At 43.7% G+C, this 72,089-nt stretch overlaps 1 protein-coding gene, 1 long non-coding RNA gene and 1 pseudogene across 2 annotated transcripts; 1 reads left to right on the top strand and 2 right to left on the bottom strand.

The window, feature by feature from the left end:
• Window positions 1-3,851: 3,851 nt before the first annotated feature.
• LOC138366191 (uncharacterized) lies at window positions 3,852-8,515 on the top strand. The gene is made up of 2 exons (XR_011229090.1): window positions 3,852-4,043; window positions 5,810-8,515. It is a non-coding gene; the product is annotated as an uncharacterized lncRNA (long non-coding RNA).
• A 28,764-nt stretch (window positions 8,516-37,279) lies between these two features.
• LOC138366531 (tRNA (guanine-N(7)-)-methyltransferase-like) lies at window positions 37,280-37,985 on the bottom strand (annotated as a pseudogene).
• Window positions 37,986-48,335: 10,350 nt separating this feature from the next.
• LOC138366530 (uncharacterized) lies at window positions 48,336-48,677 on the bottom strand. The gene has a single exon (XM_069327565.1). The coding sequence runs from the start codon at window positions 48,675-48,677 to the stop codon at window positions 48,336-48,338; it is 342 nt and encodes a 113-aa protein (XP_069183666.1).
• Between the last annotated feature and the right edge of the window lie 23,412 nt (window positions 48,678-72,089).

The following is a 72,089-nucleotide window of genomic DNA, read 5'->3' as shown; positions in this document are numbered from 1 at the left end:
GAGACTACGGGAATTAAATCTCACTTCGCTGGAAGACAGAAGAGTTAGGGGGGACATGATCACCACATTCAAGATTCTGAAGGGAATTGATAGGGTAGATAAAGACAGTCTATTTAACACAAGGGGAACACGCACAAGGGGACACAGGTGGAAACCGAGTGCCCAAATGAGCCACAGAGATATTAGAAAGAACTTTTTTAGTGTCAGAGTGGATGACAAATGGAATGCATTAGGAAGTGATGTGGTGGAGGCTGACTCCATACACAGTTTCAAGTGTAGATATGATAGAGCCCGATAGGCTCAGGAATCTGTACACCTGTTGATTGACGGTTGAGAGGCAGGACCAAAGAGCCAGAGCTCAACCCCCGCAAACACAACTAGGTGATTACAACTAGGTGAGTACGAGGCTGAACACCATAACCGGTTACTGTACCTGGCCCTTGGCCTCGACCCAACACACACACACACACACACACACACACACACATACAGGAGGAGGAGTGGCACTCCTAATAAAGCGGAAATGGAAGTTTGATGAGCTGGAAAATCCGGGTACCAATGAGAGCACGAGCTTCATCCATGGAACTCTGACAGTGGATGGGAAGAAGATTGTAATCTTGATACTCTACAATCCCCCACCAAACAGTAGAAGGCCCAGGCAGGAGTATGAGGACAGCAACAAGACATGTATAGATGAACTGCAGAGGACAGCAACTATAGCGCATAGAATGAGAGCGAAGCTGCTGGTCATGGGGGACCTAAATCACGGAGAGATAGATTGGGAAACGAGGAATCCCCATGGCGGGGAGGAGACCTGGGGAGCGAAGCTGGTAGACGTTATTGACAGGAATTTCCTAACACAGCATGTGAAGGAAGATACTAGGGAAAGAGGAGGGGATACGCCCAGCCTATTAGATCTCATTTTCACCCAGAATATAGAAGACATCGAGCAGTTGGAACATGAAATACCACTTGGAGCCATTGACCATTGTGTCCTAGTCTTTGACTACATGATGGAGCTTAAAATTGTGACCAAAGGACAAGAGGTCCGGGAAAGGACACTTGATTACAGAAAAGGGGACTACAGAAGGATAAGGGACTACCAGGTAGAAGTGCAGTGGGAGGAAGAACTTAGAGGAAAAACAGTGCAAGGTATGATGAACCAAGTCATATTGAAATGCAAGGAGGCTGGAGAGAGATTTATTCCAACAATAAAGAAAAAAAGCAGGAGGGAATATAATAACCTATGGTTTAATAGACAGTGTCAGGAAGCAAAGGTGAGAAGCAGGAGGGAGTGGAGGAAGTACAGAAGACAAAGGACAGAGGACAACAGGATTAGATGTAACAGAGCTAGGAATGATTACATTAACATAAGACGAGTGTCGGAAAGAAATTATGAGAATGATATTGCAGTCAAAGCGAAAAAGCAACCTAACTTATTACATAGCCATATAAGAAGGAAGATGTCGGTAAATGACCAAGTGACAAGACTGAGGAAAACAGAAGGGGCATATACAGAAAGCGACAAGGAAATCTGCGAGGTACTGAATGCAAATTTCCATGGAGTGTTCACAACCGAGCCTGAGCAGCTCCCATTGTTAGAAGCGATTACCCTAGATAAAAGACTATCAGATATAGAGGTGACAGCAGAGGAGGTAATGAAACAGTTGACAACACTGGATGCAAATAATGCTGTTGGACCAGACAAAGTATCACCGTGGATACTTAAAGAGGCAGCGCAGGCTCTCAGCGTGCCTCTGGCAATAATCTTTATTGAGTCACTTATGTCGGGAGAATTGCCCAGTTGCTGGAAGGAGGCAAATGTCGTACAGATTTTCAAGAAAGGTGATAGGGAGGAGGCACTTAACTACAGACCCGTATCACTGACAAGCATCCCCTGCAAAATACTTGAAAGAATAATTAGGCTAAGACTTGTTGAGCACCTGGAGAGCATTGGGTTTGTAAACAAGCACCAACATGGGTTCTGGACAGGGAAATCATGCCTAACAAACCTCTTAGAATTCTATGATAAAGTAACAAGGATAAGGCAGGACAGAGAAGGCTGGGCAGACTGCATATTTCTTAACTGCCAAAAGGCCTTTGATACAGTACCGCACATGAGACTGCTATACAAACTTGAGAGGCAGGCAGGAGTAAGCGGAAAGGCCCTAGTATGGGTGAAGAACTACCTAACAGGAAGAAGCCAGAGGGTAATGGTAAGGGGCTAGAAGTCGGACTGGCGAACAGTAACAAGTGGAGTACCTCAAGGATCGGTGCTGGGACCAATCCTCTTTCTAATTTACGTAAATGATATGTTTACAGGAGTGGAATCATACATGTCAATGTTTGCGGATGACGCAAAATTAATGAGAAGAGTTGTGACAGACGAGGATTGTAGGATCCTCCAAGAGGACTTAAACAGGTTGCAGAGATCTTCTTGAGGTTATCTTGAGATGATTTCGGGCCTTTTTTAGTGTCCCCGCGGCCCGGTCCTCGACCAGGCCTCCACCCCCAGGAAGTAGCCCGTGACAGCTAACTAACACCCAGGTACCTATTTTACTGCTAGGTAACAGGAGCATAGGGTGAAAGAAACTCTGCCCATTGTTTCTCGCCGGCGCCTGGGATCGAACCCAGGACCACAGATCACAAGTCCAGCGTGCTGTCCGCTCAGCCGACCGGCTCCCTCAAATGGTCAGGGAAATGGCTACTGGAGTTTAACACCAGTAAATGTAAAGTTATGGAAATGGGATCAGGTGATAGGAGACCAAAGGGACAGTACACAATGAAGGGGAACAACCTACCTGTAACGATTGGAGAAAGAGACCTGGGAGTGGATGTGACACCTAATCTAACTCCTGAGGCACATATAAATAGGATAACGACAGCAGCGTACTCTACACTGGCGAAAATTAGAACTTCATTCAGAAACCTAAATGAGGAGGCTTTTAGGGCGCTTTACACTGCCTACGTGAGACCCGTCTTAGAGTATGCCGCTCCATCATGGAGCCCCCACCTGAAGAAACACATAAAGAAACTGGAGAAGGTTCAGAGGTTTGCGACGAGGCTTTTCCCAGAGTTACGAAGGATGGGATACGAAGAGCGTTTGCAGGAACTGAACCTTACGACACTAGAGAAAAGAAGGGAGAGAGGAGATATGATAGGGACATATAAAATACTCAGAGGAATTGACAAAGTGGAAATAGATGAAATGTTCACATGTAATAATAACAGAACGAGGGGACATGGGTGGAAACTGGAAACTCAGATGAGTCACAGAGATGTTAGGAAGTTTTCTTTTAGCGTGAGAGTAGTGGAAAAATGGAATGCACTTGGGGAACAGGTTGTGGAAGCAAATATTATTCATACTTTTAAAACCAGGTATGATAGTGAAATGGGACAGGAGTCATTGCTGTAAACAACCGATAGCTGGAAAGGCAGGATCAAAGAGTCTATGCTCGATCCTGCAAGCACAAATAGGTGAGTGTGTATACACACACACACACACACACACACACACACACACGCGCGCGCACACGCGCACACACGCACACACACACGGCTGAACACTGGTTGCTGTACCTGGCCTAGACCCCAACATAACAATTACAGAAGGCGTTATGGAGCCTCCAAGCTACTAGGTGAGTGTGGTAGTGGGTTTAATGTCCAGTAGTGGAGTATGTGCCCTTAATACATACTCACACTTGCTCATTCTTCACATTAATAGAAATAAACTATATTAATATTGTTGAAGTGACTTGTTACTTGTGAATTATTTGTAAGTGAGGCGGCCTCATGTGAGGTGAGGAGAATGACGTCACAGGTAGTTGACCCATTAGGCCAAGGTAGTCAAAAGGCGCGGCGGGCAGTGTGGCGCGGGCCGTCGTGAGGAGAGGTGCTGCTCACCGCCCACCACAGGCCAAGGTAGTCAAGAGGCGCGGCGGGCCGTCGTGGGGAGAGGTGCTGCTCACCGCCCGCCTCACTGGTGTTACTAATTAGTCACCTGGACAGTGCTGTAGATCAGGTTACCTGCGCCAGGCTTACAGGCAAGTTACTATAGATGTTTAGTTATTTTATCACATTGTTTTCTGTTGGTAGACCAATATTTGCTGACTTTTTAAATAAGCATGGCTATAAAACTTTATTCAAAATAATTCAATTAGCTCTGGTTTATTTGTTAGTAAATATGATAGTGTAATATACCTTTGTCTACTATTAGTAGACACTTTTACCTTGCTCAATACTTTTCATGAAGCTTATTAAAACAAAATTAAATTCTAAAACGACTGCTAGGTGATTAACTGTTCCATAACAGCGGCGTGTTAACTTTATAGTGAAATTGAACCTTCGACCAAAATCAGGTGCAAAAAGTTTACAAATTATTTTAAATTCTGGCAGTTACAAGGTGTTTCTTGTGAATTATCAGACTTCAGGCTTTGAAATTTGGACCAGACTTTTTATTTAGCAAGTGTCACTCTTCACCCCCCCCCCCCTCCCCTCCGACCATCCAATGTGAATGCAACTAGCCATCCTGACTCAGTGTCGTCCACGCTGCAGCCAACACCAGAGACGCCATAATTAACATTAACCTCCTGTGTAACTAAGCACTATATTTTGTCCAATACAAGTAAATATTAATGTATATTTATATAGTGTATAGGTCTGATAGTTGTTGGACATTATAGCTCCCGAGTGTATTTCAACCAGTCTCCCTCGCGTAATAAATAACTATGTATAATAATAGTTCACGTATGAAAAACTATTTTAAATGAATCTAATGTTAAAATGTATGAACTGTTGTGGGTCAGGGCACGGAGGAGAATAGATTGAGGACAAGTTATGTGAAGCGAACAAATGAACAAATCCACAAGGGCCGTGACGAGGATTTGAACCTGCATCCAGGAGCATCCCAGACACTGCCTTAATCGACTGAGGTACGGGATTGGAGAGGCTACGGGATCAAATAAGTTGAGTATTACTTCGGTTTCAACCCTTTTACCCTGTCGTAGCTCAGTCGATTAAGGCAGTGTCTGGGATGCTCCCGGACGCAGGTTCGAATCCTCGTCACGGCCCTTGTGGATTTGTTCATTTGATGCATCATGTTAGTGTGATCTCTGTGTGGTATGTGAGAAGCGTTCTTCACGTTCATGTTTGGCTGCCCGGGTTAACGACCACTTGGCCGCTGTTGAGAACGGTCATGTTTGGCTGCCCGGGTTAACGACCACTTGGCCGTTGTTAAGAACGGTCATGTTTGGCTGCCCGGGTTAACGACCACTTGGCCGTTGTTGAGAACGGTCATGTTTGGCTGCCCGGGTTAACGACCACTTGGCCGTTGTTGAGAACGGCCATGTTTGGCTGCCCAGGTTAACGACCACTTGGCCGTTGTTGAGAACGGCCATGTTTGGCTGCCCGGGTTAACGACCACTTGGCCGTTGTTGAGAACGGTCATGTTTGGCTGCCCGGGTTAACGACCACTTGGCCGTTGTTGAGAACGGCCATGTTTGGCTGCCCGGGTTAACGACCACTTGGCCGTTGTTGAGAACGGTCATGTTTGGCTGCCCGGGTTAACGACCACTTGGCCGTTAAGAACGGTCATGTTTGGCTGCCCGGGTTAACGACCACTTGGCCGTTGTTGAGAACGGCCTGTGAATGAGTCAAGTCTGAGGTTGGGTTTCGCCATTGTGGTAAGTCGGCTTTTTAGATCAACCAAAGTCTGACCTGATCGATTGTTTAGCGGGATATTTCTCAAACTTTACATGAAGATGTGTTCATTTTATTATTTTGAGGTATTTAATATAATTTGTAATTTCAGACATGTATGAGAGTGCATCAGTACAACGGCACTGCAGGAATGGTCAACCAGACCCAAGAAATTGGTCTCGTACAACGGCACTGTAGGTATGGAGGGATTAAAGTTACTTGGAAAAACTTCTCTTGAATTGCAGTGGTCATAATGTAGTGTATATATTCCCACAAGTACAATAAGTGAAGGGTTTAATAATTTTAATCATTTAACTCACTATACCATGAGGCAGTGATCTTCTAATAGGTATAGTCTAATGTAATTTGTGCATCAACCACTTAAGAGTGGTAAACCATTCTTTTGGCCAGTAATTTGACCATTTAGTGGTAGGTAGTGTAACATGGTTAATGTTAATCTAACATTTTTGGGTACATTTCAATCCTCTTGCCTCCCCTCTCCATCCACCCTTCTGTTAGTCTCTTCTATCCCACCAGTCCAATCAATTAGACAAAAATTACCCAAGAGGGTGATGCTTCAGCTGGGGGTTAGAAGACTGTCCTGCGAGAGGAAAGTTATAGCACGAGGGGAAAGTGTCGGGGCAAAACCTAATAAGCTGAATATACCGTCGGACAGTTTCGGGAGGCTGACCACTTGGCAGCTACGTGGCCATCATCCGCATCTTGCACAAGGTATTGGTAGCTCTGGAACGCTGCAGCATTTCTACAGATCAACAGATATTGTGGTCAGGTGGCAGGCCCTGTGAAGTGTTAGAGGTGAACGTTTCTGGGTCTCCAGAACTGCGTAACGTAGTTTACCTGGTTTGTTGTTAGTGCTAAGTGTCCCTCATTATTGCGAGAAGACTATATAATTGGCAGAGCTCCTATGACCACAGGATAAAAGGTTTTAAAGCAGGGACACCAGACTACTCAAGGGGTCTATGGTTTTGCTGGGAATGAAGCATACTAATGTCACTGGGGGATGTTCCCTTTGTCCAAGCTAACAAAGGAGGCTCCGAAGGAAGCCAGTTCCAGGCCGGATGTTCACCGAAGGTTTCCTTCATCTAAGACTAGAGCATGTTAACTTCCTTTCGGATGCTTCCTGAAGTTGTCGGAATGAGTAACTTGGGTAGAACCTTCCTCTATAGACTGGATGTGTGTTCCCGTACAAAATGTCACTGGAGAGGCCAGTTTCTTGGCAGCTTTTCCTATGGTAGATTCTGGACAGTCACTTGACTGCCCCAGAGCTCCTCCAAACCTTTCTCCAGATTACTCTGATTACTAGTTATACCTTTGACTCGGGTTCCCAGGGAGAAAGGTAGATCTCTTGAGAGAGAAACCGGGTGGCAGGATGTTTATATACGTGAAGGTTTCAGACTTTGTAATAAACCTTTATGGGCCTCTTTCTCCATCTATATATATACATACGCAGGTACCTAGGAAGGGCAGCTCCTCCAAATGGTAAATTTCAGGTCTGGATGAACTTTGCCCATTCATGGATGGGTTGAACTGTAGTAAACCAACCTCTCTTTTTCGACAAAGGTCAAATGCCCGTTTCCAGCATCCCCGTCCTCAGGCCAGGCTCATTAGTGGTGACCATACACCCCCCCCCCTCGTTAGCTCCCGGTCAAATGTATTCATCCGGTTTAACATTGTGTAAACAATTGGTTTTCATTAGTTAATATTATAATTTAAATTTCAATGTAAAGTTAGGGGGTAGGTTAGATTAGGTGTTAAGGTTCTGTTGGCTATTATTTATATTAGAAGTAGGTGAAGTGAAAGTTAGAGCTTTCGAATTCTAATAGAGGTCGCCAGCTAAGCACTGAGATGTTTGCACACGATCTATAGTATAGTGTAAAAGCTCGTCCTCGTAAACAAAGGCTAAAGTACATTCCATACACCTGCTAACCCCCCTCCCCCCAAGGTTTATGAATATGTGACGGTAACGCGTTGGTGTTCGGCTGTTTCAAAAGCTAGGGGTATGGCCTCGTCACATATAGAAACAAAAAAAAGAAAATCTGGAACTTCGTCTGTGGTAAGGTAATGGGAAGACACACAAAACACAAGTAAATTTAACAATGAGATTTTAATTACGTTAGAAAAGCAAAACATGAATAAAATGGACATACAAATTGGAACATAAAATCAGTCAATCAAAATAAGAATAATCAAATGACAAAATGAAAAGTTACGTTAAGACAAGTGAGTAATAACAAGTGAACAATATACAATCAGATAATAGGTGCAGGAATATTGGCTTTAAGCTGCCACCTCTCTTAGTACACGTAAGCCAGAGCTTAGTCTACCAACGAGACGTGTTTAACTTGTTGAAAGCACTGGATATTCTGAGGTCTGTAGGTCGTATGGCCCCAGACATCAGGTAGTGTGGCGGGTGGAGGGCAGGTGCAACTGGACACGCAGCCAATCAGCGATGAGCAGGCGATGTACAGGTAGTTTGGTGATTCGAGTGGCAGAGGGGGGGAGCAGGTGTTCCTGGTGCTGCATACGTTTGCTCTCTGGCAAACCTTGGTGTTGTATTTGTTGGATATTTCTTCTATATTAGTTGTATAGGGATGTATATAGCGACGAACTTGGGAGGGAAGAGCAGGCTCAATCTCTTGAAGGAGATTATCGTCACAAATGAAAAACCTGTTTTTACATGTCTCACCTTGAGGTGTTTCCGGGGCTTAGCATCACCGCAGCCCAGTCATCGACCAGACCTCCTGGTGGCTGGACTGGTCAACCAGCCCGTTGGATGCGGCTGCTCGCAGTCTGACGTACGAATCACAGCTTGGTTGATCTGGTATCACAGCCTGGTTGATCAGGTAGGTCACAACTGATGACGTTCAAACATATTTTTAACACTGATTTGTTGACGACTTTTGTTTGAACCACAATGCTGTAAATGCTTCACCCACGTACTGCAAATACAAATAATCGCCAACATAACATAAACACCTAACCTAACCAATGCCTAAATATGCATCGTATACTAATTGTATAACAATATTTTTTTTATATATTTATTATTATATACTGCTTATCACATAGACCAACCAGGTCGTAACACTTGCACCAGAGAATCTTCTAAGGAACCAAATTTTTTGTATGGGACTTTACCTCATTTTGTTGTACCAATATCTCTTCTCCGTTGTACCCATAGTCGTTGTCTCTTGTGTAGCTCTCGTATCTCTAATTCCTTTTTTCGTAGTGAGTCTTCAAAAATGTAATGGCCCTCTGAGGCTAATGTTACAATTGGCAGTCATTTCATGGGTTGTCACACATTATTGAATCAGTTGACCTGGTTCCTATTCTGAGGGGAGAACCACAGCCTTCTCTGGGGGAGGGGGTGGCCCCTGTTACCAAATACCCGCAGGACATTACATGGTCTGTTACAGCTATAGCTGCTTCGTAGTGTAACTGGTCCTGGTGACCCGGTGTCTCCTCCTCTTAGCCTCTTGGTCTGTGCTTATCGTTGTCTCCAGCTTGTTTGCCATATACATTATTTCATTTCAATCGACAGAATCTTTTATTCAATCTTTTATTCTTTCAATCGACAGAAATATACTTTTTCTGCTGTGTTCTGGGTGCCTGCTGTAAGAATCTTAGTCCTGTATATTTTTTGAAATCCATAGTCCAAGTCCATAATTCATCTAGGTCTGCTCAGAGTACTAGTTCCATCATTATCACATACAAACAAGGATAGAACAGACTTCCTGGTTTCATGTTTTCTCTCAGTTGATGCTATTGATGAGTTCTGTCAGGAGTGCTTGCTGCACAATCCTGGCTGTGAAAAAAAATCCATAATTTGGTCTAGTTTCGCTTTGCCCAATTATCTAGTGACCTAATAAACGAATAGCAGACAAATGCGTAAACGAATGTGTGACGGGAAACATTGGTGGCCGTGCAGTCTCTAATTCGTCACAAAATATATAAAAAAAAAATTAAACTGCAAAGGTGTCTTCACAGTGAGGTAAACTGTAGGATAAAGCAGAGGGAAAAAAACATTTAAAAAATACTTTACTTTAAAAATTAAACAAATTACAAAAATATCCAGGCTTGGCTCTAATACAAAGTGTGCAAAACAGGATGAACAAACAAATTTACATTACGTTAAGGTGCAAAATATGGTGCAGAATACTATGGGCGAGTCTGACTAAATCCGTTACCACACTCAGATGTTAACAGGTCTACTCAGGTGAGCACACAGGAGTAATGTAACTCATGATGGGCAAGAACGCCCAATTTATACAGAATATCAGCCGGAAAGATGGAGCTGGTGACTTTTTACTATTAACCGGCTGTTAAACTGCTTGTTTCGGAAGGCGTGGTCTCCCAGCGACCCAGGTGCAAGGTGGCGTGAGGGTCGATGGGGTAGGTAGACTGGTGGTATTGTCTAGATGTCTGGAAGTAGTTGTTCTTGGCTGCAGTTCTTGATTAAATAGATGTGAATGAATAGAATAGGTGATAATGGAGTAGGCCGAATCTCTTCCTAGAGATTTTACCATGACATGTGGCAATTCCATAAAGAAATGTCAAGGTTTCATGGTGTCGTGGACTAGTAACAAGGAAGGTTAGACCTGCCTTAGTGTGAGCGAACACTTCAGACCTGGGTGCACGAAACTAACCCTCTAAGTTCTCTCCCTATGATGGGAACAACTGAGTGCCACTGATGACTTGCATAGTCTCCTCTGGTGATCTGGGCGTGCAACAACTCTGGCTGGGCTGGCCAAGGATATTGCAAGAGTCTAGCCCATAGATACCCAGCAAGGCAGACCTTGCTCCCAGACCAGAGAATACAGGAGAGTGCACGGATGGATGTGCACTCCTGTGGATTCCACGCTGATATACATCTGGTCATACTCACTCACCCAACTTAACACAAGTGAAAATATTTCCTCTCATACCAGGACAAACTTGTGCCACCTCCTTACTCTTCTGGGTGATGTAATCAATAACGTCTGTGCAGTCTTTCTTTTTGAGCTTTGTTACCTGTGTTTATGTTATAAATTGTTTCCTTGTAATTTCAATTTAGATATTGCAGGCTTTGGCTTTCTGGTCCCTTCCCTGAGTAAGTTATCCCTTCTTTCACCATATATTTAAACGTAAAGATAATGTTCACTCATTCCCATGGGTCTACGAACTTTATTTCCCATGTATGTGAATCGTTCAGTGTTTTCGAGGTAAAGTCAAGCTGGTTAATCATTACGTGTTGATTACATGTTGGATTAAAATGTTTGTCATGTCCAATAGTTTAGCTCTCTCGCTGTGCCACCAAATGGTTCTTGTAACTTTTAATGGGTGGAGTCCCTATGATTGGAAGTCGGAATCGATTTTTAACAGGCGACAGTCTGCCCTTTCAGTTATGGTAGGAACTGCAATGGTTGTCATTTAATGGAGGGTTATATATCACAGCTACTATCTTTGGTCCTGCCATCGTCATGGTGACTGTTATGTAGTCTCTGAACTCCTCGCAGCCTGGGATATCAATCTCCTGGAAACCCTAATCCTTTATCAGCAGGGCCGCCACTCCTGCCCTTCCTTCCCTCTGTAGTGTGAGGTGTAATGTTGGCGCGAGTACACAGCCTTGTGGCACTCCAGCATTAGGGTCCAAATAGTCAGTGGAGGAATCTTTTATTTTTTAGTTGTCAAAGAAGTATTTTATCGGACGTGGAAGGTCATTCATAATTTACTTCTAGTAGTAAAGCCAGAGTGTCGATGGCTTTTTCAGTCTGTCAGGTGTTCTGATATATTGTGTGGTAAATGTGCAGCTTCTCAGTATGTTAATGTCTTGTGCAGGTCGGTTTAGCCTGACTCGAATTTTCAGTAGCGTCGCCCAGTCTTGGGAACGTTTTGTGCTGCCCATATACATAGGTTTCTGATCTAAACATATCACAGGTTTTTATGTTGGTGTTTTCAGACCGTTGAGTCGGTAATTTCTCTTATACACAGAGTGTTAAACAATATAGTCTTGACAAGAGATGGGGACACCTAGGTTTAATTCAACTTCTTCCTTGTTACACGCAAATTTGGCTCAATGTTAGTCATTATGGTGGGTTATATTTGTGAGATGGTATCCATACACGAGATTCTGAACCCTTTATTCTGCGACTATTTATAAGTGCAATTATGAAGCTCTTACTGTCGATCATGCTGGAAAAGTTTTAAAGAGCTTGAAGAGCAGACTTTGAAACACAATTGTCACCACCTCCTGTGACTTTATATATACTGAGAGCTAGTTGTAGTGCAGCAGCAGTTTGTACAGAGGTCAGTCAGTTGTTTAACGTGACACTTACTGTGTGGAAGTATTGTTCCTGTACCTGCATACTGCTGCAGTCCGTCCTGTAGATGATTGGACTGGGTCATCGGTGTAGACAGTACTCATGGGATCTTAAAAGTTATGACGAGAGGCAATTATTTAAAGTGTGACAGCTTTGGAAAGAGCAGATTCTCATTACCTTTCTTAGTGGCAGGTGTGTATGGTACTTGAATTGTGGGAACAGATGAAGAGGAATATCAGTTGCAGGTATATTGCATTTAAAAGGTGTGGGGGTTTTCTTTTTTGCTTTCACGACTGCAATGCGTACATCGCCAATGTACATGTGGCAGACGCTTCACGAAGCTGTCGGAATTAGCAGAATAGAAAATACGAGAGCAACTGTACAGAGCCTGGGAGCAAGATAGTTAGTCCTTGAGGGTCTCTTCTCAGACTAGCCTCACCCGGTCCTGCTTCACGTTGATCGTTGGAATCTCCTCAATGATTTAACGCTTTAAGGGACTTCTAGGGTCCTCATCACATTTATAGTTTAGGGACTTAGGCAACTCGGTGTTGAAGACACTTAGAGCTGAAGGCTTGAGTAATGTTGGCAGTATTCAGAAGTGGTCCAACGGAAACACCGCATAAAGCTTAACAGTAGTTTATTTACTAACTTAACCACTAATACACAGGGTGTTTGATTTACTTTAGATTGGCGTCAGCAAAGCTATGGTTATATTAGCGAGACTCTTGACGTTTGGCTAATCGACTCGTATCCACTCGTGGAGAAACACCTAACTTAACACAGTTGACAGCCAATCATTAATACGGCAACCTAACTGCCGGTATGCAAAGGGATCACAAGAGTTCCAACCAGATACTCGGTAATGATATGCAATAAATCAACAAATACACTGTCAATGGGACAGGCAATAACATGCACAATAATAATCACACACAATAACTAAATATGTGGTGTATGTGAAGCTCACATTCACAGACTAGTGAAATGCAGTGATACCACACAGATAACCACGCATTCACCGTCGATTCACCTATAAGCTGTGACAGGTATAAGGTGGTGAGAACTGTGGTTGATCCCTCAGATCAACACACACAATAAAACAATGACAAGATTTTGTACTTACAGATAAGGTACCTTTCCTTACTCACTCACTCAGGCACATTTATACAAGCACTCGTAGGTGGCCTGACAACTGGTTTCGCTCATAGACACGGAGGGTACTTGCAGCAGGGCGTGCTGTATGCTTAACAGACACACACACTGGCACTGGCGATGAGTAAGGTGGTGACGTCACGTAGTAATGAGGGCGGCGGCGGGCGCCTCGAGGTACTGAGGTAGACGCTGGGGACGAGTGGCGGCTGTGGTACCATGCAGGTACACTTGTGGTAAAGTCACACACAGGTTACTTAGGCGGAGGCACTGCCTTAGTTCACTCTAAGTCACTCACAACGATCTTTGTCACCAGGGGTTACCTGATACCAGTCTGTTTCGCTCTAGAGATTTGTCACTTTAGGCTTCTGAACAATATATTCACACTCGTGATTCTGGGTGAGAGTGTGGTATATCGTAGAGACGCTGAGTTAGCTTGACGGTGAGGAATAGACGGTGTTCAGTCTATTGGCCGGTAGACAGAACAGAACCCGTCCTCTGGGTTTGGTCTCCCTCACGAGAATGGTTTTGCCTGAAGCTCAGGGCATCTTGTTTGGCACACACAAGAGGATTACAATTTTACCAATGGCATTGCAGCAAATGGGCGGGAACCAATCATGTTTGCTCGTTCGATGAGCAGTAGGAGAGGTGACGTCATGAACACGTCACGAACGTCATAGCTGTTATTCACCATCGCGCCGGTTGACCCCAGAGGTCAGACGGTCGCCTGGTTGGCATGTCCCCTCTACTGTCTCTCACGCAGGCACCAGCCAATGTACTCACTGACCCTTTGGTGGCAAGTATGCTTAACTCCCTGTATCTACTTCCTGCCTGGACATACGGCGGCCTCCGTATTATGAAAGGGTTCCTGGTTAAGTGGGCATTCTGGAGATACCCAACATGCCAGGTCACTATCCAGGGTTAACAGAAATAGGACCTTGTGCACAAGATAGGTCCACTGTGCACTGCAATGAGCCATTCAAGTCGGCTGTGGGAGAATCTTGACACTCACAAAAGGAATGTTCAGTTTGATTAGATTGTTGGGATTTTACTCGGGCATTTATCATACAAGGAGTGAGTTGGTATGTTGCACCACTTAATACGGTGTTAACGGTACAGAATACTTTGTCTCCGAGCAAGGCTGGAGATGTAGGGTCTCATAACTTTATGGGAAAAGGTTGAGTTGACTTGTATGATTCTCTAATATAGTTGGAAGCTTCAGTTCTTCCCTCAAGTTAATGATTCATGTGCATCTTGGGGTACCAAGAATTACCCTCATGGCTTCATTATGTATTACTTCCAATTTGTTCAAACAGAGGCGGGGAAGCTAAATGCAATCAACTAACAAGTGTTGAATAGTCTACCATATTTAACATTAATACCAATTTTCTTACCAGAAAGTATTTTCAGTGATTTGTCTTTTAACGTAAGATGAAGGTCGTTTACATTGTCACTGATACCTACTCAAAGGTATTTGTGCTGCCTATATTTGTTTTGGTTGTTGACTTTGAAAGCTTGTGGGACATTGGTTCATTTTAGGGAAAAAGAGCGATGGATTAAATTATATACAAAACCGAATTCGATGCTTTTAGCAGCGAGTGAATCGCGTAGAGCTTGCAGTCTCGTTTGGTATTCGAAACAATACAAATGTCAGACATAACAGATGACAGCTTCATCAGCTAGTGTGGGAATATCAGATTATTTGGTGTTTTAGCACATTGAACAATGATGGGCTAAGCACGCCTCCTTTCGACGAACTCGACTTAAATGGTGCAGAAAGTTTACTTATGAGCCCCCTTGAAAGAACTGAGGCAGTTGTGATACAAGGGTACCCCTTGAGGTATGTCAAGTCTAACATTATCTCCAAAAGAGGTTAATTGTTCTAAGATTATTTCCCCTTTTTGATGAATCAAAAGCAGTTTGGAGGTCAATAAATGTCGCCCGAGAACATGGTCCCTGTCAAATAAAATATTCAGTAAAGCGAGTCTGAATGCTTCTTCCAGGAAGGAAACCATACAGGTTAGTAGCAAGTTGGAATCTAATTTGAATCATTAACCTGTCGTGTATAATGTTTTCAAGAACTTTGCATTTACAGGATGTCAGAGATGGGTCTGAAGGCACAAAGAAATCACATTAATGTGATGTATCAATAAGAAAATTAGGTGCTTGTGAGCAGGATTCGAACCTCGGCTCTGGGTAATCCAAGACATTCCAGGTTGCAATTCATTTGACCATGTGGTGGTGCAACTGTCTAAAATCTTTGATTGGAAGTCCCCCGAGTATCGCTTCGACTCTAACTCTCGACTCCCATTAATTTTCTGATGTGGGCCTGAATTGTTGTTAATTTGGCTTGGGTATTATGAGTCAGTGTCCAGCTGTCAGGTAAGATACTATGCCTCAGACTAAGATTAAATAATAACAGCAGAGGACCATTGTAGGGGTTATTGAGGATGTAAAGGATGCCTCCCGTCCTGGGTTGTAAATTTGCAAAGTAATACCGAGGATTTAAAACGTTAAGTCATGCTGCAGTGATGATGCATGCAACATTAAAAAGGTGAAATTATAGGAAATCAAATGTTTTTGGTTAGATGCAAGATGTTAGTGTAACGAAAAACAGAAACTAATAGCTCTTCTGTCCATTAGCCCGGTCATTATATTAACTATTCAAGAGTTCCCCCAGAGTTCATACTACACGCTCCAGGTCAACACCCTGTAACCTCGAGGATTGATCACCAAGGTACCACAAAAACAAGGCATTGTACCTGATCAGCTACCAGTAAACTCGAGAGACTAATACTTTCCACCGCCACCATCCATTCTTGTAAACCTATGTAATACAAGGAATGGAACTTGTTTGTACAACACAATATCAGAGATGTTCATGTATCAACTGTAAGTTTGTACTCGTATATAATCAAGCCTTCAAATCCATAAGCATCCGAGAACTCTTCCCCTCCCCCCTCCCTTTCCAACCTGCAACCTATCATAGGAAACTCAAGATCGCGGGATCGGAATTAAAGCCAATTTACAGCAACAAATTAATCATTTATATTTACTATTAGGTCTTCACTTAAATGGGTAATACAATTCAACTATATCATAACATGCTCAATATCAACATGAATACACAAATGTGAATCACCATACAGGAAATTGACAGTTCTACGGCTGACTGCCCCTGAAAATCACACAACAGTTAAGTTGGAAAACACACTATACGTCACCTCACAAGCTCACTCACCCAAGACTGAGCCAAAGTTTGATAGAGAGGTGAGAGGGTGGGATGGTTACAGTTGAGTTCCCCACCCGGCCTGTGTAAGCCTGGCCTGGCTGTGGGACTCACGACCAGCGGTCTCCACTACTGTTCTGCTCAACATTCAATTTTGTCTCCTCTCAAAAGTACACTTCCATGGGTATTTGTGGGGGATCCTGGAGCTAAGCCCTGCCTACCCGGTAAGATAGCCTCAGGCTCTCTCCCTAAAACAATAGGCAGCTGCTTGTCTGAAGGACACACCCCAGCCAGCTGTCTGCAATTATCGGCTTAGCAAAAGGCAAGGTCAACCTGTAGTCATTACTTCTAAAGGGTGAGATCCCTTAATTACTAAGACCAGACAGCCTGGCGCCCTCAACTATCCTGTCTCGTTGTATGTAAATATTACTAAAACACATTTATAGTGGTACATTACAAAATAAAATAGTAAGGTAAGAAGGGCATAAGTGACGAACGAAGTTAAAAACTTTCAAAACCAAAATGTTTGTTTTATCGATGTTTTATAGTGTTTTAAAATGTTTCGTATATTAGGTAGTGTAAGTATGGTTTTTCAACTGTAATTATCATTGCAACATGCCTGGGAATGAGGGGAAGGGAGGAAATTAGAAGAGAATTCCAAATGTTTTAAATTGATTCATACAGTTGATCATTTCATATACTGTAACAAAGAATTAGCGTGAGAGATACAGCAAACATTAGACTTTAATTTCGGGAGGAGAAACGTTTAGGGAAGAGTTTCAAATTGGTTAAGTCAGTTTCAATGAGGTTATCTTGGTCATCTTGAGATGATTTCGGGGTTTAGTGTCCCTGCGGCCCGGTCCTCGACCAAGCCCCCTTTTTGTTACACACCCCCATGAAGCACCCCTTAGCAGCTGTCTGTTAGGTACCTATTTATTGCTAGGTGAACAGGATCATCAGGGTGAAAGAAACTACCCAATTGTTTCCTTCTCCCGTGCCTGTGTCCATTACAAGCTTGAGGCAGCCGTCCTCAACTTGAAGCACCGGGAGCGTTTATCTTTTCCTGAGGTGAGGCGCCAGGTTCGCCGGCTCCCGCCTTATACTAACATCTCTTATGCTCGCGTGTTGCGCTCTTCCTCTCCTCGTCCTTCCCCCGTTCCTCAGACTCCCAACCGTTTCCGGGCCTTGGACCCTGATACGCCCACTGCCCCCTCCTCTGTTCCTTTGAGTTCTCTCCCGAGGGGTCCCCCTCCTGGTCCTCTGTCTGGGGTTCCCCTTCTTTCAACCCGGTCTGTCATTTCTCCTGTGTCTTCTTCCTCGTCCCCCTCCGATCCTCCTTCCCATCCTCTTCCTCCATCTATCGGCTCTCCCCACCGCCTGTCGGTAAGGGCGGATATCCATCGCTCTCCTAACGGCCGTCGTGTGTGCTCTCGTTCGGCTTCTCCTGTTGAGACACTGGAATCCGTTGCCCGGTACGTAGTTGCTGGGACACCGGTCTCTTTAAGTCAGAAGCGTAAGCCTGGCTCCTCTCCTTCCTCTTCCCCGGCGGGTAAGAAGGCTTCGCTTTCTTCCTCGGCTCCTACTTCTGGCTCTGTTGCTCCTTCCCCTCCCGTTTCAGTGATTGCGCCCCCTGTTCCTGCTATGGAGGTTACTTTGGCCCCTGCTTCCCTTTCGGTTGCTGGGGTGCGCTCCCCTCTTTCTACTCCCCCTCTTCCTGCTGCTGTCCTTGACTGCTCCTCTCCGTTGTCTCCTCCTCCACCTCCTCCGGACCCCGCCCGCCCATCTCTGATCTGTTCTCCCGTTTCCTTCCCTCCGTCTTTGCTCAGTTTACCCATGTCCCCTAACCCTGACTTTGCTGACCCTGATCCCGACCCTGATATTCTTTAACGTGCTCTGTTGGTCTTTCGCCTTTGTTTCTTCCTTGTTCTCTGTTTTTGTCCTTTCTCTTCTCGTCGTTGTCCATTCTTCAATGGAACGTTTGAGGTTATTACGCCAATTTCCTCGAACTCCAACTTCTGATTTCGCGGTTTTCGCCCCTTTGTGTCTGTGTTCAGGAGCCAATGCTTGGTGCTCGTCCTGGTCGTTTTCGTGGCTATTCCTTTCTCTCCCCCCCCCCAGCCATTGCTTGGGCTTCTAATTCTTCTGCTCTCTTGATTCGTGCTGATGTTCCCTTTGTTCCTTTACTTTTCCTTCGCCTCTCCATTGTTCTGCTGCTCGTATCTTTGTGGGGAAATGGTACACAGTTTGTTCCATTTATCTCCCCCCGAATGTCCCACTCTCTTCCTGATTTGAAACACCTAGACTCCTTGCCGGAGCCTGTGCTCCTGCTGGGTGACTTGAATTGTCGTCATTCTCTTTGGGGTGAGGTTCTGACGAATACCCGGGGTCGCCTCTTTGAGCCGTTTCTCCTCTCTTCTTCCATGTCTCTTCTGAATTATGGTGAGCCCACTCATTTGGACTCTCGGACTCACACCCTTTCTTGTCTTGATCTTTCTCTCTGCTCTTCTTCTCTTTACTTAGATTTCACGTGGCAGGTTCTTGATGACCTCCATGGAAGTGATCATTTCCCCATCCTTGTTTCCTTTTTCTCTTTTCGCCCTTCCCTCTCTTTCCCTAGGTGGCAGCTTGCTAAGGCAGACTGGACCCTATTTACCCTCAGTGCTGCTCTCTCTGACCTCTCCCTTCTGCCTCTAGCTCGCGCTCTCCTCCTCTTTCATGACACTGTCTTCAACGCTGCCCTCCGCTCTATTCCTCGCTCTTCCTCTCGGGGTCCACGGAAGTGCGTTCCCTGGTGGAATGCGGACTGTGCTCGGGCTGTCCTCTGTAAGCGTGCAGCCTGGAAGAGGCACCGCCGTAGGCAGACGACCGATTCTTTTCTTTTCTTTCGGAAAGCGAGTGCGGTGGCCCGTAGGGCCATCCGTACGGCTAAACATAAATGTTGGGCATCTTATGTCTCAACAATTACGTCCGAAACCCCTCTGGCCCAGATCTGGAAGCGTATCCGCAAGATAGCGGGTAAGTTCGTTCCCGATGTTTCACCGGTCCTTCACCTCCATGATACTCTTGTGGCGGACCTGTTGCAGGTCGCTTCCGAACTGGGTTCCCACTTTTCTTCTATTAGCTCTGGTCTTCATCTTCCCCAATCTATCCTTCTTCCTAAACCTGTCCTTGAGTCTCGTCCTTTAGATTTCTGCACGCATCTTCAGCTTCCCTATAATGATCCCTTCTCTCTCTCTGAACTTCGTTCTGCCCTGGCCCTCTGCGGTTCTACGGCGGCGGGCTCCGATGGTATTCATTATGAGATGCTTCGCCATCTCCCTCCGAGCACGTCTCAGTATTTACCGAGTCTGTATAATCGGATCTGGGAGTCGTCGTCAGACACCCTGAGGACTGGCTCGATGCCGTTGTCCTCCCTGTTCGCAAACCGGGGTCTCTGGGTACTTCCCCTAAGGACTTTCGCCCTATTGCTCTCACAAATTGTGTCTGCAAACTCTTTGAACGTATGGTTAACGTTCGTCTGATGTGGTTCCTGGAACACCATCACCTCCTCTCCCCTTCTCAATTTGGTTTCGGCAAGTGCCACAGCACGACAGATGTCCTGGTGAACTTGGAGGTCTATATTCGTACTGCTTTTGCTGCGAAGACCTCCGTTGTTGCCGTCCTTTTTGACCTGGAAAAGGCTTACGACACCACTTGGCGTTATCATATCCTATCTCAACTTCATTCTTTTGGCCTTCGTGGTCATCTCCCTCTCTTTCTCCGCAGCTTCCTCTCTCGTCGTTCCTTTCGGGTGCGCCTTGGTACCGCTCTCTCTCCCTCTTTTCAGCAATACGAAGGTGTACCCCCAGGGTAGTGTTCTGAGCACTACTCTTTTTCTGGTTGCCCTCAATGGTCTTCTTTCCTCTCTCCCTTCTGGTGTCTTCTCCGCTCTCTATGTCGATGATCTTACCCTTTGTTGTCAGGGTGATGATTCGCCTCTCCTTCAACGCCGGCTTCAACTTGCAATTGATGCCGTGTCGTCTTGGGCCACAGATCATGACTTCAAGTTCTCTACTTCTAAGACTTGTGCCATGACTTTTACGCGGAAACGGGTTGTTCTTCGTCCCTCTTTGTCACTTTATGGTCATCCCCTTGAATTCAAAGATTCCGCGAAGCTTTTGGGGTTATTCCTTGACACTCGTTTGTCTTGGTCTCCCCATATCTCTTACCTCCGTGTTGAGTGCTCCAAGACCCTTACCCTCCTTCGGGTCTTGTCCCATACTTCTTGGGGGGCAGATAGGCGCACTCTCCTTGCTTTACATTCCTCTCTCGTCCTGTCTAAGCTCGATTATGGTTGCCCTGCTTACTCGTCTGCTTCTCCTTCTACTCTTCGCCGTCTTGATGCTTTGCACCATACTGGGTTGCGCCTCAGTTCTGGTGCCTTTCGTTCGACTCCCATCCTTAGCTTGTATGTTGATACTGACTTCCTGTCTCTCCAAGACCGCCGTGATCGCTACTGTCTTCGCTTTCTTGCGCGGTCCTTGCAACATCCTACCTCTCGCCTCTGTCGTGCTTTAACTTTTACCCCTCCTGCGGTTCCTGTTCCTCTTCACCACCTCCCTCTTTCTGTCCGGTTATCTCGCCTACAGGATTCTCTTTCCGTTCGTATTTCTGATGTTTCTCGAGTTGTTCCTTCTTTGCCCCCGTGGTGGGTCCCTCTTCCGCGGTTTTGTACATCCTTGACCCGTATCACTAAAGCTTTTACCCCTCCTACGGTTCTAAAACGCCTTATCCTCGAGCACTTTTCTTCTCACTCCCGCTCCGTTTGTCTTCACCGATGGGTTTAAGTCAGCGGACGGTGTTGGCTACTCTGTTGTTTTTCCTGATTGCACTTGTGTGTCGCTTGCCTCCGGAGACTAGCATCTTTACAGCGGAACTTTATGCTATTCTCTATGCTCTTCGTCTCCTGCTTTCTCGTTGTCAGTCTTCCTTTGTAGTTGTTGTTGACTCTCGTAGTGCCCTCATGGCTCTCGGGTCCTTTAATCCGGTTCATCCAGTAGTTGTCGAGATCCAGCATTGGCTGTTTCTTGTTCACAGTAAATTTAAGTCAGTTGAGTTTTGTTGGGTTCCCAGCCATATTGGTGTGTCTTTAAATGAGCGTGCGGATGCTGCCGCCAAGGAAGCTGTCCGCTCTTGTCCCATCTCTCGTAAAGGCATTCCATATTCCGACTTTTACCCGGTTATCCATTTCTCAGTCCTTACCTGTTGGCTTCTTGGTTGTCTGTTACTGGTAACAAGCTACGTACTCTTAAATGTTGTGTTTCCTCGTGGCTGTCCTCCCTCCCACCGTAACCGGCGGTGGAAAACAGCTCTGGCGAGGTTGCGTATTGGCCATACTCGCTTAACCCATGGTCACTTCATGGAGCGCCGCCCTGCTCTTTATTGTCCTAGTTGCATTGTCCCTCTTACGGTCGTTCATGTCCTTCTTGAATGTCCTGACTTCCCGGACGAGCGTGTGTCTTGCTTTCCGACCGCCCCTCGCGGTCACCTGTCCCTCGATAGAATTCTTGGTGACTCGGATACTTTTGATATCGTTCGCCTTATGCGTTTTTGTTCTCGTATTGGCATCCTTGGTGATATTTAGCGCCCTCTGATTATTTTGCGTATTTGATGGTGCTACATAGCCTTCCCGGTTTGGTGCCTTCTTTTGATAATTACTTACTTACCCAATTGTTTCCGCCTCCGCCGGGGATTGAATTCGGAACCTTAGGACTAGGAATAACGAAAGCTGTCCACTCAGCCGTCAGGCCCCTTTGCAGCAATTAAGCAAATAAGGATTCACAGAGGAAAAAAACATTTTTCACGGTCGCTTCAAGGAACATTTAAAGTAGATTGTGTGAAGCCATTAAGGTTTAGTGAGGAGATAAGCATTACCAGGTTAGTGTCAGCATGAAGGAAGGTTTAGGGGGTGTGAGATACAATACCTCTTAGCAATGATTACTTCCCGTACAAGTGTAACACCCAGTCGTGACTGTCTGCCCTTCCGTTCGTCGGCTGGCAGTCGTGACTGTCTGCCCTTCCGTTCGTCGGCTGGCAGTCGTGACTGTCTGCCCTTCCGTTCGTCGGCTGGCAGTCGTGACTGTCTGCCCTTCCGTTCGTCGGCTGGCAGTCGTGACTGTCTGCCCTTCCGTTCGTCGGCTGGCAGTCGTGACTGTCTGCCCTTCCGTTCGTCGGCTGGCAGTCGTGACTGTCTGCCCTTCCGTTCGTCGGCTGGCAGTCGTGACTGTCTGCCCTTCCGTTCGTCGGCTGGCAGTCGTGACTGTCTGCCCTTCCGTTTGTCGGCTGATTGTGGTGACTGTCTGCCCTTCCGTTCGTCGGCTGGCCGTCCCGACTGTCTGCCCTTCCGTTCGTCGGCTGGCCGTCCCGACTGTCTGCCCTTCCGTTCGTCGGCTGGCCGTCCCGACTGTCTCCCCCCTCCCCCCCCCCCCCCCCGCCTCCTCCCACTACACATTTAACGTGTAAATAATGTCGATGCATCACTAACTGTTCTGACCTAACCTAAATAGTCTTATTGTGTACAAGAGCGAATTGTGTGATGTAAACCCCATCATCCCTCGGTGCCCCCTGTTAAAGCTCCATTCATCTACAAGTGAACCATCGTCCTGTTAAGGCTCCATTCGTCTACCAGTGAACCATCGTCCTGTTAATCCACCATTCATCTACCAGTGAGCCATCGTCCTGTTAATCTACCATTCATCTGCCAGTGAACCATCGTCCTGTTAATCCACCATTCATCTGCCAGTGAGCCATCGTCTTGTTAATCCACCATTCATCTGCCAGTGAACCATCGTCCTGTTAATCCACCATTCATCTACCAGTGAACCATCGTCCTGTTAATCTACCATTCATCTGCCAGTGAACCATCGTCCTGTTAATCCATCATTCATCTACCAGTGAGCCATCGTCTTGTTAATCCACCATTCATCTACCAGTGAGCCATCGTCTTGTTAATCCACCATTCATCTACCAGTGAACCATCGTCTTGTTAATCCATCATTCATCTACCAGTGAGCCATCGTCTTGTTAATCCACCATTCATCTGCCAGTGAACCATCGTCCTGTTGATCCACCATTCATCTACCAGTGAACCATCGTCCTGTTAATCCACCATTCATCTACCAGTGAGCCATCGTCTTGTTAATCCACCATTCATCTGCCAGTGAACCATCGTCTTGTTAATCCATCATTCATCTACCAGTGAGCCATCGTCTTGTTAATCCACCATTCATCTGCCAGTGAACCATCGTCCTGTTGATCCACCATTCATCTACCAGTGAACCATCGTCCTGTTAATCCACCATTCATCTATCAGTGAACCACTGGTGGGAGACACGCTACACGAGGGGATTAGCTCATGACCTCAGGGAATACGACGTACTTGACTGCTGTAAACCCTCTCGACAGTGTAATATGTCTGCTCCCTGGAAAGTACAGAAAATAGACGTCGAAAGTGTACCCCTCAAGGTGAAAAAGATTCATCATGAACCGGGACAATTACGGTGTTTGTATGGAAGCATAATATCCCGGTTACCAAGAGGCAACAGTTTACATGTATATTGCGATGGGTCGGTGGCGGAGGATGGCAGGGCCGGGTGTGGTGTCCTAATAAGGGAATATACGGAGTTTGGGACTGTGGACAGGATAATTGAACTCCGGCTTAGTAATTATATATCATCCACACAAGCTGAACTGCATGCCATTCTGGCGTGTTTGGAGGAAGTACGTCATGACGACAAAAATGTTTTTGTATTTGTCGATAGCCGTGGAGCACTGGAGTCCTTAAACAGTCGAAACCCAGTCTTCATGTCTATAGTTGAGGACTGTAAGAGAAGAATAACTGAGATACAGCTGAAAGGTTATAGTGGGAGTATTCATGTGGATTCCATCTCATGTTGGAATAGTGCTCAACGAGGTGGCGGGATGACTTGGCCAAACGTGCCACATCAAAACCACAAGTTGACATTGAATGTGAATTCACAATGAGACAAATAAGAAGCAAAATCAGAAATATTCAGGCACAGGCGGGAGTGGAGAGGAGAGATACTGTATGAGAGTAGTCAAACCATGCAACACTACATGTATGCGAGTCAAAACACCCATTTCACTTATGGTAAAAGGAGAAATGCTTGGAGTGACTGTGTACATGCGGCTCAGGATTGGGTACAAATATTACTGGGAATATGGGATAGATGTTCATGATAATGACACGAAGTGTAAACTATGTGGTATGTTAAGGTCTCACACCCTGGCCCATTATGTTCTTGATTGTACGTTGATTAATGTATATAGAAACACTGAGATAAGGACTGTTCCTGAACAAATAGCCTGGATGTGTCACAACGGAAAGGTTGATGATATTCTCGAGAGATATAAGAATTTTGCACCAAGATTGTAATATTTTGTTGAATTATCTGCAGGTGTCTTGCAAATTGTCTATACAGTATACCTAGGTCATAAAAGTATTTGTGTGTACGTCTGATACCATACTACTTGTGAAGGAGGAAATGTATATGTTTACCTCTCATAATGTTTGGTAATATGTTTTTGTGATGTGTGTCTATGTATATATTAACACGTTGTACTGAATGGGGTGAGAATAGCTTGAGCTACCTCATCCCTTTGTGTGTATTTTACCTCAATAAACTTATTTCAATTTCAATCTACCAGTGAGCCATCGTCCTGTTAATCCACCATTCATCTAACAGGTCACACCGTTGTCCACCGCCTACCAGCTCCTCCATCTACCAGTGACCTATAGTGCTAGTCCCAATGGTTTTTTTTTTTAATTAGTTGAGAATCTTGCATTAAAGAACCAACCCAACCTAACCTGCAAGGATGGGTTGGATCGTTAATCAACCTAACATAACTGTAACGTGTTCGTCATCCAGTGTATTAAGCATAATACATTATGCTGCGATTGCTCTGTATATCAGAGGCACATAACAATACAACTGGATGGGTACTCAACCCTCTCAAGGGAAATCTTTCCTTAACCCTTTGACCTGCCTCACCAATATGGCTTCTCTCTCCCCAAATTTCAAAGATTTAGAAACGTTCCAATCAAGATAATTGTTCTTTGTTATGCATAGTTGATACATTAAATAATCTCTACAAAGTGTTGAAAAGCGAGTTGTTAAATAAGAGATTTCCGCTATACTTAGCCACTCACCTGAGGACACCTCGCCCAGTGCTGGACACGCCAGGGATGGTCAGGTAATCTTCGTCTCCAAGACTCGGCCTTCACCTGTTCTGGCACTGACAGGCTAATCGCTGTGGACATGGACACGTCAGTGGAAGACAATTCAACACACAAATAGTAAGTTCGTGAAAATCAAATCCACACCCAGGTGACTTTATTTACACAAGATGGTGGCTGTGACCACACCCAGGTGACCTTATTTACACAAGATGGTGGCTGTGACCACACCCAGGTGTCCTCATTTACACAAGATGGTGGCTGTGACCACACCTAGGTGTCCTTATTTACACAAGATGGTGGCTGTGACCACACCCAGGTGACCTTATTTACACAAGATGGTGGCTGTGACCACACCCAGGTGACCTTATTTACACAAGATGGTGGCTGTGACCACACCCAGGTGACCTTATTTACACAAGATGGTGGCTGTGACCACACCCAGGTGACCTTATTTACACAAGATGGTGGCTGTGACCACACCCAGGTGACCTTATTTACACAAGATGGTGGCTGTGACCACACCCAGGTGACCTTATTTACACAAGATGGTGGCTGTGACCACACCCAGGTGACCTTATTTACACAAGATGGTGGCTGTGACCACACCCAGGTGTCCTTATTTACGCAAGATGGTGGCTGTGACCACACCCAGGTGTCCTTATTTACACAAGATGGTGGCTGTGACCACTGTGGGACATTTGGGGCTTGAATGTAATTATTTAAATATTAATATAGTAAAATAAATTACGAAGGACCACCGCTTTTATAGTAAAGAGGGAAACTGAGAAAATATGATTAGATAATTCCTAGATGAACCAGTGACTATGGATAAAATACTAGAGAATATGATCACTGAAATAATTAATGGGCTGTATAACTAAATGAATCAAACCTCAAACACCTACATTGGGGGGTTATTACTGGAACTCGGTACGTCCAGGAACTAGTGTGGTTCGTTCACTAATCCAATGTATAATAATCTAATCCTATGAATACTTATGAAATCATTATCGTTATCATTAATGGGAACATAGATTATGAACATAAATAATAATGATCATAATAAACACATGTTAATCCAATGAACAGAGTTCTGCATGTAAAAGAGTACAGATAATAAAATTAGAGGAATACAAAGGAATCTTAGCTTAATGACGATTCCTTAGAAGTTAGTCACGACGCTTCCTCTGATTCTCCTGGACTCGTCATGGAACACTGGGAGTTGATTAACATGGGAAATGACAGCTCGGAGAATTCTTCACACACGCTGCAAAAACAAATGTTTCCAGTAGCAACAAATTAAACTACTGGATTTCTATGCTCAATAAATTAATATTAATGTTAAGAGAAAGATAATGACCTGTGATTTTTTGTTATACGTCGTCACGACAAGCTACCCAGCTATAAACCCACCCCCGATCTGATGCATCAAACAAGGATAAGGTACTTAGCTAATATGGGCACTGTACAAGTTAAGGCTTGCCGAAGGTCGCGTCCTAGGTTCTAGACTTGTCTATCCTAGATAATGACGCGCTCCACTGGCCGGTCACATGGGTTACATAGAACCAAATTTAACAGGTTCTGTAAATGACACTGACACCAGGTGAAGGTATTGTCTGCAAGGGTTTTCACACTTCACAGTGGCGACTTTCTTCTGGAGATTTGATAGCGTTACCCTGGTGGCTGGGTAATGGCGTCTCCTCGTGAGCACCATGTGAACAGGTCCGCTCGTGAGCGCTTCAACACGTGGACTGGTGTCTTCTTCCGCTCCGCTCCGCGTCCCGCGTTTATTAACCAAATTATTTATTATGGATATTATCATTTCTCGCGGATGTGCTTGAAATGCTCGGGTAAGGACGGGTTTATTATTTGGAAGAGTTAAATACTATTATTTGCCAGTTCCATGATAGTAAATGTAAAATGGAGAAGAATTAATGTCTCTCCAGGGCATTCACGCGTGACATTAATTTTATTACTAGATAACAGCTATAACTATAAACGCTCTATTTGGCTTTAGTTGGAGATCAGTTTATCTGTAATTATCACACAGAACGCCGTTGATTATAGAGAATCGAATTCAATTCTCAGGCACATTGGATATAAATGTGTTTATTACAATGAAATCTGACAAAATACTGGCATCGGGTGACGTAAGAATTCTAGCCTTATTGTACAGATGTAATTATTAGTACATGCTAACTCTACGTTGGGTTAATTTTATTCACTACAATGATTAGTAGAATTAGTAGTAATTAATGAGAATACAACAGTGTTGTATTTAGTGTTGGAAATTTCCAACATAACTCCGGGGGGAGGATTCTAGGGTCGTAGTGTAATGTGGAGTACTGGCCTATCCCGAAGTTGGTATTAATATTAGTATATTAGTATGTTAATATGTTAGTTTGTTAGTACACACATAACGAATGTCCCGTATTTGTCAAGGACTTACAAGAAACTTAAGTCTTGCTAATTTCATGTCAAATGAAACATGTTATTTATAGCCTACACAATAATTAAGGATTTTAAATCACACAATTTAAACAGAATCTACTGTGATGGGAATGTCCTGGGTCATAGTGACTTGTAATGGTTTGTTACGTGACATCACACCGCAGTATCATCATAGTTATCTAAATTGGATGTAAAAGGAATTACTCTTGTTCAGAGTTGTAATAGGCTTGCAAATTCCGCCTACATTGTTGAGCAGCAGCTCTAGTGGGGCGGTTGCTCGGAGGATCAGAATTACTGTCCTCGGAAATTACTGGGGAAGCTGGATCTGGCTGATATTCTCGCTCGGCCAATTCAAGAGGAACCAGCTTCTCTAAAGTTTTTAGAGTAGTGTTGCCTCGGCATAAAACTTTCACTACTCTTAGGACACCTTGATGATCTGGATGAATGGCAACAATTTTGCCTATGGGCCACTCTGACCTTGGTCCATCACTGTCGATTAGTACTAGGTCCCCTGGTTTTAATTGCACTTTATAAGGACTCGAAGCTCCGTAGTGGTACTCTCGTAGAGCTGTGAGGTACTCTCGAGTCCACACCTCATTCCACCTGTTAATAACTCTGGAGAGATGCTGGTAGCTTTCCACCAAGTCACCTCTGGTCACATGTGACGGGTCTACGGGGTCCTCTTCTGCTAAAGGGATGAGAGGACTCAGTAGACCTCCATGGATCAAGTGTGAGGGACTCAGAGGTTCTCTCTGGGTGAAATCATCAGACAGGTAGGTTATTGGGCGGTTATTGACTCGCGCCTCGATTTCCACAACAATAGTTTGGAGTTCGGAGTAACTGACCTTTTGTCGGTGTAAAGTTTTCCTTAGACACTTCTTGACTGTGCCTACCATTCGCTCATAGAACCCACCTTGCCAAGGGGCTCTCGGTGCTATGAATTTCCAGTGACATTGTCGTCTCTGTAGGACTGACTGACTACTTCTGGGTGGTTCCAGACTTCTCGCAAACAAGCTTCTCCTGCCACAAAATTGGAACCATTGTCCGATATCATTAATTTGGGACAAGATCTGCGAGCTGCAAATCTGCGGAAGGCCTGGATGAAGGCTTCAGCACTCATATCTGAAGTGACTTCTAAATGTACGCCTCTGGTTGTAGCACACGTAAAGAGACAAATGTATGTCTTCACTGGTATATTATCTGGGTTACCAGTGAGAAGTAAGGCTCCTGTGTAATAAACACCAGTGGTTTCGAAAGGACGAAGAAGAACCACTCTTTCTTCTGGGAGTGGTGGAGGTCCTGGGTAAGGACATACTCTAGCGTCATATCTCTTACAGATTACACAAGATTTAATAATTGACTTAACTGTCTGATGACCTTGAGGAAGCCAGTACTTTTGTCTAAGGTCGGTGAGAGTATCTAACACTCCACCATGTAAAGTACCATATTGATGGTGATGTAAAACAAGAAGTTTAGTGATGTGGTGACGAGGTAGAAGAATTGGATTCTTTGTGTCCAAATCAATTTTTGCATGAAGCAAACGTCCTCCACACCTTAGTATATTATGAGTGTTGGCATCATACCAGATACCTAGAGACTTAGTTAATTTATCTGGAAGATTTTCATATTCGCTTCCATATGTCTCTTGTTGTGCACGTTTGATCCAGTAGAGGATAGGATTGGGAAACTTATGTCGAATTCCTATCTTAGCAAGAAAATCAAACACATGTGCAATCACTCTTAATAATTTGCTTAAGTTAGAATAATGGTGAGGATCAATGGCTAATATTCGTTGAGGTTCTGGTTCTTTCATGGGAGTGGTGATATTGGTCACTATGACTTGTGGCTTTTGTTTGGGCCACTGAACACCAACAAGCCATGAAGGTCCATTGAACCACAGCGAAGACTTGATAAGTTGTTTTAGTGTTAATCCTCGAGATAAATAATCTGCAGGATTGTCCTTAGTAGGAACATGTCTGAATTTATATCCAGCAGATAACTCATGAATCTCTCTGACGCAATTACTGACGTAGGGAGTTTTGTTGTTGTTGTTTCTTACCCATTGTAAGACTGCCTCGTTGTCTGACCACACTACAATCTCACCAAAGTGGATAATATTGAGTGTCTTGGCCAGGCAATGAGCCAATCTTACTCCCACCAGCAATGCAGTCAACTCCATTTGAGGTAAAGATCTCTTTTTTAATGGGAGCAACTCTTGCTTTAGATGTGAGCAAAATTGATTGTGCACTATTAACTAAATAGGCTACAGCGCCATATGCTTTGCCAGAGGCATCGCACAAAACGTGCAAATTGGTGGGTAAGTTTGGTCCTGAAGCATTAAGAGGAAATTTCAAAACGCCTAACTGATTAAAATCCGTTGAGAGTATTTGCCATTTAGCTTGTAACTCACTTGGTAACGGATCATCCCATCCCATACGTTTCTGCCAGCACTCCTGCATTAGGAGTTTGCCCCTTATTAATATAGGACTAAGTAGGCCTAAAGGGTCAAATGGTTGACTGACAAACGAGAGCAGTGTTCTCATGGTAAGGGTTGAATCATCAGTTTGTACTGACTTGACATTCATCTCGTCAGTACTGGTGTTCCATTCCACGCCTAGAACCTTTAATTGACTGGGTACCTGATAATCTGGAAATTCTTTCTCGATTACCTGGTTGAGCAGTTCATTATTTGAGGCCCATGACTGTAGTGGCATATTGGCTCCTAATAGTTCACGGTTAGCCTCGTGGTAGATTTCTACCAGATCAGCTTGATCATTAGTTGTCCCCTGGAAATTGTCGACATACAAGTTGTCGCTAATGTCTGCCTTATAGGGGCTGTTTGATTTCCTCAAATGCGTGTCTAATGTTGCTTGCTAAAGAAACGGTGAGGACGTAGCTCCAAATAATACAGAGGCAAAACGATAGGTGATTACTTCACTGTTAGGATCCAGTGGATCCTTAATCCAGAGGAATTTTGTGTAGTTACGATCTTCCTCCTGCAAACCTACTCGGAGGAAAGCTTTGCTAATATCAGCAGTATAGGCGAATATACCTGTGCGAAATCGTAACAGCACATCATGTAGCCTTTGTGTTAGGCTAGGTCCCGTTTGGAGACATTCATTTAAAGACACACTGCTTGGTTTTACTTTAGCACTGCAGTTAAAGACAATACGAATAGGTGTTGTCAATGAGTCTTTCACCACAGCGTGATGAGGTAAATAATGACCTATTTTTCGGTCATCGTGTTCAACAACTTCAATAAATTTACTGTTAAGTTGTTGTTGGATAAGTTGATGATACATGTTCAGTTTGTCTGGCTGCTTCTGTAGTCGTGTTAATTGAGACTGCAATTGTGAGGCTGCCATAAAATAATTAACTGGAAGTTGTGGATGATCTAACTTCCATGGGAGTCTTACCCAGTATTGTTTATTTGCATAGACAACTGTATCCAGGTATTGCTGGTAAGTCCACATATCATCAGGGCTTGGTTGTTCAGGGATAATGCCTAAAGTGTCTAAATCCCACAAACGATGTATTGGTGGGTCAGACTCAATATCCTCAGATATTTCCCTGAAACGTAGGGGTGACTGTTCCAAGCCTAGTCACGCCACTAGTATGTTATTAGATTGTTGGTTTGTGGACGCTGGACCTTGTCTGAAAAGCACCGGTCCCGTAAGCAATTTGCCTCCTGCAGACAACAAATTAATTCCGTGTTGTCTAGTGTATCCAGTTATAAATTTGTAATAATGATCCGCGCCTATAAGTATTCCAACATCTGTGAGGCAGTCAGAATTTATTTTATAATCTGCTAGCCTCATGCGGTTTCGTTTAAGATGTCTCGCAGTGAGAGCTAACCCTGTGACCTGCAGGTCTGTAGGAAGTTTATCGACTACTACCGCGTGTATTGGACTAGTAGAAGATCCGAGTCTTACTAATACCTTAACTACTTTGTAGTCACGAGGTCCACTATTTGACAAGAAACCAGAAATATTTAACCTCACACTTTTGGCAGGTTTTAAATTTAACTCATCTACCAACTGTTGTGTAATGAAGGTTTTCTGTGAACCTTGGTCAAAAAGACCTCTAGTGTTAATTCTAGATCTTCGGTTTATTAGTCTAAGTTGAGCTGTAGGCAGAGTAGTATTATTGCCTGACTCAGTAGCAAGTACATTTACTTCTTGATGCACTTTGCAATATTGCACTGCGGTAGAATTCGTGGAATTCTCCCCAGTGGTCATGGTTGGTGTAGTAGATGTTCTACATAAGGCGTAGTGGTGTACACCTTGGTTACATCGGTTGCAGGAACGTAGCTGCACTATACATTTCTTGGGATCATGAGAGCCCATGCACTTGGTGCACTTGTGTAATTCTTGCAACCTTTTAACCCTAACATTATAAGTGGGATAAACAGAGCATTGGTAAGTGGTGTGTCCTTGATTGCAGAACAGACACCTTCTCTCCTTGTTTGACTTGGTCTCTTTAGTAGACAAGTCATTGGTTATCTCAGAAGGAGACACCGAATATGTACCTACATTTCCACTTCTTTTCCCAGTGGATGGAGTAGATTTGGATTTATATTTATTAGACTTATTCAAAGTCTGTTTAGGTTTGACTGAAGTATCAGTATTAGTTGGTTTAGACTCAGGTTTAATTTTATCATGAGTCTTCAACCTGTTAACCGTTATTCTCAATCCCTCGAATATTTGGTCAAGAGTGAGAAACTCGGTATTATAATGTGAGCAGAGCTCTGTCAAAACATTTCGAGGTAATTTCCTCTGCAATAGTAACTTGATAGACCATTCTGAAGCAGGTATATTAACTTTAGTACCTAAGGCCTTTACTAGAGAGACTACTTCTAGTCTGAAGCTTTGAAGTGACTCTGGTCTACTATTTGGTGCATTCAGATCTAGCAATTGATAATAGAGGGTAGCTATACTTAACTCTTTGTTGCAATAGTTCAACTTCAAGAGTTTTATAGCTTCCTCATAATTACTCTCATCAAGAGTAAGGTTATGTATGACCTTTTTAGCCTCTCCTTTGAGAAGACTAAGTAGGTATGAAAATTTAGAAACCTTGTCTAGAGACGGCTTCTTATGGATGTGAACTTCAAAGGAAGTCCAAAAATTGTCCCAATTTTCTATATCTAATCCTGAAAATGTAGGTAAGTCTAAAGTAGGTAAACAAACCTCTGGTAGTTGATTATTGAAATGAGACCCCGTGTTACTGGCATTGGATCCAGATTGTTTTGCTAATTTAGATAGCCTGATAATTATATCTTGAGTTTCATCTTCATACTGGGAGATGTCGTCTACAATTTGACTTACTTGCTCAGGATCGATTTCTACAGTATTTAGCAGATCAAGATAAAATTGACTTGCAGATTTGACTTGATCAAATTTCAGATCAGCCACTCTAACTGATGTCTCTAAGTGATAAGAGTCAATGGGAGTATCTTTAGACAAGCCCTCAGCCTTGTTAATTAATCTGGTCAAATGACCTTTAAGGCCAATGTAGGTTCTCCTTAATTGCTCAGGAGTAGCCATGTTGGGCTTGGGTCCAAACTTCATGGGATTAGTATATGTATTACTAATGAAGCTTGGGTACTTGTTCATTAGTGGACAAGTAACATTAAATATAGCCTAATTTAAGGTGGCTAATTTATATTTTACCTCAATTGAGGTTAAATGTACCTACCTAACAACAAGTAGCTAGATATTTTGTGCACTGTCTGAACTTCACCATTAGTTCTCGTCCGGTTAGCTCTTCTATATCACCATCAGAGTTAATGGAGATTATCCAGCAATACACAAAATAGATACACAAAATAATGAATACAAGAGAAATATTATACACACTCCAATCAGTTATCTCAAAATTTAATCCCACCCTGTATAGGGTCAGCACAAATAGTATAATACATACAACACTGACTAGCTCAGGTCTAGTCGTAATAATTCCTAACTAAGAACTATAATTTTATTTAGTCTGGGCTTGTACCAAATTCAGCACAATCTCAGCCTAAATTCTACCTAATAATATTGGTAAAGATTATTGTGGTGCAGTAAGGTGAATATAATTGTGCTGTTTTTTTTTTTTTTTTTTTTTGGTTTTATAAGAGTGCACTTGCACACACAAGAGAAACAATTATGTACAGTTAAGTTTGGCTTGCTAGCCACAGCCGTTTGTGATGGTTGATGGTGTTGATTAACTTGTCAACCACATGCAACCTAGACTCACCTGACAAGTGTACACCATCTCTGGTCAGGTTCTGTCTGTGAGGTCTGGCTGTAAATTGGATATATGTGGCATCCAATCTCACTCGTTTTTTCAGCCTGAAATTTATGTACTTAGCAGCTCTCTGGTAGTATTCTGGGGTTACTCCCCAACGATTTTGACTTGGTTGGCGAGGTTCCACTAATGTGAATACTACCGAATTACTGATGAGCTTATAAGAAGAAATTATGGCTTTAAGGTGTTTGATCACCTCAGCTGGATGACGAGTGGGATGGATGTCATTACCACTTAAGTATACAATGGTTAGATGGTGAGGCCACTCTAACGCAGGTGTTAGTGTGGAGTTGTTATAAAAGTTATGAGCTGTTGCTCCTGGTGACCTAAAGATTCTCACCTCTGTGTGAGGTATATGTCTAAGGGTTGTGGGTAATTGGCTATGACCCACTAAAGCTACCTTATACATGAGGTAAAAGTAGCAATATGTTGGTGTGACTTAGACTGACTGATGTGTTACACTTTTAGTTGACACAATTAATTAAATAGTTAGTCTAGCTTATATCACACAAGGATTAGTTATTAATGATTAATATTTGTAATTATAAATTTAATGCCTATCCGGTTCGATAAGGACCATAATGTGGGACATTTGGGGCTTGAATCTAATTATTTAAATATTAATATAGTAAAATAAATTACGAAGGACCACCCGCTTTTATAGTAAAGAGGGAAACTAAGAAAATATGATTAGATAATTCCTAGATGAACCAGTGACTATGGATAAAATACTAGAGAATATGATCACTGAAATAATTAATGGGCTGTATAATTAAATGAATCAAACCTCAAAAACCTACATTGGGGGGTTATTACTGGAACTCAGTACGTCCAGGAACTAGTGTGGTTCGTTCACTAATCCAATGTATAATAATCTAATCCTATGAATACTTATGAAATCATTATCGTTATCATTAATGGGAACATAGATTATGAACATAAATAATAATGATCATAATAAACACATGTTAATCCAATGAACAGAGTTCTGCATGTAAAAGAGTACAGATAATAAAATTAGAGGAATACAAAGGAATCTTAGCTTAATGACGATTCCTTAGAAGTTAGTCACGACGCTTCCTCTGATTCTCCTGGACTCGTCATGGAACACTGGGAGTTGATTAACATGGGAAATGACAGCTCGGAGAATTCTTCACACACGCTGCAAAAACAAATGTTTCCAGTAGCAACAAATTAAACTACTGGATATCTATGCTCAATAAATTAATATTAATGGTAAGAGAAAGATATGACCTGTGATTTTTTGTTATACGTCGTCACGACAAGCTACCCAGCTATAAACCCACCCCCGATCTGATGCATCAAACAAGGATAAGGTACTTGGCTAATATGGGCACTGTATAAGTTAAGGCTTGCCGAAGGTCGCGTCCTAGGTTCTAGACTTGTCTATCCTAGATAATGACGCGCTCCACTGGCCGGTCACATGGGTTACATAGAACCAAATTTAACAGGTTCTGTAAATGACACTGACACCAGGTGAAGGTATTGTCTGCAAGGGTTTTCACACCTCACAGTGGCGACTTTCTTCTGGAGATTTGATAGCGTTACCCTGGTGGCTGGGTAATGGCGTCTCCTCGTGAGCACCACGTGAACAGGTCCGCTCGTGAGCGCTTCAACACGTGGATTGGCGTCGTCTTCCGCTCCGCTCCGCGTCCCGCATTTATTAACCAAATTATTTATTATGGATATTATCATTTCTCGCGGTTGTGCTTGAAATGCTCGGGTTAGGACAGGTTTATTATTTGGAAGAGTTAAATATTATTATTTGCCAGTTCCATGATAGTAAACGTACAATGGAGAAGAATTAATGTCTCCAGGGCATTCACGCATGACGTTAATTTTATTACTAGATAACAGCTATAACTATAAACGCTCTATTTGGCTTTAGTTGGAGATCAGTTTATCTGTAATTAATTATCACACAGAATGCCGTTGATTATAGAGAATCGAATTCAATTCTCAGGCACATTGGATATAAATGTGTTTATTACAATGAAATCTGACGCAATACTGGCGTCGGGTGACGTAAGAATTCTAGCCTTATTGTACAGATGTAATTATTAGTACATGCTAACTCTACGTTGGGTTAATTTTATTCACTACAATGATTAGTAGAATTAGTAGTAATTAATGAGAATACAACAGTGTTGTATTTAGTGTTGGAAATTTCCAACAACCACACCCAGGTGTCTTTATTTACACAAGATGGTGGCTGTGACCACACCCAGGTGACCTTATTTACACAAGACGGTGGCTGTGACCACAGGTGGGTGACCACTGCGGTCAAGCACTTACAGCTGCCCGAGGTTCAGGAACCACCAGGAGGAGGATGATGGTAACGTTTGTACCTGTAGTACTGAGGCGTGAAGCTGCTGGAGATTGTTGGTGGTGTACACAGTGGTGGACATGTGTACCTGTAGTACTGGGGCGTGAAGCTGCTAGAGATTGTTGGTGGTGTACACAGTAATGGACATGTGTACCTGTAGTACTGGGACATGACGCTGCTAGAGATTGTTGGTGGTGTACACAGTGGGGGACATGTGTAAGAATGTTACTTGGCTGCCCTCACTACTCTTTTCTTGAGGTTATCTTGATATGATTTTGGGGCCTAGCGTCACCGCGGCCCGGTCCGCGACCAGGCCTCCCTTTTGTTACACACCCCCAGGAAGCAGCCCACAGCAGCTGTCTACCTCCCAGGTACCTATTTACTGCTAGATAACAGGGGACATCAGAGTGAAAAACTTTTGCCCATATGTCTCCGCCGCCCCCGGGGATCGAACCCGGAACCTCAGGACTACGAATCCTAAGCGCTGTCCACTCAGCTGTCAGGCGCCCACTCGTCTGTCGTCTGATACAGTTTGTTACTGTACACACACTTCCAAAATGCTAAGTTGTCTTGGATCTGACATGCTGCGACAAAACAGCCAGGAACTTGTCTCCACTTTTGCGGGATACCTTCTGACCCTCCTCGGTGCTCTCAAATAGGCACTGTGCCACTGGATCATTAGCCAAATTATTCTCATCCACACGAATAAATAAAGGCTGTTCTGTAAAATGATGAACCATCCACTCATGAAGGTCCTTCACATCCGTCACAGTGTACACAAGGCCCCCGTTCACGCAGAACGTAACCATATTCTGCCAGGAGTGATGCATTGATAATTCTCCATTTGTGCTTGGCTCTTTTGAAGTGTGGATGACGAAACAGGAACATTTTGCTTAAATGTCCTTTCTCAAAGAAATTTGGAAGGTACTTCATTGCATTAGTACGAATACAAGCTACATTTTGATATCCGCCAGGCACATCCTTCTTATCTCTCAAGCCATGAATGCGGTCAACAACAAAGTCTGGCACCTTCACCCGTATTTCCATGCCTAACATAAGCTTGTCAGGAAAAATCTGGGCAAGGACAACCAACACTCCTCCATAGCCACACACAATGTCAGCAAATTCCACCTTCTTGGTATTATCTCCAGACTAGTACTTGGGGAAAGTATGGACTCCGGTCCATTGTAATTCCAATTCCAGTCCGGTAATTGGGTTGAAGTGAGCACACAGTCGATAATTTTTCTTCTGTGGTGATTTAGGCATTTTTAGTGAATTACTGGAGAGCTTGGCAAGGGAGAATAGGTTGTCTCTGGAGGCCTTTTGCTCTCCATTATTTGAGCATTGTTGTGGGGCGAAGAGCACACGTGGCCATGTGAGCACCGTAGTCCGGCTCACCACTCACAACACTCAAACCCAACACGATGGCTGCAGTTGCTCATCACATAGCGCTCATGTCAAGGAATGCTCATCACATAGCGCTCATGTGAAGGAATGCTCAACACAGCGCTCATGTCAAGGAATGCTCATCACATAGCGCTCATGACAAGGAATGTTCATCACCTGGCGGTGTTAGCATGAGCAGGAACCTCTTGAGCTCTCCGAGGTTATGACGATGGGGTCGTCTGCTGGATGAGGTCTTCTTATAGACAATCACTACATAGCATCTGTTGGACTTAATGTTCTTGTATTAAATGTTCTCAGACGAAACATTTTGGGTTCGCAGCAATCTCCAGTGATACGAGGAAGTGAACTTGCACAGCTGTTGATGTAACATGTTGACTGCATGTGTGTGTCGGGCCTTCGGGAGTGTGTGGGGCCCGGAGTGCGTGCCGCCGGAAGTGCGTGATGTTCTAGAAATTTTTAATAATTGGGAGGGATCATGGATGTTTGGTATGTGTCAAGGCCAAGGCACTAATAAAAGCATACCATAACTTGGTCTATCCATTAAGAATTGAGTGAAGCTATAATACAAATTACGAGTAGTGAAGCATCAGGCGAGAGGTAGAGGTAACTAAGAACTATAGGCTGTGGCTAAAGCTCATAATGACCTACATTACTAGGATGAGCCTATCACAAGCCGTGAGACTCGCCACTGGTACAGCAGAGGACACACGGGTTTGTTCTATGGAAAACTTCAGACTTTGAGCAGTTATGAGATCAAATCCTCGCTGTTTTGTGAGGAACAACCAATTAGTACCAAAACTCTGATCATATCTTGTTTGGAAGGAACGTTGAAGGTTTCGTCTGCAATTCTTTTATAAATACAGTTGTTGACTATTTGCTGTTTGCACCTTATGCAGGAGACCCACAGTTACCACAGTGGTCTGGTAGCTCAGCTCCCATGACCTATTATTTTGTGTGAGGGCATTACCACTGACCAGGTCACTTAGTCATACCCTGAAGGGCGAGGCGATACCCTGTGGGTAGTGCCACAAAGGGGCATTTTACAAGGTGCATTGAGCTTGCCTGTGAAAGGTAGACCAAACAGCTCAATTAGGTGTTAGGTATCCCTGATTACAATGTTAAAATCACTTTGGACCTCCGTTGGAGTGAAATAAATTTCTCCAGACCTACGAGGGACTTGGAGATTAGGGAGGGCAGTGAATCTGTCCTCACTATGGGGAAACGACATGGAGAAGTTCAGGAGAAAGGGGAAATGGAAGCCTTTTCCTGGCAACGAGGGACAGTGCACCGAGGAACAGCAAGTAGAGAAGGAAACTGCTATCAAGGCTACACAAAGTATTTCTACCAGCAAGACACCAGATATAATGAACCTAGAGAGGATAACACCAGTCATACACCATCCACTGTCAGACTCTGCACATTTTCCCAAATTCAAGATAATGCACAGCCAACTTTCCTATAACATATGGAGTAGTAACGGCAACGGAAGAGGCAACCCGAGCTCAAAATTCCCATCTCAGTCAACCTAAAAGAATAAATTATAATGACACAACCAGATCAAAAGACTGCAATTTATCTAGAAATGGTAATATTCCTGCAAGGAAAATCTGTGTGCTTGCTCAAGCTGGACCCTTCAGAAAGATGCGCACGAGTCTTGCTGTTGGGATACCCAGTCGACGTAACACTAGATCCAATACTAAAACGCAAGCAGATCTTGAATGCAGAATGATGGCTCACAAAAATATACAAAAGCAGCTACACGTCAGGTACTTGTGACCGTCATGGGATGTGCGCCAGAAACATTCGGTCATGGAAGTTGGAGAATGTACAGAGACCATACGTCTCGGAACCCCTGCGCGGCTTCAGATGTCATAAATACGGCCTCCATCAAACACGCTGCACCGAGGAGGAGAGATGCGGAGTGTACAGCCTGAGGCATCCAACCAAAGACATTATAGCAAAGCACAAGGCAACCCAGACCACAGCCGCCAAATGTCCAAGTTATGGCGGCAAACATCGTGCTTGGAGAACAACCTGAGCCACACGGAAAGAAAAGGTACAGACAGCTGAAGTCAGGATAATCAGACGACCAGCACAACATACACAAACACCATCGTCTGGAACACTCGTGCACAGCCACGACAAAAACGTGTACTCGGAACACAATTTCCCCGGCTCAACTCCAAATAGGATAATAAACAAAAACACTGCAGAAATACAAGGTAACAAAATACAATTAGCAGCCGATGATTCACAATAACGGGAATGAAGTATTTTGACCAATCCACACACTAGATAATGAAGGGACGACGACACTTCGGTCTATTCTGGACCATTCTCAAGTCGATTAAGACAATCGACTTGAGAATCATCCAAAACGGACCGAAACGTCGTCGTCCCTTCATTTTCTAGTGTGGATTGGTCAAAATACAATTACTTTGAGTCAACACAAGACTTACAGTTTTACAGAGGTCCAGAGGTTTTACAGAGGTCCTGTGAAACATTGTGAAGATCATGGCTTAAGACCATTATTAAGTGCTTACAGATAACGCAGACTCTCCCAACAAGACTCGATAAATCACGTGTAATAATAGACACGGTCGTGCATTAGACCACAGTTACATAAGCAACGGTATGAGAAAAGACGGAGCACAAGAGGACAAACACGACATGGACAGACCACCAATAAGAGTCTGGTAGTAAAGACATCAGACCATAACGATCCACAAAAGCAGCTGCAGGAAGCAGTAGCCACTCAGAATCAATGATATCTTGTAATTCAAGAGACAGACATGAACAATCAGTGCAGTTTGATATGTAGCAACAACGAAATACTGGATGGCAGAGATGCATTCAGACACCACCAGAAACCGGCATAAATAATCAATGCAGAATCAATTTCTGTTGGTGTTACCTGTCTTAGTAGAACTTATCTATGGAATCGACTTACATATTCTCCACTTCGCTAGTAGACATTGCAAATCGGACTGCATTGATTATATAATAATTATTATTTTGTAGACATTGACTCTTAGGCACAGGCACATATGCTTTAGTAAAGCTGCAAGGCCAGGTGCGAGACAACACTTGTATGAGAGTGGAACTCTTCGAGGAGTCCTCCTCTGCTATGGTCCTTTTGCCATCCTAACTTTCGCCTTAGTTATGAGAAACTCTGCATCTCCTGCATTACTCTGACATTATTCAGTGTTGTTAACACCCTAATGACTGTTGCCAACTTACAGACTCAGGCCTTTTGTGATTAATGGCTGAACAAAAGTGCCTACAATCTCATCAAACTCGACATTCCTTTTACATTCAGTCTACTTGTCTCCGATATGCCTCTTCATCTGTACCTCACCATTCTGGTGTCATACACACCAGTCACCAAGAAGGGTAATGAGAAACTTACTCTTCTCAAAAAAATTACACTTGAAACAATTGCCTCCTTCATAAAAAATTTAAGATCTCACGAGCACTGTCTGCCCCGACGGTACTGTCCAATCTTCTACTGGACGGATTGCCGCAACATAAATGTTTTATAGAAATAACACATGCACACAGACTGTCGGTGTCCGGTTAAACAACTGGCTGTACTCCACACAAGCAGAACTAGCAGCACTTGAACTAGCTACCAGTACATTAAAAAACATAGGAGGAAGAAAAATATTTAGTGATCAAAGTCTGGTCTTCAAGCAATCGAAAACTTCTGGAAGGTCGACGGCAAGAGCCTCATACTACCACTTTTAAATGACCTAATCGCTGCACAAAGTAAAGGGTTTTGAATCTACTTTGCATGAATACTATCACACATATATAAGCCATTATAATGCTCACATAAATATAAGCCATCATAATGACATAGCAGCCAAAATAGCGTGTAACAAAGATGAAGTTAAATTAGACCTGGGTATCCCCATCTCTGCTGTCAAAACTATATTGTTCCAAACACTCGGGTCTGATAGGAGAGAAATTACTCCCAACAACCTGAAAGCACCAGAATAAAAAGTTATTTGTTCAGATCTGAAACTGAAACCTATGCTTATGGGCAGTACTAAACGTCCACCAGACTGTGCGACACAGTGGTTGCCAGGATCAGGTTGGGTTAGTTACCTGTGGCAGGTGGCTACACGTGACAGATCTCCCAATCCTGAGCACTCCAGACGCAAACTGTGAGTAGGAACTGGGGTATGATCTTGCGCACACATCACCGAATGCCCAGTTATCAGACCATTCAGATCCTTTGGCATGAGGTACCTGAAGATTTGCAATAACTTTATTCACACTCGTGTTCTTGAGGATATCCTAATAATGCACCCAAAATTTGCCAGTGCAGGCTACTGCACATATGGCCCCAAATGACTAACCATCCTGTGTGATGGGGATTTAACCATCACGTAGCTAGCTTTTTGACACACTGTACTCTTCCAACATATTGTCTAGGATAGCTGCATAAATGCAGATGTACCTAAATATGTTAATAATGATAACAAGGTACCATGCCATGGCATTTGCAGGAGTTAAATTAGAAAGCTATGCTGATACAGCATTAGTCGCCAAAGGTCCTTCACTCTCGAATAAAGCACAAGTAGCACTAGATAAAGTAACCGCCGAATGCAGCATTTTAGGGCTAAACATATCTGCACAGAAAACTAAGGCAATGAAACAAGGTGACAACACTCCAGACAGGCACCTACGCATTCACAACATTAACCTTCGGTGGGTTACAGAACTCTGGTATCTTCGGGGGATTAATTCTAAAATGACATTCGGCCAGTAAATTCAATATCAGAAGGCATAATTGCGACTGAGCAATTATCACATGGTACATGGCGACTGAGCATTATCATCACAATAAGAGCAATCACATGACACAGTCTAGGAGCTGGACAGTGTTAATGTTTTAAAAATGCGTCGTTCGTTCCTTAGTTGCTTATACAGCGTTTTCCTTAATCATTCTTCCTCCTGGCCAATCAGCCGATCCTCCAAACAGACCCAAAAGTGATTCCATGCATCTGCCAAAGCCCCCTGTTTATGAATGAAAAACGGAATACGCACGAATCGCAACCGATTTCATTCGAACACTTCCGGAACAAGTGCTTCCCTGACGAATTTTGTTCGAACCACAACGCTGTAAATGCTTCACCCACGTACTACAAATACAAATAATCAACAGAACCTAAACACCTAACCTAACCTATGCCTATATATGCACAATTTGCTATTATATTATATTAATTTATCTTTGAGAATTTCCGTTTTCAATGAACAGCATGTAAAAATTTTGGAGTGCATCTGTGGGTTCGCCCGCTGGATGTAATGGACTTTAGTCGAGGACGGGTTGGCCAATGGGCACAGGTTGAGGTTGTTCAAAATTTTGTAATGTGAGACATAACAGGAGCGCCTAGATGAACGAAAATATTAAGCCTAAGACTAGAATTAAAACTAACATCGGTTGAAATAACGGTAAATGGGCTTGATGCATTGACCAAGATAATGATTAGACAAAGAATCGGTTCACTTGAAATTATAATCACTGGAGCACCAACTCGGAACAGAAGAGCTTCAGACTCCAGCACGTGGACCCATTGTGCAATAAACACATCATACATAAGAGGTCACAAATACAATCACTGAGTGGGTTGTCGACGAAATACATGCAGACTTCTTTATGTAGGCCCCTTGGTAATCCATCTGCCAGCAGACTTTAAGATCATTGCTCTTTAAGAAAAAAATAATCGGCCTAATCCCGATCTGTTGTTTCATTGCACAGATGAATACGAAGCAAACTTACCTGACAGATTCACTTCACTGACGGATCAGTAGACCAGCAGGGACAAGAATCCGGAGCTGCAGTTAAGGCAGTAAATTCTGTAGCTAGTTGGAGAGACTCAAACAGGTGTTCTACCTTACAAAAATGCTAGCCATTCAAAAGGCTTTGGAACCTGCTCTTGTTGAACAGACATTGCAACATTCATCTGACTACAAATGTCATAGCATTAATGTGAACACTCGACAATTAAGATTGTAGGATACTTAAGCTAACTTGCAACAAAGAGAAAAATCTAGACATTTACATACTAGTTTAGCACAGATTAAGCAAATAATTGAGAGGGGAATGCCAAAGACGTACAGTGACCACAACACAGCAACTGCAACATCAGAATCAGTGAGATGGTTCAAGAATTTGACCAATTACGAGCCACTTACATAGATGAAAGGGAGTAATAGAAAAACGGGGATTGCACCAGCCTTCAATGACTTAAATGTAAAGATATGGTTATGAAAACAAGATTTTTAGCAGCACACGCAGGCCAGAGATGAAATGATGCATGAAACAGCTTCTGAAATTGCACCATGTAGAATATTTTGATTTGTCTAATTCAGGCCTTCCCCACAGTCATTGATATCCACCCTACAAATGTGCTAGATGGCCCAGAGAATGTTTAAGTTTGTGGGAAAGTGCGAGTTGTACGATTTTGTTTAAGGGAAGGTATTAGCCTAGTACTCCAAATTTGGCTTCTGTGACAGTTGTAGGGGAGTTGGTTCCCATCTAGGGCGGTGACACTGGCATACCCGGGATGCAACGAGAGACGTGATTGGCTACAGCCCTGCACCTTCCTCTAATCAATAGGAAAAGTGCAGGGCTGTACCTTCCGATTGTTTTGGGCGAGCCGAGCTACGAGACAGCTCATAGGTCCTGACGATGTAACTGTTATCTCAGACTTGGACGAGGAACGACGTACACGTGAGTGCTCAAAGATTTTTGCTGGATTACCTTTTGTCCTGTAAAGTGTAGCTTTAAAGAGACAGCAATAGACCTCTGCTTTACGTGAGGGGCGGCTGATGACATTTTGAAGAGGTATATGGGATGGAAGAGGCTGTGCAGGAGGGCCTAGTGCGGGGTCGCTCCACAGCTTAATGAAGTGACCAAGGACATCAGCCACAACCCCAAGAGTAACTGTGGGCAGTGTAGTCACCCTCCAGGTCTTCAAGGCAGTCCCGAAGAAGTGAGGGAGTCGGCCAGTGCACACGAAGTGCCGGTGTGGAATTGGCCAGTGACAATTTTCACTGAAAAATTGTAATGTAAAATTCCATCAGTGTAATGTTTCCTGTCACTGCAATTTTCAGTCAAAAAATTGCAGTGACAGGAAACATTACACTGATGCGGCAAGGCAGTGATTAATGAGGAGTTCGCTCGAGTCGAGAAACTATTGGTCAGCAGAGATGGTTAGTGTTAAATATTGGCCAACAAGTAGTGACAGTGGTTGTGGGGTTCTCGGCGCTAGTGTAGCTTGTTAGTGTGTGAAGCAACTTCCCAACAGCTACACGAGGATGGCGAGTAGGCTAGTAGAGCGAAAAGCTTTTACAACAGCTTAGGCAGAGTGGGTTCCGGAAGGGCCCCCGGGAACGCGACCTGTGACACTTACGAGGAAGCCCAGTAGTGGTGGGCTCGGCTGTGAGGAAGCTGGAATATGACGCCAGTGAATACCCACCGAGGCTATTGGAAAGTGGAGTAGATTGAAGGGTGCACCCAACATCGGAGGACAACTGGTGAGGGAGTGACGTCATTGGAGACAGCATCTGAAGCAGTGGCGAGACTTGGGCCAGGAGCAGCTCTTCGCCTCAGTGATACTAGTCAACTGTTAATACCCCCCCCCCCCTCCCGTAATATCCCCTTATGATAAGGAGCTCCTTAGAGAACAGGTTTTATAATCTAATACTGTCAGGATATGCTTTGATTTACATATATTAAGGTGTGCTGATTACTGATGTGGTATAATAATCAAACTTGAGGTGTAGCCTAGTGGCGGTTAGAGGTCATCTGCTGAATTTTGACCAAGAGAATTTAAATTAAATGAAATTTTGTCTCAACATCTCGTAATTATTGGGGATTATTACTATTTGTGTCACTACCAGTATCTCTGTAATGTAGTGAAAACTGAGAACCATGGCCGAGAGCGGCTAATAAATACTTGGTAAATGAGGCTAGTACTACCAGTGTTGTATTTATTATTCTCGGTAAATGTTAGTTATTTTGTTTCCGTACTCACCTCTATTATGCTTTGCCATAGCAGTTATGAGTTAGTGAACTCGCGCCACCCCAGAGTATTAGAATAATTCAAGAATGTCCAACACTGCAGCAATGTTTTAAAAACACACTTGAGAGGGAGGAGGCGACGCAGGCTATGTTACCTTGTGATCAGTGTTTTTAATGCATTACCATTTAATTATTATTTATTACATATGTAATTATAATCATACTTTAACCAGTTTTTAACAATTTCTAACAAAATTGATTTAACTTCCTCATGAATCATATTGAAAATATATTGTTTAGAATCTGCACTAGACGGAACACGTTCTACGACATACTTGTTAGCTGCTCTGGTTTTGAGCAATAATTTGTGCTTAGCGCGTTTCTTTGCGCATTAATTCAACCTTTCGGCAGATGGCATTTCTCTTCTAAGGTGGTTTGTAGTTCTGCCTCGTCCTTTGCGTCCTTGACTTCATCAGTCAACCCCTCTAGCTCAAAAGCAATAATTGCCAGTTTGTCTGGTGGTGATCCTAGTGACGATAGTAGTCAGACAGTGCCTCCATTACTTGTGGTCTCCATTTTGATGAACCTGTTAGCGAGCGTCCTGACAGTTACAGCTCAAGACGAAACTCATCAGAAACAGTCGTGACATTTCTGCCTGGTTGTGTGTGTCGGTTCTAAACTCAGGCCAATAATTAACCAGAAGCTCGCAGTAGTGTTGATGCTGTTGAGGGGGAACCTAATCCAGAGTAGGACTGTGGGGTAACCTACTCTCTAATTTGCTTGACGGCTACGACAGGAAGTAGCTGGAGGGAGCCGCGGTGAGCGAGTATAATGTTGCACTGGGTGAAGAGGTGTGTACCCCAACAACCAAGAACAAAAGGCATAATAAGTGTGTGGTGATCATGGTGGATGCATGCCCCATTGCACCTCACCTCTTCCACCCTCGGGGGACAGTGTTTCTGGCAGTCATCAGGGGTCTTGCTAGGGTCCCTGTAGTCCTTGTGTGAAATAATGACAATTCTTAACGGGGGCATTAACAAGGGTACGAGAGCTGTGTGAGGACCCTCAACAGTATACTCGCCTAGTTGTGCTTGCGGGGGTTGAGCTCTGGCTTTTTGGTCCCGCCTCTCGACTGTCAATCAACTGGTGTATTGATTCCCGAACTTGCTGGGCTGTATCATATCTACATTTGAAACTGTGTATGGAGTCAGCCTCCACTACATCACTGCAATCCATTTGTTAACTACTGACACTGAAAAAGTTCCTTCTGACGTCCTCTTCACTCATTTGGGTACTCGGCTTCCACCTGTGTCCCCTTGTTCACATACCACCAGTGTTAAAAATTTATCTTTATTCCCTGTCGATTCTTAGAATTTTGTAGGTAGTGATCATTCTCCCCGAGCTCTCCTGCCGTGTATGTGAATGTATATAATTGTTAGTATATTTTGAGAGCAGGTTTTCTCTAATACATGTATAATTAAATACAATAGTATTGGCTTGGTAATTTTCTTAGGATTTTTTCTATTGTGTAAATATGTATCATCTGAAGAGCAGAGCCGTCTTACCGCCTGGACCCGATGGGCACTTGCCTGAGGGCCCCACGAGCATAGGACATGTTCATTATGGAAGCAGGATGTTTAAATATTAAGGTCATGTTGCAAGCACACTTGCAACATGACCTTAATAATATTGTGTGTTGTGTAATATCACAACACACCATGGCCCAGTATGGTAACATCACAACACACCATGGTCCAGTATCGTAACATCACAACACACCATGGACCAGTATGGTAATATCACAACACACTATGGTCCAGTATGGTAATATCACAACTCACCTGAGTGATTGAGGTGATGGTGATATAGCAGTGATAGTAATATAATAGTGATACTGAGGTGGTCATATGACAGTGATAGTGAGGTGATGGCAATATAGCTGTGATAGTATAGTGGTGATATAGCAGTGATAGTATAGATAGTATACACTACATCCTGGTGCTGGATTAAGTATTTAAGAAATATATTTCAAAGTGAATAACCCTTTCAGCAGAAATTAAACGTAATGTTCTGAGTGGAGCACAGAAGAGGAAGAACTGCAGAGGAGAAGAAAATAGGAAAACTTCCAAAATAAACACCATGGCTCTCAACACAGGTGCAACGACAGCCTCTTATACCATTCCTTCAGATATAGCATCCACATCTACATCCACTTCTGCAATGTCAGCCACTACTATTGTTCCTTCAGATATAGCATCAACATCAACATCCACTTCTGCAATGTCAGCCACTACTATTGTTCCTTCAGATATAGCATCAACATCTACATCCACTTCTGCAATGTCAGCCACTACTATTGTTCCTTCAGATATAGCATCCACATCTACATCCACTTCTGCAATGTCAGCCACTACTATTGTTCCTTCAGATATAGCATCCACATCTACATCCACTTCTGCAATGTCAGCCACTACTATTGTTCCTTCAGATATAGCATCAACATCTACATCCATTCCTGTTTATCAATCATCCAGTTTCAGCAGCCATATCATCATTGCCTGTTGCTGCTGCTGGTGACATTTTACAAGAGGAAATACCCATATCTGTAACAGTAAAGGAGTTAGCAATCCAAGAAACATCCGGGGCTATGGAACATGACGACACTAGCAATAGATTACTGGATTCGTAGTGGGCCCTTATGTCAGCATTATGATAGCAACCTTTCTAACTCGCACAGTGTGTAAAACAGCTGAAGTAGAGAATATGAAGGCAAGGTTACACACGGAAATCACAACGTGATGCATCAAATGAACAAGCCCACAAGGGCTGTGACGAGGATTCGAACCTGCGTCCAAAAGAATCCCAGACGCTGCCTTAATAGAATGAGCTACGTCAGGGTCAAGAGTTGAAACCGAAGTTCTACTGAACTTACTTCACCCTTACTTTATTACGCTCTTGGACGCAGGTTCGAATCCTCGTCAAGGCCCTTGTTGGCCGTGACGAGTACTTTGTTGGAGTACTGTTTGTATTGTTGTTTACTATTAGTGGTTAAAGAAGGTTTAGATGTCGCTTTTCCATCTGTGTTATCTCGTTGTCTTTCTATAATGGATCTCAAACCTTCCGTTATCACCTTTACAGTTTAAGATTTGTTATGTAAGACAAACAACTTATCCAGTACGTCACTGGGTAATTAGCGTCTCATGTGGACTTGGATTATCCAGTCCGATTCATCCAGATTCACCTTGTTAAGCGCCTTGAGCAAGGACTCAAGCTCCAATTTAAAGGCTTGGGGTGAGTCGGCTGATCCATCTGGAGGGAGAATATCTAGGGTTTTTTGGGTTAGAAGTCTGATAGCCCTGTCTGGCTTAGCATAATTTTCCTTAAGGAGCTGTACTGTGCTATCATAACCATCAATGAAGGTCAAATTACAGACCACCTTTAACACTTCATCCTTTAAGACATCCTGCAAATATGTAAATTTTGTGGTCCACTGAATCGACAAATTTGTTCCAAAAGTTATCACAACTCTCGTCCTCTGTACCAGAGAAAGTTGGGAGACTGATGGTAATTTGACTTCAGGTTGTGTCGGATTTTGGGAAGCTCTGGCTGCAATCTTTGTAGTGGCCTTGTGTATGGTTATTAACTTGAGAAAGTGTTGTAACTTTGCTTTGCATCTTCATAATCTGTGTTTTCTTGTACTACAGCTTCCATTGCATCTTCTTCGATGTTAATAGCAGCAAGAAGATACTTATATTTCAGGATTTGTTCTTTTACATGCTTAAATTTGCTCTCTGCAACCTTATGATGGCCCTCCAGTTCTACATAATCAACTGGAGTGTGTTTACATAAATCATCGAATTTACTGATCTGTTGTGTTAAGTGGCCCTTCATACCTGTGAGGGTCGCTTTTAAATTTTTGGTAGTAGACACGATGACTGTATTTGCTAGCCGTGTTGCAGATGTACTAATGCTAAGCCTTGTTGGTCTTTGATTTATACTGTTACTAGCACTTGAGCTAGTAGAGCAACTAGATTCCGAACTAGGGCTATTTTATCATTTAAAATACACATTATATAATCATACTATAATTTGAGTGGTAACCTTGTATTTATGCTGATTTTCTCAAGTTAGCTCCTTAATTATCACTTGGTTGGTGCAGAGGCACAGATTAACACTCACAGGTGAAATGATTATAGTTAAATTATTACTATAGTTATGGTAATATTATGTCATAAGAAACTGCATAAAAATATGGGCTTGCTTGGTTGTAATATAGGTTCAACTCTAGACAAATGTAAATTCTTACCCTTACACCAGGTTAGCACAATAAATTAGACTAGGTTGATGTACAACACCAGCCTAAAATGTTCTACCCCCTGTGTAAGAATTAGTTGTAAATTGTGATGTGCAGTAATTATGGTGCAATATTATGTAAACACTTACAATTATAAAAATCATATACATTTATGGGTAAATTAGCCTCTTATCAACCTCTTGTAATGAAAAAGCACAATTGTTCTTTTCGTTCAGGCCTCGGAGCAATAATAGTGCTTGTAAGTTCTGTTCACTGTTAGCAGAGATTGAAAAAGTTAGGCTACAGAAATGTCTTCCTGCTATAATTAGTGTTAATGTAAATAGTGCAAATATTGCACTAATTTTTGTTTTATCCGGTTCGTTGAGGACCATAACTTGCGAGGGAAAATCCTAGCAGGTTTTATTGTCTTTTTTAATTTTAAATATTTACTTTATTTAATTTTTTTCAATTGACTTTAATATTATATTATTTTTCTTTTTGAGTTCTTAGTTGGTTAGTGGACTGTATATATTCTGATTCAGCTGTTAGAACTTATCACACTCAGTTGTGAGGGGGGGGGGGCAATTTGTAGCTTAAACCTCTTTGAAGTGGATTCTTCATAACCCCGCAAATTGTTTACCTAGTCTCTAATATGAAAATGATAAATCATACCACATATGGTGGTCTAATCTACTGGTATACCTATAGTTAATTACATTATGTATACTACTCTATCTACAGTATTAAACACAAAAGGGCCTTATCTGATACTGTAGTTGTGGCCTGCTAAGGCTGTGTATTTGTAGCATCAGCAGTTCGAATCCTCGTCACGACCCTTGTGGATTTGTTCATTGTAGCATCAGATTAGGGTGTGGCCCTGTGCCTTAGAGTACCACGTAATGACAGCTATCTGGAGGCCTGCAAGGTTGGTGTACAACGGGGTTAAACATTGTTGGGAGCCAACTGTCTGCTTCAGTCTCTTCCTTCACAATTACCTATTTTGGATATTTAAATGTTTAACATTAGTAAAAGCACATTAACATATTACAAGTCATACCTTTACCTTAATAAGAGGGATGTATAATGTAGAGTACGTACGTGTTAGGGATTTTTATCCCACAGTATAACCGCCTAACCTATTTGTTATAAATGGCCAAAATATACACAAAATACTTGGTAAGATGGATACTGGTGTTCCTGTGGTTGTAGAGGTGCTGTTGTGGGTTTGCTAGCTTGTTGACACGTAATCTGGGTGTCTATAGAGTTATACCAGCTTGTATGGAAGGAGCCACCTCTACAGCGTGTTTTATGATTCTACGGCGTACGTGATGACGCCTCTAGGGGAGCCTTCCTAAAATATTTGGTTGTTCTATTTATGATTAAGGAATAGTTAAGCTGTATTCTTTTTGTTTTCAATTATATTCAGTCCTAGTGAACACTTTATTAAGTTTAAATACTAGACTGAGGTTTAAAAGGAGATGAGATATATAAATATACGTCTTGTTGTATGATGTCACAGAATAACCCACTTTTTTTCTTTATTGGGGTAACTTATGTTTGTGCGTGTGTGTCGGATTTCCGACTTACAGCAGTGATGAAGCTTCCATGTAACCACCATATCGTCAGTATCCCTTCCCCTGTGATGCCGAACTACACACCAGACTCCTGTCTGTCCGAGACCCAGAACACAACTCCCCTTCCCTCGATTAATTGATGAAGAATAACCACTGGACTGTGCCAACTGAGAGAACTCTTTTTGATTTTTTCGTACCCATTCAAAATACGTGAGCGGTAGGTTGTGTACGAAATGGACTCTTGGCCTCCAGTGAGAGGCAGCCATTTTGGAAAAAATTCCCAGAATGCCCTAGGGCTGCTGGCTGGGTTAGTACTAAGTGAGCAACCATGGCTGCCGCATGTGCCTCTGGCTCCCAAACACTTGTCCGATACATTGTTGGAAGATCGCACTCTGTCGGTGAAATTCAGACCTTAGTATTTGAAGAACATAAGGGTCTATTGCACCTAGCTTCACCATGATATTGGTGAAGCTAGGTGCAATAAAGACCTAACACAAAGGTCAGATGCAAGTGATACAGCACCTATGAGGACGATACAGTGAGCATATCCAGTTGTAGCTGTAACATACGATTATGTTACGTTATTGGGTAGATTAGATAGTGTTTAGTGAGTTTCATGTTTATATAGTAGTCCTGGATACAGCAGTGTCGTAGACGTTGAGACGGAGCTTGGAGCAGAGCAGGGAGCTGAGTGTGGCAGGAGTCGCAGAGCTCTGTGGGAGAGCGTCGTAGCTGGATGCGGTCCTGGTCTGCTGCTGTTCTGTGTCGAAGCTGTAGCGTCTTGGAAACGACTAGGACTGCCTACGCAGAGTGCTACATTCTTGACTGGAAATTGTACTGCTTTGCTATACTCAAATCGCTTGTTTATATACAGTGACTACACCTCACAATAAGATAGGAGGGTGGAAAAACCGTTACCTGTAAATAGGGATAGGATTACAGCTTGTGTAGTTCGTGCTAATTAGTTATGCCATTAAGATGATAACGGAGCGGGTACAAGTGTACTCGCTACATAGCTCTGGTTCCACCCTAGCCCACCTATGCCATCTCCAGTTTATATAGATGATACATAGATGAATCGTTTTCTGCGTTCAGTGATGATGCATCTGATAAAAGTAGCACAGATGAACAGTGTTAGCGGCTTCCATGGTGGTGTTTTCAATAGATATTTTCAAGAATAGCTGAATCCCTTTCAGAATTCCTTAATCTCTTCTAGATTGACACTCTTAGAGGTTGGCTGAATCTCTTCCTGTGTGGCACCTTACAAAGCGATCTTTTCAAAACTACCTTACAAATTGATCTTTTCCAATAATCTTTTAAATACTACCTTATAATTTACAAGCTTGGCTGCATACCACCTACAAGTACTAAAACCAAGGGTGTACATGAGCACATTATTTGCAAGCACACAGAACAAAGAAACAGGAAGCAAAAATCCATCTGTACCTGGTGCCACGAGAGCAAGATCCCGCTATGTACCATGGACTACTTCGTTGATTATTACTCACTTCCGAAGTACTGAGTGTGTAATACAGTGTGATAATGTGTAAATAGTGCGTGAAACTGTACATATTGTAATTTTAGTGAATTTTTAACAAGTAATATTGCGACAATAAACATTTATTGTGGACACGTTACTGACATATGAATCACAGTTCCATGGAACATAATGAACATTCTACTGTAAACACATTGTAAAGGACACAAATATGCATTGTATATGATAACAAAAAGCATTGGAAATACATGGCACAAATAATTGGAAACATATTTGTGGCAACTCGCGGTACTTGAATGGCCCGGGCGACCATGTCTGGGAGCTTTACTCCTGGGCGACCAGCCCGTGATGACGTCACAGCACACCTTGTCCACATCCCCACAGCAGCCAAAGTGATATATATTTATTTTTACATAGACATGTTCAGGGAAGGGAATATTTAATTTTACAAAGGAAAAAGAATTTTTTGGGAACACTTGATTTCATCAGCACAGGGAGAATGTCACTATAAACTCGACGCATCACAGTGGTTAAGCCACCCAAGAGGTGGCACAGGCATGAATAGCCCGAAACCCCTTCCCTCCTTCGTAACAAGCTTTTCTACCCGTTCATCCCCAATTTTTCCTTGATTGGACGGTTTTGAATCTGGTAACAAAGGATAGCCTTCCAACTTTTGAACTTCTCGAGGCGAGGTTTCGCAAGTCAAATACTATCCCAAGTCTCTACTCAAGTCACCTCAACTCACATCTCTTTCCCCAGAGTTAAGACAAAACCATGTGTACGTTAAACATGATTGTCTTATCCCAGACTGGTCCTCCAGACAGAAAAATTTATTTCTTTAAAAAAAAAATCTAACCTAACCTAAGTACAATTGTAATCATTTAGGCTTTAAGTATAAAATCCTGCTTTAAACAATATTATTAGTCCCAACTGTCCATTCAGCAGTGGCAGTCTGGCAAGCAGTCCTCAGGATTCAACAACCTTCAAGGTTTACATTATCTTTTAGTTTACTTTGCAATTTTGATATTGTCTCGACCGAAGTGCTGGGACGTTGACACCAACGAGGTCTTGCTATAGAAGTGAGCAATTATAGGCGTTGAGGATGTGTTGGCGTGGTGAGAGATGAGTAGTTGATGACTACAGCTCTTAATTTTCCATCCGCTGATGTCCTCATCACAGCATACTAGGTCTTAACGACTTTCTTCGTTTTCTAATCAAACACTTAACTTTAGCCCTAAAGACGTGCAATGTGTCCCTTTATTGGCGGGTTAAGCACCCTCAACAGGGATCGTGCCGTTCCTCTGTGATCACTTCGTTACTCATCGTGTTCCTTCAGCAGACGTGGCTTCCTCGAGAACCAGAGAAGAACCTTGCATATTCTGGCCGCTGGCTTACACTCCTCGTCGACTATACATCTTCCACTCCTACATCGGCCTTTGTTGATACAGCTAGGTTGGGCATGCTCCAATGACATCAGTAAGGCGACGGCCCATCATTATTACTCGTTGATATCTAGTCAGCTCTCCTAATGAGAGCATACTTCGAATAACTTTATATGGGTGACTTTTGACACCACCTCTGAGAGGGAGGGTTGGGGAGTTGTAGCGTAATTCCCCCCCCCCCCCTCTCTGTCCGGGCTCCAGACCATCTGGCACCCCCTGCCAGAATGAACAGCATAAACACCGTTCCATTGATCTCGGTTATTCAACGTGTAGTTAGCTCTATGGGACGAGGAGGCTGGGTACAGTTAGGCATGGAGTTGAAAGACACAACTACAGGACTGGTGGAAGCATGGATCTCACACAGGGGTTGGAAATGCACAGCTCCCAATTCAAGGTGGTTACATACTCCTCCCAAAGTACAAACACATGAGCGTCTTTATTCATTGCCCTCTAAAAAAAATTAAACTAGTTCTAAAATAATTGACTAAACCATACAATAAGTTTATTAGAACCTGCCAGGTTTGCACGTGACCTTGTCATCATAGGGTGACAAGGTTTAACCTGACTGAAAATGAGGGTTGAAAGAGTCATCCTCCTCAACGGGGTCAGGAAAGGGAATTACTGAAAGCAATTCCAATGTATGACTATAATGTATGACTTTAGGGAGAATTTGAATGGTTTTGTGATCCAAATATGCAATAAATGAAAACTGTTTCGATTTTAATCAACCTTTTTTGACTAGTTGTATATGAAAAGCTTCATCTGGTCCAAGTCTCAGCATCGTAGCATAAATAGGAAGGGAAAAAAATATTGTCAAATTAAATAATCCAAAATGGTAAAAAACGATTACCAAATAAGTGTCAACTGAAATCATATCTATCTCGGCTATCACAATAGCATATATCAAAAATATTATAATTAGTTTTATTAAAAATAATGTTTTTTTTTTTTTTTTTTTAATTTTCTCTTGTTTATCGGGTGATTTGCATGAACTTGTACACCTGACTGCATGTAAGCCTATCTGTAAGGGTGCCAATTTTGGAGGAAATTGGTTGATGTCAACGTCAAGTCACCGATGGCAACACCTTAGACTTTATTTTTTCTTATTTATTTTCAAGTAACATAGACGTTGAAATATCTTTCATTTTTTATTCAGTTTACAGGAAACTTACACCTTTTATGTAAAGTTTCTCTAAAATCCTGAGAAAATTTTTTTTCATAAGTTTATTTATATATTTTATAAATAGCAATAAACATGATATATTTGCATAATTTTTTTGGGGAACTTTGACTATTTGTATTAGGAAAACTAAAGATTTTTGGAAAATCCCCAACTTGAGATCCTTTATTATATGCTAATGTGTCAGAAAAGTCACAGATTGATTATATCTGACAGGTGTGGTTGTAAATTTAAACTTGAAAATGTGTAAAATTTGTTGAAAAATAAAAATTAAAAATCTCCCTTGCTATTTGGGCTGCAGCAAACGTAGTGTCCCCATGGCCTTCCTCCTACCACCGTAACCGGCGGTGGGAAACTGCTTTGGCACGGCTGCGGGTTGGTCATACCCCGCTTAACCCACGGTCACTTAATGGAGCGCCGCCCTGCCCCTTATTGTCCGAATTGGGTTGTCCCTCTTACAGTTGTGCATATACTTGTTGAATGTCCTGACTTCCAGGACGAGCGTGTCTTGCTTTCCGACCGTCCCTCCCTCGCGGTCACTTGTCCCTCGATAGAATTCTAGGTGAATCGGATACTTTTGATATCGTTCGCCTTATGCGTTTTTGTTCTCGTATTGGCATTCTTGGTGATATTTAGCGCCCTCTGATTATTTCGCCCTTTGATGGTGCTACATAGCCTTCCCGGTTTGGTGCTTTCTTTTGATAATTACCTTACCTTTGGGCTGCAGTACTGAAACTTGGAACTATTGCAGCCTTTTTCATATAAAACTTGTCAAAAAATATTGGTTGACATTGAAACTTTTAAAATACTATCAAATGCCCCGTTTTGTTTAATATGAATTGTTGTTTCTGTCTGGTCATCGAAGATGCCCTTAATTATAAAATTTACCGGGTCTAATTTTCTAAATTCTATACTGACCCTTCCATTTGGCTGCTAATTTTTTACTAGGATTTGTGGGGGCCCCTTTCGTTCAGTCTCATTACTAAACTGCCCTCTTTTAGTACCAATGGTCGCACCTGCCTATCATAATAGTGAGCATACTAAATAAGCGCTTGACTGGACGCCTCAGCGGCTACTCTCCAGGCACTTTTAATTTTTATGAGAAATTCTGAAGGATAATCCTCTCCGAAGTTAACATTGCAAGCCTGATGCAAAGTTACATGAATGGCCAGTGAACACTAAGAGTGGCTGAGTATTAATCGACTGATGCACCACTGTGTTCAGTGCAAACTGTGCATAAGGTAACTGTTCATCCCATGAGGCTGGGTCTCTTTGCCAGAAAAGCAAGCACGTATTTTAGTGTACAGTTGGTTGGTTCCACCATGCCGTTCGCCTGAGGGTGGTATGGAGTGTGGTTTCTAAGATCAGACATTCTTGAAAAATCTTATTCACAAACTCTTGTCCCCGGTCAGACACTAAAATTTTAGGTCCAAACAGTTACGAATCTACATAAAAATGCGTCGGCTGGTGTCTAAGGGTCCTTATGGGGAAGTGCTACCAAGCTTGTATACCTGGACAAATTGGTCCACTAACACAAGAGCATACCTATTGCCTGAGTAACTACTGTGCAAATGAATTAAGTCCGCACCTACCCTATCTAGAGATTCAAATTTCAAGAAACTCTTGGAGTGGGGACTGTACCTTGGGGGCACCTTTTCGTCTCTGACAGGTGGAACAAGACTTTACATACTTATTCACTTGTGATAATAAGACAGGGAAGTAGAACAAAGACTTTGCTCTCATACACGTCAAGGCTTGAGGTAATTTGGAGTGGGTGAACCCATGCACAGATACAATTAATAAGATAGGGATAGATTAGGGCATAGTATAATGAGGAGAGCAGAGTGGGGAACATAATATCCGATTTTAGAAAGTATACCGACCGTTTTTTAAACTCTTGGCAATGTGTTGTATGTGGGTGCTGGTGCCGAAGTTCAGTCTGTTGACTATGGATAGGCCAAGGAACTTCCCTATTTTTTATTGGTAATGTTGACATTGTCTATCTGAAGTCGAGTCTGATTTGATGATTTACTACCAAATTAAATGTAGGTCATTTCTATGTTTAGTGTAAGTTTGTTGGTTGACATCACCGAGTGGACTTTTTTTTTAATTCACTGTTGACAATAATATTTAGTGTGTGGGGGTTGGGGTCAGAATAGATGAAGGTAGTATCGTCAGCAAATAATATTGGTTTAAGAATGTTAGAAATATTTGGCAAATCATTAATGAATATAAGAAATAGAAGATACCAAAATGCTGCCCTGTAACACCCCTAGTGTCAATGAGAGAATTGGGGAGGATATGCTATTGATGACTATATATTGGTCACCGAGATAGGAACGAAAATAGTCCAGAGCAAGGCCTCGAATACCATAGTGGTGAAGTATAAGTAAGAGGTAGCTATGATTTACATAATCGAAGGCCTTTATCAGGTCAATAAAGATGCCAATTGGAACTCATTTTTGTTAAAGGCTGTGCAAATTATATTAGGCAGACTAATAATGGCATCATTGGTACTCTTTTGGGAAAGGAAGCCAAACTGGAAGGGAACTTGAATAAGTTGTTTTACAAAATAGGAGTAAAGCTGTTTCAAAAATTTGAAAAAATTATTTGCAAAGTATAGGTAGATTTGATATTGGTCTGGTTTGATATTAGATATGAGATATTTCAGTAATGATATTGGAAGAATGCTGGTTTTCAGTTACGTCAGTCGTTAAAGAAATTTGTTAGGAGTTATTAACACTTTTTCTTGTCTATGTTCTTTTCTTTCTTTACAATGATCGTTCCATTCCCAGTGTAACACTGTTTTATAAGACTTGGGTTTGTTTGCGAATTATATGCAGCCTGTGGAGGAGGGATCTACTCTGCTTTGTAAGGCACTCATTGACAGAGGTTTGACTTTTGCTAGCTGCTGTTTGGATGAGATTATACTTAGCAGCGGGACTATAGAGATGATGAGCATTACCTTGTTCTACAGGGACTGTTTTCATCTATCCTGACAGCTGATTTGATATCAAAGTTGACTTTGATTTTTGAATTAGTGCATTAGTGAAGTAAATGCTTCACCCACGGACTACAAATACAAATAATCACCAACAGAACCTAAACACCTAACCTAACCTATGCCTTATATATGCACAATGTTAATATATTATAATATAAATTAATGAGAAAATTCCCGTTTTGAATGAATAGCATGTAAAAATTTATGAATGCGTCTGAGGGGTCGAATGCTGGATGTAATGGACTTGAGTCGAGGATAGGTTGCAGTGTTGCGCAGTGAGCTGGGAGTCTAATACCGTCACTAGTTAATATTTCTACGTCACTGTAAACACCAGTCTTCTGCAGTTTCCGTAAGTGACGAATCAGATCTTCCGGGAATCCAGTGCTTTAGCCATATCATTTTCACACACCCCAAAGCGTAGGTGAGCGGTCAGCATATCGTCTTCCAGGAGCTTGAACACATTAAGGGTCAACAGGAAACTAGAATTCCCTGCCATTTGAAACCACCATCGCTAGCTCGTGCAAGACACTTTTGGTGCTGATCTCTTCCCCCTGTAAACTGCAATAGTCAAAGATACAAGGTCAATATATATATTACACTTGACACTCCAGTGATACAACAACGATATTGTTAACAAATCACTTTACATGAAATTTAAAACTGTCGTATTTAAATGTAAGAACAAAGAGTTCAGGATTCAGCTCAGTCCTCCACCTCGATTTGCTTTTGTTATTTGATATACACTGGATGTATATTGTTTATAAAAATTAACACACTGGATGTGTGTTAATAACACGTCCATTTAAGCAAGCAAGCAGACCAATATTACAACAACGTCTCCCTCTCTATCCACACACCCTTCAAGCAGTGAGTCCACCCACAAACCTCCTCCACCTACATGCCCTGCCATCCACTTTGTGGCTCTTCCCTCCTTCCTGAGCTCCACCCATGGGTGCGTGCCAGCCACTCCTCCCTCCCTCCCTCACCCTCCCTCCCCCTCACACTCCTCTCCCCCCCCACACCTCCCCTCCCTCCCTCCCCTCACCCCTCACACTCGCTCCCTCCCTCCCTCACCCCTCACACTCGCTCCCTCCCTCCCTCCCCGACCCCTCCCTCCCACACACTCGCTCCCTCCCTCCCGACCCCCCCTGCGCTCCCTCCCTCCCGACCCTCGCGCTCCCTCCCTCCCGACCCCTCGCGCTCCCTCCCTCCCGACCCCTCGCGCTCCCTCCCTCCCGACCCCTCGCGCCTCCCTCCCGACCCTCCCCCTCCGACCCCTCGCGCTCCCTCCCTCCCGACCCCTCGCGCTCCCTCCCTCCCCCCGACCCCTCGCGCTCCCTCCCTCCCGACCCCTCGCGCTCCCCCTCCCTCCCCTCCGACCCCTCGCGCTCCCTCCCTCCCTCCCCTCCCGACCCCTCGCGCTCCCTCCCTCCCTCCCCTCCCGACCCCTCGCGCTCACTCCCTCCCTCCCTCCCGACCCCTCGCGCTCGCTCCCTCCCTCCCTCCCGACCCCTCGCGCTCGCTCCCTCCCTCCCCTCCCGACCCCTCGCGCTACTCCCTCCCCTCCCGACCCCTCGCGCTTCCTCCCTCCCCTCCCGACCCCTCGCGCTCCCTCCCTCCCTCCCGACCCCCTCGCGCTCCCTCCCTCCCCTCCCGACCCCCTCGCGCTCCCTCCCTCCCTCTCGACCCCTCTCGCTCCCTCCCTCCCGACCCCTCGCGCTCCCTCCCTCCCTCCCTCCCTCTCGACCCCTCTCACTCCCTCCCTCCCTCCCTCGCGCTCCCTCCCTCCCTCCCTCCCGACCCCTCGCGCTCCCTCCCTCGCGCTCCCTCCCTCCCTCGCGCTCCCTCCCTCCCTCCCGACCCCTCGCGCTCCCTCCCTCCCTCCCGACCCCTCGCGCTCCCTCCCTCCCTCCCCGACGACCCCTCGCGCTCCCTCCCTCCCTCCCTTCCGACCCCTTGCGCTCCCTCCCTCCCCGACCCCTCGCGCTCCCTCCCTCCCCGACCCCTCGCGCTCCCTCCCTCCCCCCGACCCCTCGCGCTCCCTCCCTCCCTCCCCGACCCCTCGCGCTCCCTCCCTCCCTCCCCGACCCCTCGCGCTCCCTCCCTCCCCGACCCCTCGCGCTCCCTCCCTCCCTCCCTCCCCGACCCCTCGCGCTCCCTCTGTTACGGCCCTACTGGGATGCAACGGGTTCTTCTCTGATTGGGACGGATTCCCAAACTCTACCACCAAGTTAGTAGAGGCTTTCAAGGGGTGTGTTCCGTAACGCAAGTTAAATTAAAGGGGGAGGGATACAAATGTTCCAGTTTTTCTGATATATTTACTACCACCATATATAAATAAGTCGCACACGGGGATTATTACTACACTTATGTACAGTTGCGTCTTCCTCCGAAGCCACTGGATGCTCACTCTGGATAGCCCTGGTTCCTTCTTCCGTGGCCCACGATGAATCCACTATGACTATGACGAATCTACCCTGGCCACAGGCCAGCCAAATCACAGTCCCACTGGGTGCTTCGTCGTGGAGGCCTTCAACCACAATCCAGCTGGCACGTACCGATCAGCTCCGCTGTGTAGGCCACTCCACGACCGATACTAGGGTTGCGTGCCCTAGCCAGGAGCCTCGTGTGATTCGCTGGTCACTCTCCTCATACAGCACCCCAGTGGGTGGTCTCTTCCACCAGCCAACCCCGGATAAGGCAATTCCCGACACTGCCACGCCACAGGCAGGCTAATACTCTCAACGGAGTTCGTCCGGGGGTGACTCACAGCTTCTTCAAAGCAGACTGGTGAAGAGACCTTGGCTGCCTTGGGTAGACTGATCCATCGTCCAATACAGCAGTCCCAGGTCGACTCTGCAATCAGATACGTCATTAGTACTGGGGATACTACCTGGGGCCACTAGGAAACATCACTTACTAGCTTAGACAGAAACGTCCACCTATTTGCTCCATAGATGGCGTTCACTGTCTAGGCGCCACCTCATCAGAGGTCAGCAGCGGCTACGTTATGAGCTGATTAAGACGGGAATCCAGCACCTGTGGCCAGTATATCCCGTCCTCACTAGATGGCGTTGTCCATTTTGTAGAGTTTTCGGCTGGCGACTCACAGATGGCGCTAACTTCATGGCTTCATGCTCGGACGAAGATTTTGATTCGTAACACCTCCCCACCAAAAGAATTTGGTTTGGGTGTCTAAAAAAAAACAAAGGAAACAAACCAAATTATTCAGTGGTTTAGATGCGGGACAATGCATCAGCTACAACGTTATCCACTCCTTTGATGTGCTCAATCTGGAGGGGATATTGTTGCAGATGTAGACTCCATCTGGTGAGTCTAAGATTCTTCTGTTTAAACTGTGCGAGAAACTTTAGAGGGTTATGGTCAGTTCGTACTAGGATAGGGTGACTATTACTTGTTAGATATACTTCAAAGTGTTGGAATGAACTGATTCAGGCCAACGTCTCTTTTTCTATGACGGAATAGTTGAGCTGACTGGGGGTAAACTTCTTAGAATGGTAGGCTATAGGATGTTTCACCCCTTTTTCATCCGTCTGGGATAATATGGACCCCAGGCCATAGTCGGAAGCGTCGACAGTCAGGATATATCTATTCTCAAAACTCGGGGACCTGAGGATTGGAGAAGAGATTAGAATTGCCTTTAGGCTCTCAAAGGCTTCCTGGCAATACTCATCCCACAACAGTTTTACACCCTTCCTCAAAAGATTTGTCAGGGGAGCGGCGATGGATGAAAAGTTAGGGACAAACTTACGGTAGAAATCAGCCATACCAAGGAAACGCAAGATGTCCTTCCTGGTGGCTGGTGTAGGATATTGGACTATTGCCTCTACCTTGCTGGCCTTTGATGCAATCCATCCTCCTCCAACCTTATGACCTAGAAAAATGACAGAGGTTTTGGCAAACGCAGATTTGTGCAGGTTGACTACCAACCCTGACTGGAGCATGGCCTCGAAGAAGTCCTCTATGTGACGTAGATGGTCGTAGATGGTCTTGCCAATTAACATCATATATTAGCACATCATCGATGTAGACCAAGGTGTTTTCTACGTCACGCAACACAATGCCCATCAGCCTCTGGAAGGTGGATGCTGCGTTTTTCATCCCAAACGGCATCACCCGACATTCAAACAGCCCGTCGGGAGTCACGAACGCAGAGATGGGTTTGGCCCTCTCCGTGAGGGGAACTTGCCAATAGCCCTTAAAAAGGTCAAATTTCGTCAGGTAGCTAGCTTTACCTATGGCATCTAGACATTCTTCTACCCTGGGGAGAGGATAGGTATCAGCTACTTTGACCTTATTCACCTGGCGATAATCAATACAGAAACGGTATTTCTTACCAGGTTTGGGCACTAATAGTATCGGGGATGACCATGGGCTCGTGCTTGGGGCTATTAGATGGTGTTTCAACATGTATTCCACCTCATCTTTCACCACCCTTTTCTTCAGGGGGTTGAGTCGGTAGGGATGTTGCTTTATAGGCCGGACCCCTTCCTCCAGCACGACATTATGCTGTAGGACAGATGTTAGTCCTGGAACATCTGATTGTCTTGTACCTCCGGATCATTTTCAGCAATGATGGTTGATCTCCTTCAGCCACATGTGTCAACTTTGCCTGCAATTTATGTAGAACCTCTGAGTTAGTTAGTACCTCCTCAAAGTCATCTTTAGTTGTCACCATGGTTATTGGGAGTGTATCTCGGCCCTCATATTTTTTAATCATGTTAACATGAACTAAAGTTTCCTTCTTTCTGCGGTCTGGAGTGTTAAGAAGGTAATTATGACTAGTAACCTTCCTTAAGACCTGGTAAGGACCTACAAATTTAGCGCTCAAACTTCGTCACTGTGGGAGTACATACCAAAACTAAATCCCCTACTAGGAAATCCCTTTGTTTGGTCTTCTTATCGTACCTGCTCTTGGTGGTCTTCTGCATATCCTCTAAGGTTTTCTTTGCCATTTCCCAAGCAGAGAACAGCCTGCCTTTATTTGTAGATAGCCAGTCCACAACGTCTACGTTGGTCTCTTCGTCCAGCCAATGGTATCGTGCCACTTCTAAGGGACCTCTCACAGAGTGGCCATAAATCTCGAATGGGGAGATTCCAAGTGATTCATTAGGCACTGATCTTACCGCAAATAGGAGGTAGGGTAGGTCTTCAACCCACTTACTCTGCCGGTCATAGCAAAACTTCCGAAGCATGCCTTTCAGCGTCTGGTGGAAACGCTCCAAAGCTCCTTGCGACTCGGGATGGTAGGCACTGGAGGTAATCTGTTGGATTCCCAGGTCGGCGATCTGTTGGCGAAACAAACGTGATATAAAATTCGATCCCTGATCCGTCTGAATGGTCTTAGGGAGACCATATCGCGAGACGAACCAGAGTAGATGTTTCACCAAGACCGTAGCTGTGATGGTCTTAAGGGGATCGCTTCTGGGCACCTACTAACCCGATCTAATATAGTGAGCAAATACTGCACCCCTGATGTAGAAGGCGGAAGCGGGCCTACTATATCCATGATGAGGTGCTCGAAGGGCTCACCTATGGATGGAATGGGGCATAAAGGAGCTTTGGGGACAGGCTGGTTTGCTTTCCCTGCCATCTGGCAGGCGTGGCAGGTTTTGCAGAAGCGACGTGCGTCCTTCATGTGCGGCCAGTAGAAACACTTGGCTAGTCGGTGAAAGGTTTTCGAAACCCCACCATGTCCAGCAAATCCATCGGCATGAGCCGTTTCTAACAGCTTAGATCGGAACACGGCTGGGACGACTATCTGCTTACCTACCTCAGTTGACTGGGGGTATTTTGGAGGATGCCTGCGACACAGTACTTCATTCGACCATACGTACAGGTCACCTCCTTTCGTAGGAGAGTCTATGATGCTAGCCAACTTCTGTACCTGAAGGTCCTTCCTCTGCTCTTCTAGCAGACTGGCTCGAGTCCAGCATTCAGGAACCGGCATCGGGACGGTCGGGTCTGGTGTATGGCTACTCGTAACCTGTGGGATAGGAGGAGAGTCAAAGTATTTAAATCTGGTGGTACCTGGAATTGAGCCCGAGACCTTGTTTGTACCGCCGCAATTGGACTTGTCTCTTCACACACTGGATCTTCCATGACCAAGGGATAGTTAGGTAACAAACCTAGGGCTAAGTCATTGGCCAAAATAACGTCAATCCCTTCAATGTGAAGACTGTCCACCACAGCCAACTGACACTCACCTTTGAAGTGTTGGGACTCTAGACCCCCATTTATCAAAGGGGCAACGTACAATGTGGAAGGGAAACCACCCAGGATTACCTTCTGCGTCTCATTCGCTGATACACCTTCGGGTAATGACTTTTCCAAAATCAGAGACTGGGCAGCTCCACTGCCTCTGAGTACTACCACGGGCTTACCCGAGTGGTCACTTGATACATACCCTTGGGAAGTATATGGGGTGAAAAATTCTTTCCCCTTTTCTAGGGTGGCCGTCGGTGGTACTATACTATTTACCTGCACAACTTCCCTACATTGTTACCCGCACTGCTACGACACCTAGCAGCGATATGTCCTTTCTTTCCACAGGTCCAACACATTATGTCCCTTTTTGGACTAACCCTCCTAGGACTATCTGGGGTTGACTTGGCGGCACTACGAGGGGCGGTCTTATCCTCCGGTTTATGTTTGGCTGAATATCTTGAATAGATCTTCGGGACATACCTAGCAGAAGGCCTATGTGTCAAGATGTATTCTTCAGCCATAGTGGCTGCTGCACTTAAGGTCTCTACCTGTTGTTCCTCTAAGTATGTCTTTAGATCCCCTGCTAGGCAGTCTTTGAAGTCCTCTAACAGTATGAGCTGCTCGAGGTCTTCTTTGGTCTCCACCTTCCGAGAAACACACCACTCCTGAAAAAGCCGTTCCTTGATGGTCGCAAACTCGGTGAACGTGTGCTCCGAGGTCTTTTTCAGGTTCCTGAACTTCTGCCTGTAACCCTCAGGCACCAATTGGTAAGCCATGAGCACCACCTTCTTCAGCTTGTCGTAATTACTGGAGTCATCAAGGGACAACGTGGAGTAGGCAATTTGGGCATTCCCAGTCAAGACGGACTGTATCATGATGGCCCAATTCTCCTTTGGCCAATCCAGAGAGGCTGCAACTTTCTCGAAGGCTGCGAAGAACTTCGACACTTCCTTCTCGTTGAATTTTGGGACTATTTTGATGTTCATTACCGGATCGAAACCACTCGTTTCCGTTGTTTTCCTCTGACCGCCTAACCGCAATACTTCTAACTCGTGTTGTCTTTCATTTTCCTCTGTCTCGTCGTTCTTGCCTTTCTTTTTCCCTTTCTTCTTTCTCGCTCTTCTCTCTTTCGTTTCTCTTCTCTTTCTCGCTCTTCTCTGTCTATCGTTTCTCTTCTCTTTCTCGCTCTTCTCTCTCTCGTTTCTCTTCTTTCTCGCTCATCTCGTTCTTTTTCTCTCCTTTCTTCTCTTTCTCGCTCTCCGTTCCTTTCTTGTCTTTCTTTTTCCTTCTCTTCTAATTCTAAACGCTTCATTTCCATTTCTTTATCTTTCAATTCTCGTTCTATTTCTAATTTCTTCCATTCTCTCACGATTTATTTCTTAGGCACGCATTTTAACAAAGCTTATATTCAGTTCACCTGCATCACTTTCAATGTCACTACCTTTATCTTCCTTTTCAGTGGAAGCTACCACCTCACTTTTTGTACTCTGTGCCCCGCTTTCCTGTTTCTCCCCAGACTTCAAATGTTTGTGAACCTTGGACAAGATCTCAACACGGGTATCACTTTCACGTATTTTGATCTCCAGATATGCGTTCACTAGCACCAGTTCTTGCTTTCCCAGATATTTCAATCTGGCAAGACAGTCCTCCTTGTTCAGAAAGTTTTGAACATCGTCCAGATCTTCAAGGGTCACTTTTTCCGCCATTGTCACTCAAGTGGTGCACGAGCACTTAACACACCGAGCACTGTACTTCGCCAATTTTGCACGTAATCACACTGAGCACCGCACTCGCCAACACTGCACGTGTTCACACTGCTCTGAACAGGACGTATAACGTCCAAATAATTATAAAGAGGGGAATTATTTACAGGGGATTGCACTACGTCGCCACCCCTGTCAAACATACTTGACAAGGGGTCGGATCCCGCTGGGGATGACAATTATGTTATGGCCCTACTGGGACGCAACCTTCTTCTGGGTTCTTCTCTGATGATAGTAGAGTTTGGGAAACTGGCCCCAAGTTAGTAGAGGCTTTCAAGGGGTGTGTTCCATAATGCAAGTTAAATTAAAGGGGGAGGGATACAAATGTTCCAGTTTTTCTGATATATTTACCACCACCATATATAAATAAATAAGTCGCATGCGGGGATTATTATTACTTATGTACAGTTGCGTCTTCTTCCCAAGACACGGATGCTCAACGATGCTCACTCTGGGTAGCCCTGGTTCCTTCTTCCGTGGCCCACGATGAATCCACTATGACTATGACGAATCTACCCTGGCCACAGGCCAGCCAAATCAGTCCAACTAGGTGCTTCGTCGTGGAGGCCTTCAACCACAATCCAGCCTGTAGCTGGCAGGTACCGATCAGCTCCGCTGTGTAGGCCACTCCACAACCGATACTAGGGTTGCGTGCCCTAGCCAGGAGCCTCGTGTGACTCTCTGGTCACTCTCCTCATACAGCACCCCAGTGGGTGGTCTCTTCCACCAGCCAACCCCGGATAAGGCGATTCCCGACACTGCCACGCCACAGGCAGGCTAATACTCTCAACAGAGTTCGTCCGGGGGTGACTCACAGCTTCTTCAAAGCAGACTGGTGAAGAGACCTTGGCTGCCTTGGGTAGACTGGTCTATCGTCCAATACAGCAGTCCCAGGTCGACTCTGCAATCATATACGTCATTAGTACTGGGGATACTACCTGGGGCCACTAGGAAACATCACTTACTAGCTTAGAAACGTCCACCTATTTGCTCCATAGATGGCGTTCACTGTCTAGGTGCCACCTCACCAGAGGTCAGCAGCGGCTGCATTATGAGCTGATTAAGACGAATCCAGCACCTGTGGCCGGTATATCCCGTCCTCACTAGATGGCGTTGTCCATGTTGTGGGGTTTTCGGCTGGTGACTCACAGATGGCGCTAACTTCATGGCTTCATGCTTGGACGAAGATTTTAGTTCGTAACACCCTCCCTCCCTCCCCGACCCCTCGCTCTCCCTCCCCGACCCCTCGCTCTCCCTCCCCGACCCCTCGCTCTCCCTCCCCGACCCCTCGCTCTCCCTCCCCCCCGACCCCTCGCTCTCCCTCCCCCCCCGACCCCTCGCTCTCCCTCCCCCCCCGACCCCTCGCTCTCCCTCCCCCCCCGACCCCTCGCTCTCCCTCCCCCCCCCGACCCTCGCTCTCCCTCCCCCCCCGACCCCTCGCTCTCCCTCCCCCCCCGACCCCTCGCTCTCCTCCCCCCCCGACCCCTCGCTCTCCCTCCCCCCCGACCCCTCGCTCTCCCTCCCCCCCCGACCCCTCGCTCTCCCTCCCCCCCCGACCCCTCGCTCTCCCCCCCCCCCGACCCCTCGCTCTCCCTCCCCCCCGACCCCTCGCTCTCCCTCCCCCCCCGACCCCTCGCTCTCCCTCCCCCCCCGACCCCTCGCTCTCCCTCCCCCCCCGACCCCTCGCTCTCCCTCCCCCCCCGACCCCTCGCGCTCCCTCCCCTCCCGACCCCTCGCGCTCCCTCCCTCCCTTCCCCCCGACCCCTCACGCTCCCTCCCTCCCTCCCCCCTCCCTTCCTCCCCCCCCCTGTTACCACTCACCCCCTGCTACCCTTTCCCCTTTCTCAGCTTTGCCCACAATTTTAATGTTCAACATTTAGTTTACAAGAGAATATTTTATTATACTAGAGTAATATTTGATATAGTTTATATAATGAGTATACATATCAATAAATATTATAGTTTATTATATAAAATATACAATATTTCTATCCTACATCTCTTTATTAAACTAAGAAAATAGTTTCTTTAACATAACAAAATCAAAACTAAGACAAACTTTATGTATTAACAAACTTCTTTAAGTATTATATCAAACTAAACATGTACTACTATTCGTAACATATTACATCTCTAATGTTTCATAGCATAACTAACTTTATCTACTATCAAACTTAGGTTTCATGCAAAGAATAACATAACATGCGTAGCAACAGTTTCACTAAGACCTTAATAAAATTAAGTCAAGACCTTTCTTCAACATAGTATCCTGTCATGCCATCTTATATCGTAAAATTGTCACTTTAAAATACGTCTCTCTTGTTAGAGGAATATATATTATTTCTGTTTCATGTAACTCGGTTCCATTATGTAGTACCTATTTCTTGTATATTATTAAACCAAGCGTTTATTATTGCAAAACCCTCGATCAGTTTGGTACATAAACTGATAGAGTAACAAGTTTTGTATTAAGACAACACTTACTACGACCAAACTGTTTAATAATATTACTGAAACCGAGTCCGTGAGCTATTCAGCATCATCTCTCTATCTCTCTATATATTTACTCAACCATGTATTTTGAAATAATTCTCTGAACAACAGTATATAATTAGTTTCGCCTAACTTGCCTAACTTAAGGTAACCTGTATAACAGAATTATCAACACGTTTCTATATTATATTTTTTTTATATATCAACTTCATTTTCATAAAACAGTAATAGTGTTTTTTATAACTATGCTAGGCTAACTTTGTAACATAAGGATTTTGTTAAACACATTATAAGAGGACAATAAATAGGAAGATAAACAGTTAATCTTTTTGTAGTAGTGAAGTTTGTCTTTAGTGAAGTTACCAAGTCAAAACGTATCTACAACATAACTGCTTCTGTCGTACTATTTAACATGTTTTATTTTATTTTTACTGTGTACCTTTACATATATACTGTCGTTCCTCTTAATGTTACTGAGAATGTCTGTTAAGACTTCTCTCCCTAGCAAACACTGCTCTTTTAGTAACATAATTGTTACTGTGTAGTAACAAAACTCATTTTCTTGCAGTAACATAAGTAATCGAACATTGTAATAATTCAAAGCTACACTAACGAGGATGAGAGGGTTGTCGACCATCGCTGCATCTAGTATCCAGTAAATTCCAGATAAGCACAAAAATTACTCAAAGCTTCAAGTACTTCCAGAAGAAATTAAACAAAAAAAAGAAGCATTAGAACTAAGTTTAGAACAGTTTTTAGTTTGTTTTTTTTTAACCAAGAGCATAAATAACCAAACAAAGGAAGCATGGTTAAATATCAATTTAGAATTTTTAATATTATTTACTACTAATCCTTACATTCACTTAATATACCAGAATAATGTGGTATTTGCGTAGGACTTATTTCTTTTGAAGGTGTATTCTCATATGAAGATGGTGAACACTTGTTCTTGGATTGAGACGAGTGTTGACTGCCTGAAATTATTTAAGGGGGCGTTATTTGGGTATATTAAAGTTGTTGTTTAGTGTCAACCATTATTTTTGACTAGTTGTATATGAAAAGGGCTACAATTGTTCGAAGTTTCAGTACTGTAGCCTAAATAGTAAGGGAGATTTTTATTTCTTTATTTTTTTCAACGAATTTTACACATTTTCAAGTGTAAATTTACAACCACACCTTTCAGATATAATCATTCTATGACACTTTTCTGACACATTAACATATAATAAAGGATCCCTTGCAAAAGATTTTCCAAAACGTCTTTAGTTTTCCTAATACAAATAGTCTAAGTTCCCCCCTAAAATTATGCAAATATATCATGTTTATTGCTATTATAAAGTCAATAAAGAACTCAAGATAAAAACGCTTGCTAACGATTTTAGAGACATAAAATTTATATATAATGTGTAAGTTTCATGTAAATTGCATAAAAAAATGAGAGATATTCATTTTCAAGTAACATAAACTTTCAAGTAAGTAAAAAATAGTCTAAGGTGTTGCCCTCTGTGGCTGTAGTTGACATCAACCAATTTCCTCCAAAATTGGCACCCTTACAGATAGGCATACGTGCAGTCAGGTGTACAAGTCTCATGCAAATCGCCTTATAACCAAAAGAGATAAAAAAAAAGTAAAATTTGACTTTTTTTTTTTAACTAAATTTTTTGTTAATAAAACTAATTATAGTTTGTTTTTAATATATGTTATTGTGATAGCTGAGAGTCATAGACATGATTTCAGTTGACATTTTTGTTGGATAATCATTTTTGACCATTTTTGAAAATTTTTGACACATAATTCAATATTTTTTTTTCACCCTTCCTATTTATGCTACGATGCTGAGACTTGGACCAAATGAAACCCTTTTCATATGCAACTTGTCAAAAAAGTTTGATTGAAATTGAACGAGTTTTCATTTTTTGCATATTTTGTGAATAACGCCCCCCTAAATTGTTTAATGTATTGAATGACATTTTTCAAGTTGCAAATTTTCTTAAATTACTGTAATAGGTTATCAATGCTTACATTTGTTATTCTCGGAATTCTCTGCTTCATATTTAAAGCATGGTTTCCTTTTTCGTTGTAGAGGATAGCCAATATCGTCTTCAGTTTCCACGTTTGAAGTGTTTTCCGCAGCTAAGCATCTTCGTTTTGCAAAGTCAAAATCATCTGTAATAATTGAATATAATTAGTAATATATCAGTGAGATATATATTTATTGTTGCCTAGTTGTAGTGAACACTAAGAAATAACTTAATCAGCTTCCTAAAGAGATGTTTAATATGACGTACATGATTTGGAACTTATGATTGGGGCACACAAGTCTTGAGTAGCTATGAAGAAACCCATCTTGTGATAAAAACAGCATTATAGTTGTATTTTAATGTCTGCAGTGTTAAAGTTATGGTGAATGAATAGGTGTCTTGTATCTTAAATCTTGATAATTATAAAT

The sequence above is a fragment of the Procambarus clarkii genome, chromosome 19 (assembly GCF_040958095.1).
Source record: "Procambarus clarkii isolate CNS0578487 chromosome 19, FALCON_Pclarkii_2.0, whole genome shotgun sequence".
Lineage (NCBI taxonomy): Eukaryota > Metazoa > Arthropoda > Malacostraca > Decapoda > Cambaridae > Procambarus > Procambarus clarkii.
The sequence above is the reverse complement of the archived record's forward strand: the minus strand, read 5'-3'. Positions and strand labels throughout refer to the sequence as shown.

Bases quoted from the DNA above. Each gene is read 5' to 3' on its own strand.
- LOC138366530 (XM_069327565.1), bottom strand. From the start codon at position 48,677: ATGGATGTAGATGTTGATGCTATATCTGAAGGAACAATAGTAGTGGCT.